This window comes from Oscarella lobularis, chromosome 11, assembly GCF_947507565.1.
Source record: "Oscarella lobularis chromosome 11, ooOscLobu1.1, whole genome shotgun sequence".
In the NCBI taxonomy this organism is placed as follows: Eukaryota; Metazoa; Porifera; class Homoscleromorpha; order Homosclerophorida; family Oscarellidae; genus Oscarella; species Oscarella lobularis.
This window is the reverse complement of record NC_089185.1, coordinates 1,755,616-1,826,107: the sequence shown is the minus strand read 5'-3', so window position 1 is coordinate 1,826,107 and position 70,492 is coordinate 1,755,616. Positions and strand designations below refer to the sequence as shown.

Sequence of the window (70,492 nt, the reverse complement as noted above, 5' to 3'; positions counted from 1 at the left end):
AACATCGCCAATGCTAATCAAAAAAAACAAGAAGAATGGAGGAACTGGGAGCGCAATTAAAGGAGCAATCAGCCAGGGAGAAGAAAGAAAAAAGGAATGAAGAGAAAGAGGCGACGAAAGAAACCAACGAGAAATTTACAATGCCTATAAGGAAGCTAACGCCTGAAATCATCACCGAACAAAAGAAAGAAGCACAAGATCTCATCAAAAGATCAACGACAACGAAAGCAACAAGCAATAGCCCGCCGAGCCGAATTCAGTGACTTTGTCGAAAGACAATTACACCCAAAAGGACTACAAATTACGGTGAACATAACGCCGATGCTTGCTAAAGACTCTGATATCTTAGACTAATTCGCCGCCGAGAAAAGAGAGTTTGAATCTAAAACAATGCAAAGCCTCATTGAACACCATTCAAAGATAGAGAAAAACATGACGAATACCATCAAAGAAGACAGATACAGTCGACTCTCCGAATAGTGGACACTTTGGGGAAGATAAAGTTGTCCACTCTAGAGAAGCTGTCCACTCAAAGAAAACCATCTACTTTTTACGTCAATTCGAAACGGCTTTTCGCTAACAGAATTATAAGATAAACGCGTCCAAGGTTGCCTGCTTTGTACAACGCCTGCTGCAGGCAGCAACACGGTCAATATTTTGCCCAATCTTTTTTGCTTTTTCTGCGCAGTTCTTGCTTTCCAGAAACAGTTTCACGTCTTCCAATTGCGTCAATGCTTCAGAAAACGTTGATATTTTCAAAGGAATCGTGTCGTGAACGTCGATGAGGACTGTTGCCATGTGAATGGCAGTTGACGTTTCTGATGAAGTTGGTCTCTGAATTCTGTGAATGGAATGAAAATCATCGATTATTAGTATTCCCAATCTAAAGAAAATACAATATTTTTGTAATTTTTTAGATAAATAAATAATTAAGCTGGCCTTTTCTTTTTCACTGCCTCGTCAAATTGACAAATTAAATATTGTCTTTTCCTAGGTTATTCTGAAGTGTCGAATGGTCTCTGGGTGTCCGCTGAATCCGAGGACGCAACCGCATTCTAGGGCTGCTTCAGAGCACCCTGACATTGAAAGGTGCAGACCGACTTCGTTCACAAAGAGGTATTTTTCTAAAGTACATATATGTACAATAATTTACTTTTGTTTAAAGAATTATATTTACCTGGTTACTGAAGTAGGCCAGTCTATGAAGTTCACTGACGACGCGTATTTGACGAAGGTTTGCTCTTTTGTCACTTTCAGGGTAATTGCTGGTAATGGCTTTTTTAGCTGATCGAACAATCCTGAAGCAATCTCCTCGCAAACGTTCCTCATTGCGGTGGGATTATAAAGCCTGTTTTTATGGGCGCTAAGATGCCTATAGAGTGCAGTCTGAAAGTCACTGAATAGCTCCGGGAACGACTCTGTAAGGCACGTTATTTATATGATAAAATTATATATTATTGTACTCCTCCTTACTTTGAGACTTCATTCTGGCCAATTCATCACGGAGTTGCTGATTTTCTACTTCCAATTCCTGTATCCTGCCACGCGCGACGGTCAGCTCTTCTTTTGCCCGCAGGAGTTCCGCTTCAAGCAAATTGGGTAAGGGATGGACGCGTTCCTCAGGCTAGGCTCATCTCTTTTGAATTGCTGAAACGATTATAGGATGTCGCTTTCGGCTCACCTGAGCTCGGTTCCTCGCCGGTGCTACGACGCCTACCTGTACAGCACGTTTTGGCGGGGGGTGTAACGCGGGTGATTCAGAACGTCGGGCATAGATTCGATGTCCTCGCTGTGCTTTTTGCACATAATAGGCCGATACGGCATCGCTGAGATCGTCCAAGACTTCGTTCAAGCGTTGTGGACAAGGGCGAAGACGACCAGCACACTCGCTATTACTAAAAACGGCCGCGCAGCGAAGCGATTCGTCGGACTGCCTGCTGCTGTGGCGATAGCAAAGCGAACCATCGTGGGCGAAGCCTCTATGACGCGCATCCTTTCCGGTGTACAAACGGACTCTTCCGTGGCTGGCCAATCCTCAGGATGTCTTATATCGGGTAGTGTAACCTTCCTTCAACGCGAAAATGCACTCGTTTGAGCTGTCCATAGATGATGCGAAGAGATCGGAGACACGGAAAAAATGCGCGAAAACGCTTCCTACGCGCCAAATTCCTCAGCTGAAGCGCGAAACCGAATGTTTACAAAAAGTTAAGCTTTGTGCTACATACGAAAATGTGTTCACGCCTTTCGCATCGACGCGGAAGACCGTAACTAATTAGCGAACGTCGGATCTGCGGCTTCTCTGCCCATTATCTCAAATGGCCCCCTCTTCGTTTTTCCTGGCAAGTTGCGCAGACCAAGTTTATACGTTTGCGCGTGTGTTAGGCTTCGAGCAAAGCTTACCCGAAGCCTGTACGCCTTACCCCAGACCTAAACATTTCACAGAATGCTTTTCGGTTTATTGGTTGGCCAGCGTCTTTTGTGACGTCATTTTGGGTCGCGCATGCCCTATTGTTTTTGGGTCCTGCTCGTAACAAGAAGATTTACTGCGGGAAATTCGAACATCGACCTACACGAGCATGCGCATTTGACAATTCCTCGTTGCCACCTTAAACGACTACTGCTAAGAGCTGTCGTGACGACGTCGCCCCTGGACTTTTTTGCTAGACGCTCTGGCAGAAGATGACCAATAATTTATTTGAAACATGCCTCAAAACCAGCGTTCGACGATACTCCTGACAAGTTTCGCTGCATTCTTACAGACTTACCCGAGTCTGGGTGTTACGAATAAGAGAGGTTTTTCGGAGGATGCATGTACATTCGTCCAGCGACGGGTCCTTTCGATATATTACTAGGCTATGAGCCATGACTGCATGGTATGCAACTAACCTTTCAACAAATTCACTGCGTTTAGATGAAAGATGAGTTCATTACTTGGCAGCACTTCATTGACGTATACAATGAGCATCTGAAAGTGAGAAGCCAGACCGGTTTTTTCTCTGCAAGAAACTGACGAGGGAGCTTATATATCTTGATGGCTTTTCAAGAAGAGTCGATCTTGCGGCCCAGATAAAGCATGTGCTCTCTTCCAAAATGACATTCCTGATAAACTTTTGAAGGCACTTAGCTTAAGGTTACGGCTTTTTGAAGATTCTATCCGTAAATGCGAGTTACAATATTAACACAACGAAGTTGTATTTTCAAGTGACTGGCGGCCGATTACAACTGTTATTGAAGGTGCAACGATATTTAGCGAAAACATCCCAATCGTCTCTTGAAGACGTTACATGGAATTTAATTGATCAGCCAGTTTTAAATCTCGCAAAATTCGTCTTAGCCATAAGCATGAGAAGCTCGTTCTTTCGATGTTCCCGCAAGTATATTTGCTAGACTTTTATCTACGCCAGACGTTTCTATGGACAGTCAATGGCTCGCAATAGCAGTAGCTGAAGAAAGCGTCCATTGACCGGAAATGTAGTGAGCCGACACCGTCAAGTAGGCTTCTGTAGCACTACTGGTCCATAGTGAGCGAAACTGCTGTCTGCAAGACTTGAGAGGGGGCTCACTTGGAACAAGTGCGCCAGACGAGTCGCTGTCATCAGTGATTCCCTCACCATCGGGTCGAACGCTGAAAAAGGAAGATTGCCAACGTGTCTACTCAAAAAAATCTTTGACCAACTGGTGGATTACCTTACAGGAAAGGAAGATTTTCTACCGATGCGTTTAACGTTCTTACGAACGCAGTTCGCCTTAGGGGGCGACTCACCTTGATCCGGCGATTAGTCTTGAACGCCGGTGGCTTCGAAGTCGGTGCGGGCATAGAAAGAACGTCTTTATCCGCTTTCATTTCGGCGTTCGAAATCAGTGTGTTTGCAATGTCGAATTGACTATCAGAATATTGTTCGGGTTCGATGTCGAGAAATTCCAACAGAAAGTCGTCAAAAATTTTGTCAATGCTGTGACAAACCAACGAGTTGGCGAACCAACGAGTTGGCATTGGAGGACACCGGCGTCGGCCCCAATTGCGTAAGCGGAATTTTCGAGAGAATCGTCGTCGCAGAGAGAATCGTATTGCATGCGCCGGAAAGGCGACGTTTCGGGGTCTTCGAGGAACTGTCCGTGGTGTCAACGACAGTGCTTGCGCAATATTTTTTGTTTAGGATCATGTCGTGAATGCGTGAAAACAGAATTTTTGCAGCAGCTTGGCAAGTCCCGAACTCTCCTCGGGCACCATTTTGTTTCCAAATTTGTTTCGTTTAATAACGTATCGAACGCGGGTGTTCGACAAACTTCTCGCGTTTCCCCGAATAGAACAATACTAAACGGATTCGTCCCGTTTTGTCAGCCAAAAAGCCGAAAGCTTTGCTTTTAACTCCGACTCGCGTGAAGTTTTGCCTGAATTCTGCAGAATGACAATAGGACACATTTACTATCAAAGCGATGGAAACTTACCCGTAGGCTAGTTGTGGATGTCGGCAATTCTCTGAAAAGTTTTCGACGCAGCGCCTCCGAAACTGAAGCGCTGTCACGAAAAAAAGTGTCGGAGCAAAAAGGTGTCCAGCCGGTCATTTTTGTCCAGTGAAAAGAATCTGGTCAGACACTTCTTTACAGAGAAAAGTGTCTGTCTCTGGGAAAAAAGTCTGGTCTAAATTTTCTTAGTTGTCTGCTTTCTTTATGATTATCGTGATCGACCGTTATTAACCTCTGCTCAATGTCTGGTCGGCTGCACTTTTCTATGAAATGGCGTGAAATATTTTTTACAGACATTGGGCAAGGTGATGGTGAAGTGCCGCCTGCTGAAAGGTCAACAGCACCGGATTGTTTCCGAGGGCAACTTCGACGCAGAAAGCAACGGAGAATGAGCCGCAATCTGTACTGGTACAATAGTTACGTCCCAATAGTCGTCACTCGTTCTTTATATTACTGCAAGTTGTGTCAGCAGCGAATTTGGCAGGCTTCCGGAAAAGAAGCTATCTTATAGAAAGACTTTTCCGTTGGCATTGGAAGTAGTTGCAACCCAGTGGATGTTTGTGATATTTATAATTTTATATTTCTCTTTCGTACAGCAATGAATTTTAGAGCTGGACCCAACGCCTTGTTTTGGAAGCCTTGCCATTTACCGCCAAACTGCTTGCCCATTAGCTCTTGGCTTTCGTTGATGACGTCTCTCGAAAGCCACTCGATCGAAAGGCGCGGATCCGTCTCTTCCTTGAGAAGAAATGGGGCACTCTTTTCGACTCCTCTCACCTCGCTGAGCTGTCGTCGTCGCTGGACCGCGACATAGGCGATGAGGAAACGTCCGGTGGAGTGATTTCGTCCTCCCTGAATGCGGCGGTCGAAAAAAAGGTCCGTCACAGTGAAATTTCTCGTGCGGGCCATCTTCTCACTAGCAACGGTCTTGCGTCGCCTTCCGACGAGACTCTCCACAAGCTGGAGCGGAAACACCCGCCTTCGCTACCGACAATACCCCGCACTCCCGAGGATGTCACTCCACTGCAGGCGTCCTTTCAGACGCTCCGTCTAGTGCTCCGAGACAGTCCTCGCGGATCAGGGGGAGGATGTGACGGTTGGCGGTTCGAACACCTTCGTCTACTACTTGAAGACCACGAGGTGCTACTTAGTTTCTTGACGGTTTGCAATCTGTTTCTGGCGGGCGCGATACCGGTGGATGCGGCCACGGCCTTCGCTGGCGCTCGCTTGATTGCCCTGAGCAAAGGTCAGTCGGATGTCCGTCCGATCGCCGTCGGCAATGTTTTTCGTCGGAGTGTGGCTAAGCTCGCTTGCTCGTTACTTCGTGATCGCTTCGGGTTGTACTTCTCTCCGTTCCAGTTTGGTGTCTCTACTCCTGGTGGATCGGAGAGGGTGGTTCATCTTCTGCAGTTGGCTTTGTCTCAACATCCGGACTGGGTCCTGCTCAAGACAGATGCTCGTAACGCCTTTAATTCCATCTCTCGTCAGCGTTTTGTGGATCTTGTGAATGCCGACTTTCCAACTCTACACTGTTAAAACTGAAGGTGCTGTGCTAACACAATTTCGAGGCTACAGTCACTGCAACTATTCTAACCTTAGCTTTGGCTCAAAGTAACCTTAGGCGCAGTGTTGTAGAGTCACCAACTTTTAGTGTTGCGACAACGCTTTAGAAGGCACTGTGAATAAGCCGGGAGGTGCTTGCTTACCTATTCGAAAGTTCTTTCTGAACACGTCCAAAGGCTATGCCAATCCTGTGCTAACGGCTACGTAAACCTCACTAAAGATTAATTGCAACAAATTTTTGTGAATTTGAATTATTAGCCGCCTTGGTTTGATGATGTGCATGCGTGAGCCCCCAGCAAGCCTACCCAAGGGTGTGTGTAAATTTGCGCGTCGTTATTATGACGCACAACTTTACCTAAACTCACATTCACAACGTTTTTGCTACTCTCTCTACACGAATATTCAGTCCTTTAATTTAAAATTATTATGGTAAAGCGATCTTTATTAATTACAATTTGTGACATATCAAGGAGCATAAAAATTAACTCATAACTAGTTCATCAAAAAATGCTGAATGTTTCTCATGCACATACTCTTATGGAACTGATATTAGAATCCATTGCAGCCACGAAATTACCCAAAAGAGTCAATGGGAAGTGCTTCCGTTTGACATCGCGTGGTCAGTCATACAATGAAGCTAGTAGCTAAAATTAGAAATCTTTTGCCAAGTACAGTAGTGCATTTATTCTAAACTCCACCACTTTGCAGCCAAACGACAGACGAGTTAATTAAATCGGTTGCTCTAGCAGCCTATATACAGGGTGAACGCGGTGTGCCTAAACAATCATTGCATGCTAACAGCTCATTGAAGAAATTCGCCGCGTCTAAGCTAGGCAAACTGGTTTAATCGGAAGCTCCAGCAGCCTAACTAGAATGCGGCATGCGCAATTAAACAATAAAAAATTTTCAGTTTACTAGTCAGAGGCGTCAGCAGCAGTCAGAATGCGGTATGCGTAAACTATACCAAAAGAGGAACGTTTACGGTCCGCTAAAGCAATCCGCCGCGTCACAGCCAAGCAGACGGGTTTGATCGGAGGCTCCAGCAGCCTAACTAACATGCTGTATGAACACAAAAAACAGCAGGTATTTCTTTGGCCCTCTGGAGCAATCCGCCACGTCACAGCAAGGAAGACGGGTTAGATCAGATGCTCCAGAAGCCTAACTAGCACGGGTATGCGTAAGTTAATTTTTTCTGTTTGATGGAGCGATCCGCCACGTCACAGCTAGGCAGACGGGTTTACTCGGAAGATCCAGCAGCCTAACTAGCATGCGGTATGCCCACACAAAACAGCAAGTGTTTCTTTGGCCCTCTGGAGCGATCCGCCACGTCACAGTCAAGCAGACGGGTTAGATCGGATGCTCCAGAAGCCTAACTAGCATGGGTATGCGTAAGTTAATTTTTTCTGTTCGCTGGAGCGATCCGCCACGTCACAGCCAGGCAGACGGGTTTAATTGGAAGCTCCAGCGGCCTAACTAGCATGCGGTATGCCAACACAAAACAGCAAGTGTTTCTTTGGCCCTCTAGAGCGATCCGCCACGTCACAGTCAAGCAGACGGGTTAGATCGGATGCTCCAGAAGCCTAAATAGCATGGGTATGCGTAAGTTAATTTTTTCTGTTCGCTGGAGCGATCCGCCACGTCACAGCCAGGCAGACGGGTTTAATTGGAAGCTCCAGCGGCCTAACTAGCATGCGGTGTGCCAACACAAAACAGCAAGTGTTTCTTTGGCCCTCTGGAGCGATCCGCCACGTCACAGCCAGGCAGACGGGTTTAATTGGAAGCTCCAGCGGCCTAACTAGCATGCGGTGTGCCAACACAAAACAGCAAGTGTTTCTTTGGCCCTCTGGAGCGATCCGCCACGTCACAGTCAAGCAGACGGGTTAGATCGGATGCTCCAGAAGCCTAACTAGCATGGGTATGCGTAAGATAATTTTTTTCTGTTCGCTGGAGCGATCCGCCACGTCACACCTAGGCAGACGCGTTTAATCGGAAGCTCCAGCAGCCTAACTAACATGCTGTATGACCACAAAGAAACCGCAGGTGTTTCTTTGGCGCTCTGGAGCGATCCGCCACGTCACAGCCAAGCAGACGGGTTAGATCGGATGCTCCAGAAGCCTAACTAGCATGGGTATGCGTAAGTTAATTTTTTCTGTTCGCTGAAGCGATCCGCCACGTCACAGCCAGGCAGACGGGTTTAATCGGAAGCTCCAGCAGCCTAACTAGCATGCGGTATGCCCACACAAAACAGCAAGTGTTTCTTTGGCCCTCTAGAGCGATCCGCCACGTCACAGTCAAGCAGACGGGTTAGATCGGATGCTCCAGAAGCCTAAATAGCATGGGTATGCGTAAGTTAATTTTTTCTGTTCGCTGGAGCGATCCGCCACGTCACAGCCAGGCAGACGGGTTTAATTGGAAGCTCCAGCGGCCTAACTAGCATGCGGTATGCCAACACAAAACAGCAAGTGTTTCTTTGGCCCTCTAGAGCGATCCGCCACGTCACAGTCAAGCAGACGGGTTTAATCGGAAGCTCCAGCAGCGTAACTAGCATGCGGTATGCCCACACAAAACAGCAAGTGTTTCTTTGGCCCTCTAGAGCGATCCGCCACGTCACAGTCAAGCAGACGGGTTAGATCGGATGCTCCAGAAGCCTAAATAGCATGGGTATGCGTAAGTTAATTTTTTCTGTTCGCTGGAGCGATCCGCCACGTCACAGCCAGGCAGACGGGTTTAATTGGAAGCTCCAGCGGCCTAACTAGCATGCGGTGTGCCAACACAAAACAGCAAGTGTTTCTTTGGCCCTCTGGAGCGATCCGCCACGTCACAGTCAAGCAGACGGGTTAGATCGGATGCTCCAGAAGCCTAACTAGCATGGGTATGCGTAAGATAATTTTTTTCTGTTCGCTGGAGCGATCCGCCACGTCACAGCTAGGCAGACGCGTTTAATCGGAAGCTCCAGCAGCCTAACTAACATGCTGTATGACCACAAAGAAACCGCAGGTGTTTCTTTGGCGCTCTGGAGCGATCCGCCACGTCACAGCCAAGCAGACGGGTTAGATCATCCGGATGCTCCCGAAGCCTAACTAGCATGGGTATGCGTAAGTTAATTTTTTCTGTTCGCTGAAGCGATCCGCCACGTCACAGCCAGGCAGACGGGTTTAATCGGAAGCTCCAGCAGCCTAACTAGCATGCGGTATGCCCACACAAAACAGCAAGTGTTTCTTTGGCCCTCTAGAGCGATCCGCCACGTCACAGTCAAGCAGACGGGTTAGATCGGATGCTCCAGAAGCCTAACTAGCATGGGTATGCGTAAGATAATTTTTTTCTGTTCGCTGGAGCGATCCGCCACGTCACAGCTAGGCAGACGCGTTTAATCGGAAGCTCCAGCAGCCTAACTAACATGCTGTATGACCACAAAGAAACCGCAGGTGTTTCTTTGGCGCTCTGGAGCGATCCGCCACGTCACAGCCAAGCAGACGGGTTAGATCGGATGCTCCAGAAGCCTAACTAGCATGGGTATGCGTAAGTTAATTTTTTCTGTTCGCTGAAGCGATCCGCCACGTCACAGCCAGGCAGACGGGTTTAATCGGAAGCTCCAGCAGCCTAACTATCATGCGGTATGCCCACACAAAACAGCAAGTGTTTCTTTGGCCCTCTAGAGCGATCCGCCACGTCACAGTCAAGCAGACGGGTTAGATCGGATGCTCCAGAAGCCTAAATAGCATGGGTATGCGTAAGTTAATTTTTTCTGTTCGCTGGAGCGATCCGCCACGTCACAGCCAGGCAGACGGGTTTAATTGGAAGCTCCAGCGGCCTAACTAGCATGCGGTATGCCAACACAAAACAGCAAGTGTTTCTTTGGCCCTCTAGAGCGATCCGCCACGTCACAGTCAAGCAGACGGGTTTAATCGGAAGCTCCAGCAGCGTAACTAGCATGCGGTATGCCCACACAAAACAGCAAGTGTTTCTTTGGCCCTCTAGAGCGATCCGCCACGTCACAGTCAAGCAGACGGGTTAGATCGGATGCTCCAGAAGCCTAAATAGCATGGGTATGCGTAAGTTAATTTTTTCTGTTCGCTGGAGCGATCCGCCACGTCACAGCCAGGCAGACGGGTTTAATTGGAAGCTCCAGCGGCCTAACTAGCATGCGGTGTGCCAACACAAAACAGCAAGTGTTTCTTTGGCCCTCTGGAGCGATCCGCCACGTCACAGTCAAGCAGACGGGTTAGATCGGATGCTCCAGAAGCCTAACTAGCATGGGTATGCGTAAGATAATTTTTTTCTGTTCGCTGGAGCGATCCGCCACGTCACAGCTAGGCAGACGCGTTTAATCGGAAGCTCCAGCAGCCTAACTAACATGCTGTATGACCACAAAGAAACCGCAGGTGTTTCTTTGGCGCTCTGGAGCGATCCGCCACGTCACAGCCAAGCAGACGGGTTAGATCGGATGCTCCCGAAGCCTAACTAGCATGGGTATGCGTAAGTTAATTTTTTCTGTTCGCTGAAGCGATCCGCCACGTCACAGCCAGGCAGACGGGTTTAATCGGAAGCTCCAGCAGCCTAACTAGCATGCGGTATGCCCACACAAAACAGCAAGTGTTTCTTTGGCCCTCTAGAGCGATCCGCCACGTCACAGTCAAGCAGACGGGTTAGATCGGATGCTCCAGAAGCCTAACTAGCATGGGTATGCGTAAGATAATTTTTTTCTGTTCGCTGGAGCGATCCGCCACGTCACAGCTAGGCAGACGCGTTTAATCGGAAGCTCCAGCAGCCTAACTAACATGCTGTATGACCACAAAGAAACCGCAGGTGTTTCTTTGGCGCTCTGGAGCGATCCGCCACGTCACAGCCAAGCAGACGGGTTAGATCGGATGCTCCCGAAGCCTAACTAGCATGGGTATGCGTAAGTTAATTTTTTCTGTTCGCTGAAGCGATCCGCCACGTCACAGCCAGGCAGACGGGTTTAATCGGAAGCTCCAGCAGCCTAACTAGCATGCGGTATGCCCACACAAAACAGCAAGTGTTTCTTTGGCCCTCTAGAGCGATCCGCCACGTCACAGTCAAGCAGACGGGTTAGATCGGATGCTCCAGAAGCCTAAATAGCATGGGTATGCGTAAGTTAATTTTTTCTGTTCGCTGCAGCGATCCGCCACGTCACAGCCAGGCAGACGGGTTTAATCGGAAGCTCCAGCAGCCTAACTAGCATGCGGTATGCCCACACAAAACAGCAAGTGTTTCTTTGGCCCTCTAGAGCGATCCGCCACGTCACACTCAAGCAGACGGGTTAGATCGGATGCTCCAGAAGCCAAAATAGCATGGGTATGCGTAAGTTAATTTTTTCTGTTCGCTGGAGCGATCCGCCACGTCACAGCCAGGCAGACGGGTTTAATCGGTAGCTCCAGCAGCCTAACTAGCATGCGGTATGCCCACACAAAACAGCAAGTGTTTCTTTGGCCCTCTAGAGCGATCCGCCACGTCACAGTCAAGCAGACGGGTTAGATCGGATGCTCCAGAAGCCAAAATAGCATGGGTATGCGTAAGTTAATTTTTTCTGTTCGCTGGAGCGATCCGCCACGTCACAGCCAGGCAGACGGGTTTAATTGGAAGCTCCAGCGGCCTAACTAGCATGCGGTATGCCAACACAAAACAGCAAGTGTTTCTTTGGCCCTCTGGAGCGATCCGCCACGTCACAGTCAAGCAGACGGGTTAGATCGGATGCTCCAGAAGCCTAAATAGCATGGGTATGCGTAAGTTAATTTTTTCTGTTCGCTGGAGCGATCCGCCACGTCACAGCTAGGCAGACGGGTTTAATGGGAAGCTGCAGCAGCCTAACTAACATGCTGTATGACCACAAAAAAACAGCAGGTGCTTCTTTGGCGCTCTGGAGCGATCCGCCACGTCACAGCCAAGCAGACGGGTTAGATTGGATGCTCCAGAAGCCTAACTAGCATGGGTATGCGTAAGTTAATTTTTTCTGTTCGCTGGAGCGATCCGCCACGTCACAGCCAGGAAGACGGTTTTAATCGGAAGCTCCAGCAGCCTAACTAGCATGCGGTATGCCCACACAAAACAGCAAGTGTTTCTTTGGCCCTCTGGAGCGATCCGCCACGTCACAGTCAAGCAGACGGGTTAGATCGGATGCTCCAGAAGCCTAACTAGCATGGGTATGCGTAAGTTAATTTTTTCTGTTCGCTGAAGCGATCCGCCACGTCACAGCCAGGCAGACGGGTTTAATCGGAAGCTCCATCGTCCTAACTAGCATGCGGTATGCCCACACAAAACAGCAAGTGTTTCTTTGGCCCTCTAGAGCGATCCGCCACGTCACAGTCAAGCAGACGGGTTAGATCGGATGCTCCAGAAGCCAAAATAGCATGGGTGTGCGTAAGTTAATTTTTTCTGTTCGCTGGAGCGATCCGCCACGTCACAGCCAGGCAGACGGGTTTAATTGGAAGCTCCAGCGGCCTAACTAGCATGCGGTATGCCAACACAAAACAGCAAGTGTTTCTTTGGCCCTCTCGAGCGATCCGCCACGTCACAGTCAAGCAGACGGGTTAGATCGGATGCTCCAGAAGCCTAAATAGCATGGGTATGCGTAAGTTAATTTTTTCTGTTCGCTGGAGCGATCCGCCACGTCACAGCTAGGCAGACGGGTTTAATGGGAAGCTGCAGCAGCCTAACTAACATGCTGTATGACCACAAAAAAACAGCAGGTGCTTCTTTGGCGCTCTGGAGCGATCCGCCACGTCACAGCCAAGCAGACGGGTTAGATTGGATGCTCCAGAAGCCTAACTAGCATGGGTATGCGTAAGTTAATTTTTTCTGTTCGCTGGAGCGATCCGCCACGTCACAGCCAGGCAGACGGGTTTAATCGGAAGCTCCAGCAGCCTAACTAGCATGCGGTATGCCCACACAAAACAGCAAGTGTTTCTTTGGCCCTCTGGAGCGATCCGCCACGTCACAGTCAAGCAGACGGGTTAGATCGGATGCTCCAGAAGCCTAACTAGCATGGGTATGCGTAAGTTAATTTTTTCTGTTCGCTGGAGCGATCCGCCACGTCACAGCCAGGCAGACGGTTTTAATCGGAAGCTCCAGCAGCCTAACTAGCATGCGGTATGCCCACACAAAACAGCAAGTGTTTCTTTGGCCCTCTGGAGCGATCCGCCACGTCACAGTCAAGCAGACGGGTTAGATCGGATGCTCCAGAAGCCTAACTAGCATGGGTATGCGTAAGTTAATTTTTTCTATTCGCTGGAGCGATCCGCCCCGTCACAGCCAAGCAGACGGGTTTAATCGGAAGCTCCAGCAGCCTAACTAACATGCTGTATGACCTCAAAGAAACAGCATTTGTTTCTTTGGCGCTCTGGAGCGATCCGCCACGTCACAGCCAAGCAGACGGGTTAGATCGGATGCTCCAGAAGCCTAACTAGCATGGGTATGCGTAAGTTAATTTTTTCTGTTCGCTGGAGCGATCCGCCACGTCACAGCCAGGCAGACGGGTTTAATCGGAAGCTCCAGCAGCCTAACTAGCATGCGGTATGCCCACACAAAACAGCAAGTGTTTCTTTGGAGCTCTGGAGCGATCCGCCACGTCACAGCCAAGCAGACGGGTTAGATCGGATGCTCGAGAAGCCTAACTAGCATGGGTAGGCGTAAGTTAATTTTTTCTGTTCGCTGGAGCGATCCGCCACGTCACAGCCAGGCATACGGGTTTAATCGGAAGCTCCAGTAGCCTAACTAGCATGCGGTATGCCCACACAAAACAGCAAGTGTTTCTTTGGCCCTCTGGAGCGATCCGCCACGTCACAGCCAAGCAGACGGGTTAGATCGGAGGCTCCAGAAGCCGAATTAGCATGCGGCATGCGTGAACTAAGGTGAGAGAAAACCTTTTTTGGTCCGCTGGAGCGATCCGCCATGTCACAGCAGGGCAAACGGGTTAGATCGGACGCTCTTACAGACCATTAGGCACGCGTATTAGTGACATGGGCGCTGTAAACGCTACTTTCGCCTAATCATGTAACTCGGGACGCGTAGAACGATTGGAAAAGAAACTTGGACGGTAGATATATCAAAAGCTACCAAGTATCGCCGTTCGGAGAGCATGCACGCAGTACATCTTACAGTTGTAAGGAGCTCCGATGGCGAACTATGTTACACCTTTGCACGAGGTTCAGTGCCAATCTGCGCAAGCTCATAAGCCAAATATTTTAGTAACTACCTTCTAGCCAAGCAAATTTTTCGTGCATTGTCACCGAATAGTAAAGCCGCGCCTACCAACTCAACGGATGCGATATTCTCTTGGTGTTCAATCGGAACTCGTCAGAAAAGGGCAAAAATTATTTAACTGTTCTTACCGTTCACGGAGAAAGTGTTTAGTTGTAACTCAATTATGATACTAAGGGACAACGCAAACCGTCCTTTCAAGTACTGTATTTGCAGAACATCCCGCCCCAACTTTGATCATGCATGCATGCATTCATTTGCGCTACACTGAACCAAATTTGGTGTTAGCGTAACACAAACGGCCCAGCCTTTCGAAACACTTTGAGGGTTATATCAGTCCGGTGCTGAGCTAACGCCAAAATCGCGTGCAAGTGAGTTTTGTTTTTACAGTGTATAGGCTTTCGTCGCTGCCTGCTACGCCGTTCCTCCTTCGTTGGTGCTCCTTCATGAGGACGGTTTTCGGTGAATCCGGTCGGAGGAAGGAGTGCAGCAGGGAGACCCTCTGGGCCCTTTCCTGTTTTCTCTGGCGTTGCAATCGTGCCTGGTGGAGGCACAGGCGGCATTTGGTAGCGGTTTTGTCATCAGTTACCTGGACGACGCGATCATCGCTGGCCTTGTTGACTCAGTCGTCTCTTCTTTCACTATCCTTCGACAGTGCATGCAGGAAGTGGGTTTGATCGTCAGACCGGATAAATGCGAGGAGCTTTCTCTGCAAGCTGACGCGTCATGGCCGCTTCATGACATTGCCTTTACAACGTCAGGGATGTCGGTGCTGGGTTCTCCGATCGGCTCCAATGCCTATGTGGCGGAGGAGTGCGAACGCATTGTTGCGAAGGAAAACACTTTTCTTGAGCGGCTTTGTGGCCTTCGCAACATGCAATCCCTATTACTTCTTCTTCGCTACTGCGGTACGGGGCGGATCAATCATCTTTTACGGGCCATTCCACCATCAATCATCCAACCGGCGGTGCAACAGCACGACTCCAACATTCGTTCCTGTTTTTGTTCCATCATCGGCTGCCAGTTGGATGACACTCGCATCCACCAGTTACATCTCCGGCTCTCCCAGGGAGGACTAGGGTTGCCATTAGCGGAACGCACATCTCCTTGCGCTTTTCTGGGCGCTTGGGCGGCAACCTTGGCCTCCTTGCCGCAACGGCTAGAAAATTTCCATCACCTCTCGACATCTCCGTCAATCCATCGAACGACCTCTACTGCGGCCACGTCTTCCAAACGTTTTCCGGCTTGTTACAATCTCTTCCCGCAGTCTCGGATCTTCTACCATCCATTGATTCTCTTCCGGACAAGCATGTCGAGCTTCAGCGGACTCTCTCTCGACTCATTGTGGATGCTGCGCACGACTTCTTGCTTCCGACTTTTGATCGTCCTTGTCAAGCTCGGATGCGGAGTGCGGCGGGTCCGGACGCGGGGGCATGGCTGGATGCCATCCCGGCCTCGAGACATCTGTCCTTAACAAATGCAGAATTTCAAACGGCAGTGTCTCTCCGGCTGGGTTTGCCCATCCCCGTGCTTCGTTGTTTGCCCCGTTGCACCTGCTCCACTGATTGGGATCAAGAAGGCTATCATGCCCTCACCTGCCGGAAGGACGGAGTCCAAACTCGCCGCCACGACATAATACAACACACGTGGCTCGCTCTACTTCGCTCTGTCTACCTCCACTGTGAGCTTGAGCGTGAAGGCGAGTTCAGCGACTTCAAGCGTCCTGACATCAGCGTCTACGACTATCACGACGGCAAGAAGCTCCTTCTCGACGTTTCAATCATCAACACTCAACGTCCGGGATGCCTCCCACAGAGCCATTCTACTAACGGCGCAGCGGCTCTTCAACGTGATAACGAGAAGCGTATCAAGTATCAGGGGGAGGCATCGTAACTTGGCTATCTTTTCGAGCCCCGTACGTTTGAAGCCTTCGGCCGCTGGAGTCCCGTCGCCGTCGAATTTTTCAAAAACATCGTCCGACGCCCTTCTCTTGAATTCCTCGATGATCGTCCGGCTGCGTCTCGTTACTGGCGTCGTCGTTTGGCTGTCTGCTTGCAACGGATAAATTCTCAAATTATTCTCCGAAAGGTGGCATCGTTGGTGCCGGGGTCCGCTATAAGCGATCGCCTTGGCCCTCATGATACTGATATTCAGTTCTTCACTCGTTAACTGTGTAATCCCTCTTTCCCTTTTCTCCCTGCCCCTTCTCCCCTCCCTTCCCCCTCCCTTCCCCCTGTCTGGTCTATTTTTCTTCTTTCTGCTTGTTATTCTTTTGTGTGTTATTAATTACAACTAAAGCCACTTGAATCCATTTTGACCAAGGTATTTTATCAACACCGTCTTCAATTATTTCAACATCATCAATACCTTTTTAACATGAATCTCACTCTTGCGCAGAGTTCAATTGGCACTGAAGAAGTCAAACGATATTGACGAAACTCGAGTTTGCCTGCCCATGAGCTCATGATAAAGTGAATCCATGGACGATTCGATGGAGCTGCCAAGGGGAAACTCGTCGCCTAATCAGACGGGCAAGAAATAGACTTCCTTGAAAATGAGGAGACGGCCAAAATCGTAGGCGAAACAACCGAACGATGTCAGTGAAGAATACCAATGCACAGTACGGTGGCCCACAAGAGTCACGCAAAGTGCAAGTTACAATATACAAGTTACAGGTTGCATGTTGCATTTTGCATGTTGCATGTTGCATGTTGCATGTTACAGGTTACATGTTGAAAGTAGCAACTTGCAAGTTGCAACTTGCAACTTGTATAGCACACGGTTTTTGTTGTATTGAGTTGCAAAAGAGCTCTTTTTTTCCATTTTTTATAACATCGAGGCGTCATCTTTATTGTACATTAAACTTGCACCGAAGGCATAAATTGTAGTGAGGCTCTGCCTATACACAATGGTCACAGTAAAAGGCCAAAGAGTGCCCCGCCAAATTACCTTTGTGATCAGAGAAAAGAAATCTCTAGTTGATAAACCGAGGCATTCTCTACTCTGTATCACGCAAAACAGAGGAGGTTATCAACATCCAGCGTCACGAACAGCAGAGGAGATTATCAACAATCAAGTAGGGTTACAGCAGTCAAACACCTTTAGGCTAAGAAAACTAACTTTATTTATTGACGATACATACATGTAGTACAGTAACTTCCTGAGTCAAAATTGAATATCAAATACGTTGTGAATCACACATTTAGGTCTATCATGTAGGCAGCTGCATGAATATGTATGTAACGTCACAATTCGAAACCTGGTAATTAAAAAATCTTTTCATTTGCGTTGAAAGCATGAAAAAGAATTTTCCATGGCACTTCTAGAAAGAAACTCTGTACTAATATTACCAGAACAGTAAAAACGGTTTGACAAAATCTTTTAATTTTAAAAAAGATGGTGAATATTATGAGGCGCCTAAGTAAAATGTCAGTTTATGTGGGACTTGTTGCATCTTCCAAGTTACAAGTTACAAGTGGCAAGTTGTAAGTTGTAAGTTACAAGTTACAAGTTGCAAGTTTTGCGTTGAGAGTAGCATGTAACATGTTGCATGTTCCAAGTTGCATGTTCCAAGTTTCAAGTTCCAAGTTGCAACTTGCAAGTGACAAGTTACAAGTTGCAAGTTGCAAGTTGTGTGGTGCAAGTTACAAGTTGCATGTTACAATTTTAAAGTTTCAGACTGAAGAATAATTATTTTAGCATGCGCGAGCACGTGAGAGAAGAGTAAAGTGGTTCACAGCCGCGGGAAACCCTCGTCATTGACCCTATGTACTAAAATATTTATTTTTTCTAAGAAGTGACCCCCGTGTATAGCGACCACCTGTCTATAACGACCAATTTTTGAGGAACCGTAGGTCGCTCGTTATAGACAGGTTTTACTGTACTTCGTAATCGTAAACATTGGCAAGTATCAACGTGAAAGTATTCCGTCTTATCTCGAAGTAGTTAATCACGAAAAGGGTGTTCCTCGTTCTCCTCATCAGTTATACCTTCTGCTGACCACGGCCAAGAAGTGTGTTAAGTTTTGTGAACAGAAGCTGTATCACAGAGTTACTGTTCCGCCAGGAACGCAAGAACATGCAGAACTTGACATGTTTTTCTCAAATCCGTAGTAGTTTATGCTATACATCCTAGGATGTCAGTAATTTTAAATTGCATAAAATATTGTTCTCTTCTTAAACGTCGCCATTATTATAGGCGTCCTTGTTGATAAATGCAGAGTCTACACTCACTGGCCAAGAAATTTTCTTCGTTAATTACATCAAAATTTTTGTCTACTGAACATTCTCAAAAAACGAAGAATCATGAGCGTTTTATTTTATTCTCGGCTTGGTAGACATTGCCATGAACGGAATGCGACGCTACGAGATAGTGAAGTAAAGTAACTAACGATTCCATAGAACGTTTTTGGAAACATTTTTGGTAGTGTCACTACCAGAGTAAATTATTGAGATAAGTTTACCAACCCTTGAAATAGTCTCGCGTAGCCAGACCCTCCCCCCTTGGTGATATTAACTCTCACCAGCGGGGAGAGGGTCTGGGGAACTTTGATCTTCTTGTGTGCCGCTTCCCCCGTATTCCGGGGAAACCATATATGGAATGTTGACCATATACGGTAACTCCTTGACGTCACCGTACGCACGGACTCTAAAAATAGGGTCCTTTCCGTTACACTACTAGACTCAGCGTTACGGCATTCGATCTTTCCCTTGCCACTGAATGACGCAGCGGGTTAGCAACAGCGCACTTTGGGTTTAGGCGGTGTTAGGGGACCCCACAGTCCGTCTTGAGCCCTTGGCGTCTCCTCATGCACGCTCTTCTACGAATTAGGAGCTCCAAATGGCATTCGAAAGGGCGTCGATCCTTGAGGCAATCGAAGCAACGGTTACTCGGCTTAGTTCGATATTTACGCAAAGATTACCAGTTGCGCTATCGCAGGCCCGCCAGCGTGCAAGCCGCTACTAATTGGATTATCACACGATCTGGATGACATCATGTCACTCCTACGCGCGGCACACAAGAAGATCAAAAAAGTTCCCCAGACCCTCTCAAGTGGTGGTTAATATCACCACTGGAGAGAGGTCTGGCCACGCGAGACTACCCTTGAAACTGCAACATAAAACTGTCAGTGAGTACTTGAATTTAAATGATGATACTGTACTGTAATAGAAAAAGAAAGCAACAAATTGTAACTCGAAAAGAAAGAATGGTATCTGAAAGGATAAGGGGAAATCTTGGTATACACGTATATGCAATTGTGTCTCTGTCAGGACCGGATGCTATTAGTATTTCAACACAATAGACCAAACCCGTATTAATTAACGGCGCATGCTCTACGCAGCCATGTTAGGAGGGATCAATGACCTACCGTGTCTGTCACGAGACCGATTTTCTCGTTTCCTATTCAAAGCAAGCACATCGTTACCCCGCAAGAGCCTTTCTCGTAGATCAAACTTGCCTCGAGCCAAGATTCGAGCATCTCCTTTAAGCGGACGCCATGCCAAGAGCAAAAAAGAGGTCGCCTATTTGGCAACGTCCCACGCCTTCGTCGAGACTAAATGCTCTTTTGCTTTTGTACATACGCAAAGACGTACCTTTGGATTACGATGACATTGTTGACAGCTACGCACATTCTCACCCCAGACGAATGATTCTTTCCAGGCCGCTGCTGGCAGAAAACGCAAATAATGAAGACGACCAAACTGACTCCGACGAGAACGAATAGATAGTTTAATAAACCTACGAATGGAATTATTAAATACATTTTGAGTGGGTGTGCTCAGGTAGAAAAGTGGCGTGGTCAAAACTTTTCGCGCGCGCCCCCCTCTCCTAAATCCTGGATCCGCCACCGGTCAACCTCCATGTCAAAGACACTTGCGGTATCAGCCGCTGGCGCCTAAACGAGGTCATTAGCGGTCAATCTCAACTACTAAGATCGTAGGGACTTTCCGTGCATTCCGAATGTTTGTGCACAAAACTGTCTTCTCAATGCAACCGACTCAACCGAGGAAGCGCGAAGAAGCGCGCGACGTTATTGTGCACGCAACGTCGTGCTCCGATTTGCGAAGCGGATGCCGTTCAAGGGATCAACCCGGCTTAATCGTTTTTTCTCTCCCTCTTCGTTCGCGAGCGCGATTGCCAGTGCGACCAGTACATGAAGAAATGACCAAACTTACGCGACTTGTTTGAGTCAGAGCCCGCGCGGGACTCAGTAGTCTTTTTCATTCGTCCATGCGTCTGACAGCGACATTTTTGAGGCGGCAAATCGCGCTCACTAAGCCAAAGTCGCCGAATTTAACGAAGATTCTTAATAAAATAGTAAGAGGAGACCCTGTGTTGCAACTTTAGAGAACTTATCATTGTTCAGTGTGTTCACTTTAAAGTAAAAAGTATGCATTGGAAAGACATACTGCTTACCGTTCGAACGTTCGAACAGCCCGTTCGAACGTTCGAACCCCTGTTCGAACGTTCGAATTCCACCTACACCGCTTTATATATTATACGTATAATCAACGTACTTATGCAATCTGTTGCGAAAACTGCTGGACCATTGCTCTCGTCAATTCCAAACGAGTCATATTGACGGCAAGGGACTTTGATCACTAATGCCTGCCATACTATTTCCCTTTTAGTAGAAAACTTTATTGGTCCCATTTTAACCTAAAGCTTCCCCTGTTTTTGTTTATACTCGGCGATCTTTTACAATGTTACGGTGAAGCAATCTCCCCTGCTAGAACCTTTAGGAATAGGGATCTTGTTCCGCGCCGCCGGAAATGTCACATCTCGCTCGCCACCGCCAAGGCTTTTTTCCTTTCTACCGGTTTTGGATAGCTCTTGTATTTTTCCAGTAGGGCTCTTCAATTCGATTCTAAAAGAAACAATGCCAAGCCATTGAACAAAATAAACATGTCACTCACGATCGGAGCCACGTTCGGAGTCTCGCTCATCCCAGGCTGCCTTGACGGCGTCATTTATGTAGTCTTTCAGCTCCCTGTTTACGTTTTCGTCCATCTCGATGGGTCGCAAAGCTATTCAAGAAGGTACAAGTGAACCAACAATGGCAAAAAGCCACGCCTCCAGATTTGGGGTAAAATAACGCACCTTGCTGTCAAATTGATAGTCGAGAAGAAGTGGCGAAAGACTACGCGTGTGCGCGAAAAGTAAGAGGGAAGTATGCAAAAAGTGACGCGGAAAGAAGAGCCGTGTCGGCCACCGTACGTTTGCGTGTCAAGAGATTCATCCCATCAGAGCAGAAAACGGAAGAAGAAAGAGATTAGAAGAGTGTATATGAAAAAGGTTGAATACAATGTCTTTTTTCATTTTAACGAATACAAGTATCTAAACTTTTCTTTAAATTTTAGGAGCGAAATTAATTTTGGACACGTGGATGGGTACAATAAACTGAAGTCATACGGATTTCTATCCATAGCTGTATAGACGGGTAACTTTATTTTTTAAACTCTGTATTCAACAAAAATTGTTTAACGTAGATTTTTTCGAAGAGTACTATGGCTTCACGTCGCGACAACTAATAATGACCCTCTGGTTATAAGCGGGTATTACTTACACTGTATCCAGTCACTGAATGGTAACCTTCCTCTGATTTAACATAAACTTTCTTTATGTCGTACCTTGATGAGCTGCTCTGCGACTTCATCAAAGTGATAAAAGGACGAAAAAGGTAACAGTTACCGGTTTTCAGTCATACCTGCGGCATAAGGACATCGACGAAATGAGCGGTCCGCTTGTTTTATCTATGACAAATCGACTGCAAACCAGGTTAATAAATTTTATGTATTGTGTAGGGTAAGCCTCATTTTTTAGACAATCGAGTCTTGATAGAGACGTCTCGGACTAAGTGGATCTGGCCTTTTTACATTGACTGTTTTAAAGTTTGTAATTGTTACTGTGAGTAACTTTTTCAAATTTATTGAACGTCTTTCTTAACATAAGTTGCAGGATTCAAGACTTCATATTCGACTCCTCTTCGCAAATGTGTAAGTTGTTTTTTACTAAACGTTTTGAAACGTTTGGGTAATTTTCAGTTGCAGAGATTGCCTGCGTTACTGCTTTATGGATATGCTGCTAGAAGAGCTTGACAAAATAAAGAGTGAAGGGAATTTTCAACGATTGAAGAACGCGAAATCGCTCGGTGGCATACCAAAAATGCTTTACTTCACACCATAAATCGTATTTGAAAAAGTGCTAACTACTGTTAGAGTGCGATTATTTTTTGGAACAGAATCGAATATGTTTTCTCCTGACGAAGACGACTACAAGGCGGCTGACACAGCAGAGTTTCGTAAGGAAGGCCTGTGCCATATTCAAACGAATTTACGAACCTAGCGGAAGTCATTCTTCGTGAGAGAAATCTTACAAAGATAGGTATCCCAGAAGGCAAGGCAGCATTTACGTTCCTTGTTAGCACCATAACTAATGATTTACGTGAAATACGTTGACGTCTGATTATCAACTCAACCTTTATTACTTTTAGTGCATCCTCAATGGGGACACAAAAGAATCAATCTTTCATTGAAAGTTTAACTGAAGGAATGGACTAGCCAAAACTCCTTTTAATTAAACTAAAACAACGTCCAGTGAGTGAACAATCTCAAATTAATATGCAACGCTTTCTCACTTTTAAGACGCCACTCTTGGTTTGATTCCTCCAAGCAACGAAGCGATTAATAGTTCTTTTTCTGACACCCAAAACGCCGATCAACTAAAAGCAGGTGACCATGCGTCTGCCTCAGAATGCGATCAATCCTGAGCGCACGGTGGAGAAGCTCGTCGAAGAGCGCAAGAGAAGTGTCTTCTTCCTTGGAAAAGACCAAGAAACAATAATAGATGTTTTTGAAAAAACTACCTCATAAAATGTAGAGCGAAATAGTCTTGAAACTTTTTTACATTTATGACGTACTTCCAGAATTTGCTCCTCTTTCGACCATGATTTTCATGTGCTTTGTAAGAGAGAGTGGAAAACTTCTACTTTCTTTTCGCTGAAAATGTTGATGTAGCTGGTTGTAGTTGATGCCACTGGGGTATAGCGATTTCGTAGTGAAGGCAGTCACTGATTGTTGAAATCATTACTTGATTAAGGTTGTTGCGTTTGCTGGATAGTAAACATGATGGCAAGATGAACCATTGAGTCTTGCCACAACTGAAACCGACTTCACCTGTGAATCGCAGAATAGACGAAGAAAATAAGTAGCGCGATGTCGTCGAGCAGATACAGTAAAATGAGTTAATCCAGATCTTTTCAGTAAAGGTTTAGTATCTGCTCTCGAACTAGGAGCCATCCGCCAATCAACGCCGCCAGCATCGTATTCATTCTTTGAGGGCAAGGCTTTTTTCGGAAGTTTTTCGTCGCCCAAACAGATATTGTATATACGTTTTTAAATATATTCTAACTAATTATTTACATTCTAATATAATTATTCACCTTCAATAACAGGGTAGTGCAGCGTAAAAAGGTTTTCAACGGCGTTCAGGAAATGGGCTTAAAACAGATTGGAGCGATCCGAATTTTTCATTTTTGTCCTACACTTCATATATCGGTTTGAGGGAAAACTGTGCAGTCATAAGAGACTACACCTGAGCAATGAGGTTTTTGAAAGAAGAACGTAGGGTAATCTCCTAGAGAAGGGAGATTATTGCACTTTAGATACCTTAATTAAAAATAGGTGATTATCTTTTCTAAACCAAGCGTTCGAACGTTCGAACGCTTAGACATTTGGGGCTTAGATACAAATCTCCTCACACTCTACAGAATTCGAGCTTTGCGGCCATGTGAAGTGGCGAGAGGCGGGCGCTGCGTAATCAAATTCAAGATCAAAGGAACAGGCCTATATGAGTGTTTCCTGGAATAAGCCCTTTAAAGAGAACATCTAATAAATACACTGGTATGTACCTTGTCCTAAAAGAAAATGTTGAAATTCTTCCCTCTACTTTCTATTACCACTATAGTGGCAATAAAAAATAAACGCCACCTTCTTTTTAACTCCGCCCTCTAATTGACGCCTCTTCTGCCGTCATTCCGAAACATATTGACCCCGCGGCTTTTATTAGAGTAAATACGGTAAATGTAGTAATTTACTTCGTAGTCAACTCGATCGAAATCTTAACACCAACCACAAAAAAGGGAAAAAGATACAAAGGAAAAACAAAACAAAAACACAACAAAAGAAAGGTCTCACAATGTCGTCTCCCGCTTGAAATGGGGGACATAAAGCGCGGTCACAATCCAACGATAACTTGGGGCGACGACAGCAACGTCGAATTGCCCGAGGCAACGGACATTTTTAAGGATAATTTTAAGTTTTTTCTTTACAACAGCGGCGCGAAAATCTCCTAGCGGCATCCAAAATCGCGCCGCATAAGCTGGAAAGCGAAAGAATTCGGCTTTCAACGACTTGAGGTTTGCCATGACGTCGACGTATTGGGATGTTCTATGGAACGATAAACCGGCAAATATTCGCAACGCGCATATGCATTCGCAACGTGCGCATATGCATTCGCAACGTGCGCATATGCATTCGCAACGTGCGCGAATGCATTCGCAACGTGCGCATATGCATTCGCAACGTGCGCGAATGCATTCGCAACGTGCGCGAATGTATTCGCAACGTGCGCATATACATTCGCAACGTGCGCGAATGCATTCGTGACGACCCATACGCATTCGCATTCGCAATGGGCTCCAATGCGTTCGCAACGGACTTATAAGCGTTTGCAACGGGCCAGCCTACGCAGACGTATTACAGGCAGAAGAGAAGGTCCTCTACCTCCCATTTACTGAGGCACCCGCTCTTTAAGCATCAGGCTAAGACTGTTAGGAAAGCACGTATTTGCGTCAATGCGGAGACGCGTGTACGTACGGAGCCAGCCACCAGATATGCAGCGACCGACACAGTCCAATCCGGGAAGTACTTGTCCGGGTGTTTTACGGGCTCTTTCTGACATCGTTTGGGCGCAAACAGACATGGAGGAGAACTTTCGGAGAACGACGGCCAGAATAGCCTCCAATCCGGCCACGAACGACGTTTTAGGCGGAATAGGATCGGCTGGTAGAGCGTTGGTGCCAGGAAGAAGGGATGCGTAAGCTTTCGATATCTCGAGTGGCTTCCTCTGCATATTTCCGGCTTCATTAGTGGACAGACCGAGCTCTCTCGACTTTTTCCAACAATTGCGTCACACGAAAACCGCCGAAGAGTAAGTATCGCTGTCGCGGCAAAAGTATTGAAGAATAGTCGTCGTACACAGCAGTGGCAGGACGAGTCGCATTTTCAGGGCGAATCGCATATTCGCGATTCGTCGCGGTCGTTTCAAAGAGCGTCATCACACCCATATTCTTCACGAAACCGTACAGGAAGTATGTTAACCGGAACAAGTATGCCAGGCCATCGATTCCAATTCTGTACAGGTGGTCGTCGCCAGAGCAAACAGCAGCAGACGTTCGTTAAGGACGTTTACCTTCTGCTTGCAGAGGACACTTCTGTCCCAAGAAACAAGTCGACAATGTATCGAGAAAAGCGGGTCGTGAACAGCGTTACATTTTCAAAGGATGCATCTGAGCAGACAAATGTTGATCTGCTTCATCATATTTTCTCCGACCATTTCGACCAATATTCAAGCGAACAGCAGTACATTAATATACGCTAAGTCTTTTCATATTCCTTATCTACTTCATAAAGGTTTAACTTTGTAAAAGTTGTTAATGCAAGTATCTATTCACCAAATGTTGGTCCGGACTTTCGTTGGGATGGAAGCAGCCTGAAGCATTTTTATGGCCAAGGTGGCGTCTACATCCAGCAAAAGGTCCATGAAGTTAGTGTGGGTGACACGTTGTAATCAACGTTTTTAATCAAACTTTGAAGGCATCTTTGCAAGAATCGGCATCGGAATCGACCCGTGCAGGCGTTGGAGACGTTGAGTGCGTGGAAGAGAGGTTAGTAGTGTGCTTCATACAGTACCGGTTTGTTGTCAACAACTGACAATGTAGGGAAACTATACCTCAGTCGTATTCTGCTACGGGCTTTTCTCTGCAGTCCACCAGGGACTTCGTTCAGCCAGTTTCACCTGGTTTGTTCACTGCCAACAAGGTTATTTGACAATGCCTCTGCTAGGTTTATCTTGCAATTCCTCCGGCGTTGGTAAGCCGGCTCCCTCGTCTGCCGTTATTGGGCAGCCTGGGCCATTGCGCTCCAGCGTCGGTCAGCGAAGCTCCTCTTCTGCCGTCGTTGGGCAGCCGGGGCCATTGCGCTCCAGCGTCGGTCAGCGAAGCTCCTCTTCTGCCGTCGTTGGGCAGCCGGGGCCATCGCGCGCTGGCGTTGGCCAGCGAAGCTCTTCTGCCGTCGTTGGTCAGCCGGGGCCGTCTCGTTCTGGATCGCCACCGAGGGCTGAGGCCGCAAAAGACTACGCCCGCACCTGTCAACTGCCACCGTTGGAAGGATCATCTATCCAATGTTCGGAATTTAATCAAAATTCTGACATTTTTCAAGTAAATGTCGTTTTGTTTGTTGAAATCTTCAATCGACAGTTGTTTTGGCAGGAAAAGGTTGATCGCTTGCGTTCAATCTTTACGGGACACGAAATATGTGTCATTGAGAACGTCTTGAAAGACAACAGCGAAGATGAGCAGTCAGCTTGTGAAGCTCTCCTTGACAGCGGTTGGCAAAGGAAATACGTATTTTCGTGGCATTACGGTAATAATTGTAACGTTTAGACTGCGAAGAAGTTGCTGTCTCTGAAATGCATAAGACATGCGAGGATGTCTTGGCTGAATTCGTCGATGATGTTGTGAATTGCAACACAACAGTTGTCCATATCGACCGAAATGAGCCACTCCTTCCTCAAGCATTAAAGATCTACAAGAATCCCGAAACGACACTGGAAACACGCCTAATGATTAGGTATGCAAAGGAGAGTGGGATCGATTGCGGGGGACCAGCCCGTGAATTCTTCTTCACTGTTTACCGTGCTCTGCTGTCAGGAGAAGGAGGGTTACGTCTGTTTGAAGGTGATTTTACCCTTACAAACCCTAATTTCAAACAATAATGTATTAGGGGAAAAAGACCACAAACTCCCCGTTCAAGACTACTCTGCCCTTTCGGCTGGACTGTTCTTTATTGTTGGAAAACTAATGTGCCACGCTATTTTGCATGGAGCGTGTTGCCTGCCAGGATTACCGATAGCTGTCGTCTACTATCTGCTATCAGGAGACGTCGACGAAGCGACAAAAGCAATCAGCTTTGCTGACATTCCCGACCACGGTCTTCGCTGCAAAGTCATGGAGGTATCAGTTTCTGGTTTAGTTTTGTGGTAGTATGGTTCAATTTCAGATAAATGAAGCCAAAACGGACGCTGAATTGCAGGCTCTAATCGACGGAGAAATAGAGGAGAGAATCTTTCACTCTGGTCACCACCAGCCTTTATCCTTGCAGACAAGAGAAGCTGCACTGCAATGCATCGTTGTACACGAAACAGTCCTTAAAAGGAAGCCTCAGCTGGACGACATGAGGCGTGGTCTTTCTTCGGTTAGGACCAGAAAGCAGAACATGATAGAGCAGTTGGCCGATTTGCCGGATTTGCTGCCTCGTCTTTTCCCCAGGTTACACATACAGATGTCGCCATGGTCGACATAAGCTAATTATTTTAGAGAGAATGCTTTACTGACGTCCAAAATGATTTTGTCCGTTACTGATTTTCATGACAGTGACGACTTCCCCGAAGAAGGAAAAAGGGCTAGAGATTTCTTTTTCAAGTATGTAACTGATCTGGAAGAAGGTAGGATAATGATGTTCAACTCCGCAGCACTTTAGTTATTCCTATATTACACTTATTTTTGCAGGGGAAGACAGTAAGACAGGACCTCAAGGAGGTACTGTACTTATAAATGGCTACAGACTCGAATATTTTTTTCCTTTTATAGATGATGATACAACTACGGTGACTCCGTCGCTGCCACTTTTGATGCAGTTTTGGACCGGGTTCCCTTCTGTTCCAACTACACAGTCGACCATGGCTGTCTCGTGTGCTAGAGATATGAAGATAACTCTTCTGCACGCAGTCACTTGCAGCTATCATCTGGTTATTCCTGTATGTCACAGAAATTTCGAAGACTTCAAAGCGGCGGCCAATAGAAGTCTTTGCAACGGGGCTATGGGTTTTGGAGTCCCTTAAACATCAATTTTATTTGGTGCTTTTAAGACTTCTTTTGAGTTGTGTTTTTGACACTAGAAAGTGGCAATTTCTTGGTTTGACTTTCAAATAAGCAGAGGTTTTTTGAGTTGTGTTTTTGACACTAGAAATAGTGGCAATTTCTTGGTTTGACTTTCAAATAAACAGAGATTAAAGTGTGAGTCACATTGCATTAACTTCTTTTCTTAAAGCGCGCTATTCAAGTGGATGATGGGAGAAATAGCCGACTTTCTTGCTGAGATCAATTCGTTCGTCGTCCAGTTCAGCCGTTACGAACCGCAGGCGAACGCCGATTGCAACGTTGCTGAGTTTCTCATCAGACGAGCATTGATATACCTCCAAGGCGTCAATGCATTCCATCAACGAGCCGAAGCAATTGTCACTCCACGTGAAAGCCGAAGCCGCAATGAGGAACAGCTTCTTACGGATCTGGCAGCCGTTCAGCAGCACTTGGAAGCACTGGTACAACAAATTCGGCTGATGCCATGTCTGCCTCAAGAACGTGAAGACGATCGAGGATATCGACCTCCTACGAGACCAAATCCGCACGGAGCTGGACGACCAGTCATCGAAATTCGACGAGATCAATTGGAAAGGCTACGCACGATTGGGTTCTCATGGGCTAAAATAGCCGAATTGCTGGGAGTTAGTGTCAGAACTGTATACAACAGGCGGCAGGAACTAGATATTCAAGACTACTCCGACATTTCTGACGCTGACTTGGACAGACTAGTAACCGAGATATTGAACGTCTCGGATCGTGTAGGGGAAACGTTAGTTGTTGGATCTCTGAGGCATCGCGGTGTTCGAGTGCAGTACAGCCGCGTGAGGTCCACACTTATGAGAGTCGATCCTGTAGGAAGGGCATTACGTCGGCGCAACGTGCATTTCCGGAGGGCCTACCATGTTCCCGCACCAAATTCACTCTGGTAAGCATTTTGTGTTTATTTAAAATCATTATCTGTAAGACATTTGAAAAGGCACGTCGATGGAAACCACAAGCTCATTGATCCATGGCGCTTGGTTATTCACGGAGGAATCGACGGCTTTTCTAGAACGGTTGTCTTCCTCAAGTGCAACGTTAACAATAAAGCTTCCACAGTGTTTCAATGCTTCAGAAAAGCGGTGGTCGATTTTGGTCTTCCTTCGCGGGTTAGATCAGACTGTGGCCTAGAAAATGTAGAAATAGCTCGTTTTATGATTGAGCAGCGAGGAAGCGGAAGGGGCAGTCATATCAGTGGAAAATCAGTCCACAATCAGCGGATTGAGCGGCTCTGGCGCGATGTAAATACAGTAGAACCTCAAAAATGCGACCAGGCACGGGATTGAGTCAGCTGGTCGCATTTCTGAGGTGGTCTCTTTTTCAAATATAGCGTGGGTGTCAACTTCTAACGTGCGCTACCTAGACTTTATTTTTTAAAGTAATCATCCAACGTGGACTGATGTCCAGACAGCCTTTCTTTCAATAAAGCGTTTTGGAATATGTCTTTAGTCTGATAGAGATGGGAAATTACTTGTTCAAGGTTTTTCTCTGCGGCAAAGGTCGTCAAATCATCAATGATGGTCAGCGCTTGGGAAAAGTTCTTCACGCGGCACACAATTTCGTCTTCGTCACCGCTGTCGTTATCTTCTATTAGGTCGCCTTGGCTATTTCCTTCTACGAACTCCGATAGCAATTCATCTTCCCACCCTTTCGCTAACTCCTCAGTGGGGATTTCAGAATCAATTTCGGCGTATTCAGCTACGGAGCAAGGATCAGATACATCCAAACACTCTAGCGAAGACGCAAGCAGCGCGTCTACATCTTCATCATCGTCGTCACAGTCCGCAATATCATTTCTTTCGCCTTCCGCTATTTCAAAGCCCCCTTTTCTGAAGCATTTTCTGACTGTGTCGGCTTTGACTTTTTTAACAGCTTCTTTAATCCAATAGCAAGCGTCTAAAACGTTGATGCTTTTTGCTATTGTTTCAGCGCCTTGGCCACTTTCTATCTTGCTCAAGACATTTCGAAGAACGAAATTGCGGTAGTGACATTTTACGTTCCTAATGACGCCAAGATCTAGCGGTTGTAGAACAGATGTAGTGTTAGGCGGCAAAAAATGCATTTTCACATTAGAGAGGGTTTCCTTCGAATGTGATGATGCATTATCGATAAATAACAGAACTTTTCTGTTTTGACCTTTCATCTTAGCGTTAAACTTCCGCAACCACTCTCGAAAAATATCCCCAGTCATCCATGCTTTTCTGTTGGCTTTCCATGTGACCGGCAGCAAATGAGGCCCCATGCCGCGAAAGCATCGTGGGGTTGCAGCGCGTCCAATAACTAAAGGGGTTTCGAACTCTCCCAAGGCATTTACACACAATGAAACGGTAAGCCGTTCCTTTGACTTCTTGCCTCCAGCGCAGTCGCTCCCTCTCACGGCCAAAGTCTTGTCCGGAAGTGCGCGAAACAGTAGACCAGTTTCGTCCATGTTAAAGATGTTTTGTACAGGATAATTATGAAGCAGGTCCGGCAAGGTGCTGACCCAAACGTCTACGTCAAGTAGATCAACGCTACCCCTTTCACCCGAGATTGATGCTTCTCGAATCAAATGCCTATCTTTGAATCTTTGTAGCCAACCACTTGACGCTTTGAAGTCTGGCTTGTTCAACTGAGTCGCAAATTCTTTGGCTTTTTCTTGGATCATAGGGCCGCTGACTGGAATATTGCTGGCACGATCACGCGAAAACCATCGCCACGTTATCTCGTCGATGTCAGAATATTTGCTAGCATACGAAGGTCGCTTTTTTGCCGGGTTCGCTTGGCTTTGCATCTCAAGAAGGTCGTCACGTCGTTGCAGAATATTGCAGACTTGCGTCTTGCTTATTTTGAATTCTTCTGCTAGCTGTCGCTGACTCTTACCGGCACTGGCACGAATGACCGCAATCTTTTCGTCAAGTGTTAGATCCTTTCGCTTCCGGACAGCAGCCTGCTTTACCGACGATGCCATGCCTGATCCGGGACAAAGAGTCGCAACTGCGCAAGCTCGGTCGTAATTGTGACGCGAGACCATGTATAGGAACCATTAAAGCGTCCGTAATTCCGATTTATGAGTGGTCTTAATAATGAGTTTTTTTGTAAGTAATTCGTACAGGAACAGTTCGGTCAAAGCAAAAGTGGTCGCTATTCCGAGGTGGTCTTCTAATTGAGGTGGTCGCAAAGTGAGGTTCTACTGTAGCACGGTTGGCCATATGATGAGGGACATATTCTTCTTCTTGGAGGACAACGGTTATTTCGATCGCTACAATGAAGACCATCTCTTCATTCTTCATTACGTGTATGTACCGAGAATTAATAAAGCGTTGGCCGAATTTTCTGCCCAATGGAATAGTCATCCTATGAGAAGCGAAGGCGGAGCCAGTCCACTGATGCAATTTACAGCAGCAGCTTTTCGAGGAGACATATCTCTCTCGGCTGCTGATTTGGATACCTTTGGAGCAGGTGCAGACAGCAACGACGAAAGCGAAAGCGAATTCAGCGAGAATGAAATAGTAGTGCCAGAAATGAGTACATCCTTGTCTGATGAACAGTACAGACAGCTTCGAAATGACGTTGACCCCTTAGACGATGACGGGCAGCATGGAGTACTGTTGTACAGGCGTGCCCTGCATTGTTATTATTCTCTTCTCAATTAGTTCTATAAAAACTTTAAATGTATTCATCGGTAATCAGCACATTACCCATGAGCCCGTTGCAAACGCATATGAGCCCGTTGCGAATGCGAATGCGGACGTTGCGAATGCGAATACATTCGCGCACGTTGCGAATGCATATGCGCACGTTGCGAATGCATATGCGCACGTTGCGAATGCATATGCGCACGTTACGAATGCATATGCGCGTTGCGAATATTTGCCGGTTTATCGTTCCATAATGTTCCGTATTCCACCAGTCGCACCGTAACCGCGTCTTCGCCGAGAACGGCGATGACTTGAGCACGATACCACGCTCCGTCGAACTTGGCGCAGCACGGGCACTTGACGACGATCCTGCCCGTCAACGGTTCGCATCAACGATTCCTCATCATTTTCTTAATTTCTGTTTGCAAAATGTTTCACGAAAATGTCAACCAATACGAAACGCACATGATGTAACAATGGACTGATACTTAATCTATACTACTAAGAGCACAAGTGCAAATTTCTAAACGCTACTTCGACCGCACGAAGCGCTTTTGCACCGCGTCGCCGCACGAGCACAATTTTCGAGATCCGGCGGAGTGGTAACGCCGGTCGCTTTGTCGCGGCGCCCCGATCGGGGGATCGCGGTTGTCGCGGAGTGCGGATCGGGGAGTTGCTGGTGCGGCTCCTGCGCGCCTTTTTTTGGGTCGAACTCGCGTTCGCTTTTCGCGTGTGCGTTTGGCGCGTAGACCGCTCGCTTTCGCTCGCGATAGTCGTTTGCGCGAGATTCGCGAGCGATCTGTGGCGTAATTAGATTTCGCTCGCAGAGGGTGTAGCCGGTTTACGCCCTCTTTTGCTTTCGCCTTTCCGCGCAACTGACCGTCGATTAGACAGTTACCATTTGCGAAGATGTATTTTCTTATTCGGTTTTTCGCGCAAAGGACGCTGTCGAGGACGTTTTCACGCCGTTTTGCGCGTTTTGCGGTTCGAGGGCCGCAGGGGCAACTTCCGGGACGCGTCATCGGGGAAGACCATTGGTCAAATGACGATCACATGATTGCTGCTCGGTCTCTCATTGGCTTGCCACGCTGAGCCAATTTAGTTGCCTCGCGCACCCCCCCTTCTCGCGACACTTTCCGCAATCGGTCCTCTGCTCGCGCTGTTCGCTCTGTTTCCTTTGCGATTACTTCGAATTGCTCTTCGCATCCTTTTGCGACTCTCATTGGCTTCGCGCGGTGAGCCGATTTTGTTGCCTCGCGCGCACCGATCTGATCGACAGTTTTCGCAGCCGTCCTTTGTTGTTTCGCCGCCCGCTGCGTTGCGTTTGCGGCGTTCACGAATTGCTCTTCGTTTTCTTTTGCGAAGCGACGGTGAGTTTGCGGCGCTGCTTCGCGACAATTTCGTTCGAACTCTTGATCGATAGAGCTCTCATTGCCTCTTTTTGTTTATCGCTGTTTTGCGAATCGCTTCTGATGTAAGTCGATCGTTACTGCTGCGTTCGCCGTATATAGCTGATTCTTTTGCCAGCTACTGCTTCTCTTTTCGTCAGTTGATGAGGACGAACAGTTTGTTTCTTCTTTTTGTCTTTTACGCCAACGTATCGGTGAGCCCAACGACAGCCACTCGTAGTTGCTGTATCTAGAATTTTTGTTAGATCTCTGCGTCGACATTTTTTCAAGTCATGTCGGCACAACACTCCCCTACGAAGTCGTCGCCGCGAAAGAGGCCGCGCCCGCAAGAATTCGATACTCTGTCTGATATCTTCCCACAGCAAAGTGGTAAGCTACATCGTCTATTGCGATATACACGTATGTATTCTCCTTTTTAGGATATAAGGCAAGCGTTCACGGAGTAATCGAAGTTTTCTCGGGTCTCGAAGATTCACCGGGCAAAAAATTTTTTGACGGTTATTTGGGAGACGAGTCGGGTCGAAAGCGGTTTGTCGGCTTCAGCCCCAAAAAAGCCGAAAAGATTCGCGATCTTGCGCAGAACGGTCGCCCAGTCAACTTTTCGAACGCCGTTGTTCAACCGTCACGTTCCGGAGACGACATGGAAGTCATGATAACAGATGGAACCGCCGTCTGGAGATCGCCTCGCGTCTTTTCGAACCAGACATCATTATCGATTGCCGCCAAGGATGCCGGACCGCAAAAGATTGTCCTCAGCGAGCTCGACGGACTTCTACCATACACGAAAGTCTCTTTTTCCGCCGGCGTCGTCAACGTCCAATCTCCTACAGCTACGATGTCTGGAACACCCGTTCAAACGATTACGGTCGAGGACCCCACGGGAAAAGCCACTGTGAATCTGTGGGCGATCCACGTCAACACGGTCGAAATCGGACAGTGCTACGACTTCAGCGGTCTCATGGTAAAAGAGTTCGGCGGAGAAAACACGTTGACAACTCCGAAACACAACGCTCGCATTGAGCGCTCGAAAACCCCTGTCGAGGGAGTCCGCTTTTCCTACAAGAAGCCTGTTTCGGCTGCTGCAACAGTCGAGGGAGCAACGGTCGCCAGCGTCACAGATTTTTCGTCCCAATGTGTCTGCGGGGATTGCCTGAACGGGCACATGACGGAATTGAGGGATGTGAAAGGTATCGGTCGATGCAACGCCTGTCCGACCGTCTCATTGTTAGCATCTTGCAAGCGCCGCGTCTCGGCTATTCTCAGCATAAACGTCAACTCATTCAGGCTGCGTCTTCACGCAGAAGGCGACGCTTTGCGGAAGATGGCAAATACCGAATCCGAAGACGACGTGACACCGGTGAAACTGATCGATGCGAAACAGTTCACATTGACATACAACAATCAGTCAATGGTAAGACGATGTTTCTCATTTCATGCATTGCTGTAAGGCATTTTTAGACCGTTCTGAACGTTGTTCGCAATCCCGACGTCGAGATGCGATCACTGGAAAATCCTAAGCCGACTTCACCGAATCGTCCGAATCCTTCTCCGAATCCTGCAAATCCTTTGTCTGCGGCTGCTTTGCCGATATCGTCCAGCGTTGAAGACAACTATTTGCCCGCTCTTGAAGAAGCGCTCAACGTTAGCGAAGGCGAAGGCGACGACGTGTGACTTTTCGATAACCGTATAGTGTAATTGAGCTCGAGAGGCGCGTGACCGTAGTTTAGGCTTTTTGCATGAGTAATTTCCGCGACCTCTTACGTGCAAGAGAAATTAAAGATGTGCATCAAATTTTTGCCTTGTGCCTAAAACACGATGTCCCGTCAGTCACGTGATAGCGCCGTCATCTTGATCGCTTCTCCCGATATCTTCACGCTGCTTCCGAAAAGAATCGTATCCACCGAATCACATCGAAGAAAGCCTTACCTTTTTTTCGACATCTCCATTCGTTCGTTTTGCGCTGATCTCGAGCCTGCCGTCGTCATTCGGAACGTTTTCTCTACGAAACACTCGGCTCTCTGCGTTCGTTCGCCTTCTCCTGCAAACTCGCTCTTCAGCACGCCTTTCGTGTCGTCTGAGCAAGCAAATCGACTCGATTCTCGAGCGACATCGCCTTCAACGACGAATAGTCTCATTTCGAAGTTCGTTTTTTTCTGATTTCTTTTCTGATCATAATTCCCCCGTTTCTCTTAGTTTTGTTGCCCTGTTACTGGGTCACGATTACCAATATCACGATTTCGAGAGTATCACGAAGTCAAGAAAATCTTCATGCCGCGGAAGCGAAAATATTCTTCAGAACCGCGCTCCGCTAAAAGGCGCCGTGCCTCCCACCACGCCTCCAGCATCGTTCCAACGCCTGCGGAGGACTCTCCACCGTCCACGTCTGCCACAATACACGAATATTCTCCACCCCTTTCCTCTCCAAGTTGCCCTCCACCCTCTTCAAGTTCCTCTCACGCACCCCTTTGTCCGCCTATTCTACACGCGGAGCCTTCTTCTGAGGCGGCAGCTCCCTCTCACTCTCCCCCAAACCATGATACTCTCTCGCGCCCCTTGCCCCGACGACGTGTTCAAGAGCGAGCATCTCGCATCCAGTCAGCGAGAGGGAGCGCTTCTTCACACCAACGACGCAACCGCCGAACTTTCTCATTTTCCAAAGCGGCTTTCGCTTACGACCCCGCCCTTTCGTTTGACTTCGGAAACATAGGTGGCATGGACTACGCTTGCGAGCACTGCGGTGCCAAAAAATGGCTTCGCGAACCGCCATCCATGTGCTGTTCTAACGGAAAAGTCATTTTGCAACCACTTCCCCAACCACCGATTCTTCTGAAACGCCTTCTGTGCAATACTGATCCCCAATCTATCCGCTTTCGCTCTCATACTCGCGCGTACAATTCTTGCTTTCAGATGACTTCTTTTGGAGCGAAAAACATCGTTCGCTATCCCGGATACATGCCTACTTTTAAAATACAAGGACAGGTGTATCATTCAGTAGGTTCAGTCACGCCACCCTCTCATCAACAACCCTGCTTCCTGCAAATTTACTTCATAGAGAATTATGAGCAACAGGCTCTCCGACGAGTGGCCATTCAGTCCGACGCCGTTCGACATATCATCGATCGCACTCTGTTAGCGCAGTTACAGAGCATGCTGCACATTGTAAATCCTTACATACGTGATTTCAAAACCGCGTTCGAAAAGGGGCTTATTAACGATAGCCATAAGATTGTCATTCGTGCTGACAAACGTCCCCCTGGTCAACATCCGCGAAGATACAACGCCCCCAGCTGCTCCGAAATTGCCGCGTTACTAATCAATGAGAACGCGGGTCACAGAGACATTGTACTTCATGCTAAAGATGACAAAATCCATCGTGTCTCAGAAACAAACAGAGCATACGACTCCTGGCAATATCCTCTTTTGTTCCCTCGCGGAGAGGACGGTTACCACCTTGAAACGTATTTGTCCAATCCTCAAACAAAGCGCCCGACGTCGAAGAAAATGAGCCCACTTCAATTCTACGCTTATCGACTAATGCAAAGAGAGAACGAGTTCAACATTCTTCACCGAAGCGGACCGCTTTCCCACCAGTTCATTGTTGACGCATACGCTAAAATCGAGTCCGAGAGACTCAGTTTTATTCGTTACAGTCAAGATACCCTACGCGTCGACAAGTACTCTCGACTTCGTGATACGGTTCACCGAGCAGACGATGTTGAAAGCATAGGACGCACTGTCGTACTCCCATCCACCTTTACCGGTTCTCCTAGATACATGCACGAACGCTTTCAGGATACGATGACTTACGTCAGAAAATTTGGAGCTCCTGACCTTTTCACTACCATGACATGCAATCCTCGATGCTCCGAAATTGAAAATGAACTTTTTGAAGGCCAATCTCCCGCCGACCGCCAAGACATCACAGCACGAGTATTCAAGCAAAAAGTCGAAAAACTCATGGACTTGATGGATCACAAAGAAATCTTCGGCAAAGTCCGTTGCCACGCTTATGCCATACAGTGGCAAAAACGGGGCTTGCCTCATATACACTTGCTAACTTGGCTGTACGAAAAAGTTCGACCCGATGATATTGACAAAGTCATTTCAGCTGAACTACCCGATCCCGAAGCCGACCCCATCCTCTATGAACTGGTAAAAAAGCACATGGTCCACGGACCATGTGGCGAACGGAACATGTCTTCCCCGTGCATGGAAAACGGCAGGTGCACAAAAAAGTATCCAAGAGACTTTGCCTCCGAAACCCAGACGGGAGAAAACGGTTATCCTCTTTACAGACGTCGTTCTGCCGATCAAGGAGGTAACACCGCAGAACTAAGTCCGGGACGCACCGTCGACAACCGATGGATTGTTCCCTACAACCCCTTTCTTCTTCGCACATTCAAATGCCACATCAACGTCGAAATCTCCAATTCCGTCAAAAGCGTCAAATACATTTGCAAATATGTACATAAAGGACAAGATATGGCAGTCTTTGGCGTGCGACCGCAAGACACAAACGACGAAATTACCTGTTTCCAAGCAGCCAGGTACATCAGCACAAACGAAGCTGTCTGGAGAATATGCGCATTTCCCATTCACCATCACCACCCCGCTGTCCAAAAGCTGCACGTCCACTTAGAAAATGGCCAAAGGGTGACCTTTAATGCCGAAAATGCCGCTGATCAAGCAGAGCAACCTCCCAAAACCACTCTCACAGAATTCTTCGCGCTCTGCCAAAAGGACGCCTTTGCACGAACACTTCTATACGTGGATGTACCCAAATACTACACGTGGCAAAGCAAATCATGGCGCCGCCGGCAACGAGGACAGTGCGTCGAAGGATATCCGCTAATTTATGAATCCGACTGCCTCGGGCGAGTCTACACCGTTCATCCGAACGACACCGAATGCTACCACTTACGCCTTCTTCTCCACACTGTCCGAGGTCCGACCAGCTTCGAAGCATTGCGCACCTTCAATGAAACGGTGTATCCTACCTACCAAGAAGCCTGCAAGCACAGGGGACTCTTGGAAAGCGACGATCACTGGCACAATGCACTTACCGAAGCCGCAGTTTCCCAAATGCCACGAAATCTTCGTGACATGTTTGCCATCATGCTTCACATGTGCTCTGTCGCCGATCCTCCTGCATTGTGGGAAGCCCACAAAGAACCCATGTCAGAGAATTTTCTGCATCGCCGACGACAACTGTTATCTCAAAACGACTTGCCTTTCTCCGACATCCTTTTCAACCAAGCGTTAATATACATTGAAGACAAGCTCCTATCGTTTCCTAGCGGAAAGCCACTTTCTCACTACGGCATACAATCTCCCGACCGAAGTTCTCAAGGCATAGCAGATAACACTCCGCAAGAAATATTAGCAGAACTGTCGTATAACCTTCGCGAAATGAACCACATTATTGAGACCAGGACCCCGACTCTTAGCCCCGACCAACACGAAGCCTACGATGCCATTTGCTCCAATATCACAGAAACCGATCAGCCTTTGACGGGCCGAATCATATTTCTTGACGCGCCAGGGGGAACGGGAAAAACCTACCTTCTTAATCTTCTTCTCGCAAAAGTTCGAGCCTCGGGACAAATTGCACTTGCAGTGGCCTCTTCCGGAATTGCCGCCACTCTCCTTCAGGGGGGTAAAACGGCTCACTCTACTTTCAAATTACCACTAGACCTCTCCAAGGAAGACCACCCCTCCTGCAACATCGAAAGAGGCACAGTTAAAGCTCGACTTCTTCAACGCACTAAACTGATTGTCTGGGACGAATGCACTATGACCCATAGGCGCGCTCTTGAAGCTCTTGATCGCACGCTCCGAGACATTCGGCAAAACGACACTTTGATGGGCGGCCTCACTCTTCTCTTAGCAGGCGACTTTCGTCAAACCCTCCCAATCGTGCCTAGAGGTACGCGTCTTGACCAATTACAGGCGTCTCTGAAAGCATCTAGAACACTCTGGCCAACCGTAAGAACCTTGCATCTCCGCACAAATATGAGAGTGCACCTCGAAAATGACGTTCTCGCAGGCCAATACGCCGACCTCCTTCTGCGAATAGGAAACGGTGAAATCCCAACAGACGAATGCAACTTTCTCGAAATTCCGTACGGAAATCCTATTTACTCTCCCGAACAACTTGAAAACGCCGTTTTTCCCGACCTCGCCGCTAATTTCACCGACCAAAGCTGGTTATCGAAACGAGCAATTCTTGCACCTACAAACGATGCAATTGCGACAATTAACGACTCTCTACTTGACCAAATACCAACCGAACTTAAAGAATACCCCTCGATGGACACTCCAGTTGACGATGACGGAGCAGTACTTTTTCCCACAGAACTTCTTAATTCCCTTGACCCCCCTGGTTTTCCTCCGCATATACTACGTCTAAAGAAAGGTGTTCCCGTTATCCTTCTACGTAATCTCGATGCCCCTAAACTTTGCAACGGCACCAAGCTAATCATCCATGAACTTAGACACAATGTCATTGAGGCCATTATCGCCCTTGGCCAGTACCAAGGACAACACGTCTTCATTTTTCGCATACCTCTCATTCCCACTGACACCACAATACCCTTTAGACGACTGCAATTTCCTATTAGACTATCCTTTGCCATGACAATCAACAAAGCTCAAGGTCAAACTTTAGACATCGTAGGACTATCACTCCTAACTCACTGCTTTTCCCACGGACAATTCTATGTCGCCTGTTCCCGTGTCCATTCTCCTCACAATCTTTACGTCCTAACTCACGACAACAAAACAAAGAATATTGTATACCACGAAATCTTTCACTGAATTCCTCCGACCTCTGTCACATTACAACTTATACGTCACCAGAAATACCCGGCGTAGCCGGGTATTAGACAGCTAGTTCTTCTAAAAGAAGTTTGGGTTTTCAGCGTTATAAAAAGAGATACCAATTGAAGGCACCGGAATACGCCCTCTGCTCTACCTACGGTCGCCGATACGGGGTTCTCACTTTTTACTTCCTACTTCTCACTTCTCATTTCTCACTTCGTAGTACTTAGTCTCACTTCTCACTTCTTCCTTCGTACTTCGCACTTCTTAGAACTTACTACTCCCCACTTGATATCAATCAATTAAAACATGGCCACCGCTGTAATCGATTGGCACGACCAAGCGGTTTCTGCGGCTTTTCAGGATTTGTTTTATGACCGATTAACGGATCAGGAGATATGGGTATTTTTGCGTCGTCGACACTGCGTACCTGTGACTGTGAACCAGCTGAAGACGAAATTGAAGATTCTGGGCCTCAAACGACGCAATTTCACTGTTCCCCTTGAAGAAGTTGAAGCTGCAATTACTCTTAGTGTGCTGTGTTGTAGATGCGTTGTTTACGCAAAATAGCTATTGCTTAGGCAGAGAAGCTCACCGGAGGAAAGGATATTGGGTGCAGAGCGATGTGAAGAAGGTTCCATTAGCGTCGTCATTTTATCCGTCGCAAGGTTATTTTAAGGTAGTTATGTCTGTGTTTTAACGTTGTACTATAACAAAGACCTCGCGATGGCTATATGTCGTCAGATCGATCCCGACGGTGCACGCCTTCGAAGGATTCGTTTGGTTGCAAAGGCGAATATAAAAGGTGTTCTTCTGTGGCCTTAATTGCTAATGACGTACAAGACATTAGGGACCCTACTTCTTATGGCACATGAACGGACACGACAAGCTGAAACCGTATGATTTATTTAATTGGGCTGATTAATCGATTAATTGTTTTTGTCTATAGGGTGTTTTATCGGTCGAGTACGTTGCTTGCCTACAAATTTTAACACTGTGAATGGATTATTGTACGTGTAAATAGTATGGGTTTGCCATACAGGGATGCATAGACGGGTACAGTGCACCCACGCATAAGCTTCCCACGTGACCCTTCCCCGGACTTGGCCGCGAAATTCAAAATGAGAAAGACGCACCATCGTTTCGCAAACGCGCAACGATAGTAGCATGATTTCTCTAAGATTTGGTCGAAGGATTAGTCGATAGCATGCATGCTGATCGAGTAATCCTTCATGATAGTGCAAAAGTACATTTACACGTTTTATGGCGTCGATTCCTTAGCAACTAGCCTAGTTCTTTCTACAAAACGCATCGAAATACTCTTTTCTAAAGATCGTTCGAGGCGATTTCCCTTCGGCGATTTCGTTTGCCTACAATTACGCTTTAAAGTATCGTTGCTATGGCCTTATGGGACCGTTTTCTAGAGTCTACGCTCCGATTCGCGATCTGGCGCCCACGCGAAAAAGCATTAAAAAGAATACTTAAAACTTTGGTCGAGGCGATTTTTGATCTTTTGCCTAGTTTCGAAGTTACAGTTTGCGACTTTGTTGTCATGGGCGTGGCTAACGCGCGCACGGCCTTCGACACCAAAAATGCAGTAAAGCGCACTTAACTAATTACTGTGGTACTTCCTGAATCTTCTCTAATCTATTGCTAGCAAACTGTGCCTCGTAATAGGCGAAAAACGGAGAAACGGTATCGCAGTAGTGCTAGCGCGCTAGGCGTCACCAGGGGAACCTAACGGTCGCGTACGTTACGAGCCAATCACATAGCAGCACGTGACCTTTATATGTGTACTTCGTCGAACGCCTACGTGCCTTACATCATTGGAATCTTACGGGACAGAGGATTCCAATGATGTCATTCCCGATGACGCACGATGAACGACGCGGATGCTAGCGCGCTTTAAAGTTGGGAAGTTTATGCGTGGGTGCACTGTATGTGTTCATATCATTTATAACAGAGCTAAACTTACAATATCTAAATGCAGCTACTCTCGGCGCATTTATGGCTGGAGGTCGGTACAACTAACAGCGATCCTGGAGTTGTTGCTTGGTACTACATGAAGTGTGTAACAAGTCTACAATTATCTTACTACTTGCCTGTGTAATTGGCTTTATAGCGTGAACTCGTCCAGCTCTTCCTCTCATCCTCAGAGCAGGCAGAGGTACGGAAAGCACGAGGGTCGCGTTTCTGCAACCGTTTCTTAGAGACGAAGATGAAGACAACATGAGAGGACAGAATAGGAATAGCTTTCTTTATGGAAAATCTACGGTAAATCAGATTTGACGATAAATTTCATTTAAACTTGCAATGAAGACGTGTGCTTTAGAGGATTGAGGCATGGTGGGGCAGCTGCGAGGGTCAGGCGCAAGATTTTGGATACATCTCTTTTATGAGGTACCACGCCTCTCCCCGCTGACAAGGTTCGTGGGAGAGGCTTGGGTCCGAGGCTAGCTCGACGCTGTTTCTGGGATTTTTCGCCCAATGGCATGATCAGCCTGTTCTCGTGTTGCTCTTTCTCGATCGGTCTCGGCTGATTGCTTCGAAAGAAAAGTCCCAAATACATGGGTAACCCGATCGGACAACGAATCTCTTTACTTTTGAATGACACGTAGTGCTCTCCGGGTCATAACGCGCGCGTTAGTGCCACGCCCAAAACTTTGGGCTGAGTGTACTCCTTTTTCTTAGCCTCGCGTGCGCCAGGCCCTTCTCCTCTGATCCCGGATAAACCCGGGGAGGAGAAGGGCCTGGTACTATTCGTCTCTGTCATAGGTCACGTGTAGCCCCCTTTTGGGGGCGCGGTTGGCCATGTCACTGTTTAAATATGTGGCGCGACACCTACCAAATTCGATTGGCCTCCAACTCGATGCACGCTAGTCACACCTACTTAGTTGACTCTGCTTCTCCAGTTTTTGCCCTAACTCTACGTTTATGGAGAGTTTAGAAGATCGCTGCGCGTGGTAAGGTCTCACGATCGATCTCGTGCACGCAAAAGCACTAAGCACTCGTTCATACCTTAGGCTGAAGTCTTCCCTGGACGCGAGCGGCCACAGCGACGCCATAGATGTTTCAGAAGTGCAGGCGGCTATTCGTAGACGTTTTTCTCCTAATTTAAGCCACGTGGAGATTGGACGAATCGTTCGGAAAGCGTTTCCTCAGTCTGGACGAGAAAAGCGAGGCTCTAGCTGGGTCTATACGGGAATTCGAAAGCGTCCGAAAATTACAGCACAAAAAGCTTTCAGAGAAGGTACAACGCGAGTGGCTTTTTTGAATAAAACGTCTTCTTTTAGCTGGAACTCAGACTGACATAGAAGTTGACTGGGTCTCTGCCAGTCGCCAATTGTCGATGGAAATGGAGCGTCTTATGTTGTTGTTGGGCGATGATGTCTCAGTGACCGACGTTCAAAAGAAAATTGACCAAATGAAATACTTTGCTCCCAGTCTCTTCAAAATCATTTCGGACGTCATTGCCTCGCCCATGAGATACGACAAATCTCTTGGCCCTGACCACGACGATTTTTCCGTGTATTTGGTTCTGACAATGATGATGAGGCACCGTTCACAAGTTGCAAAAGGAGCTAAAAGTTTTTGCCTCGCTCACTCTATGTTTCTTCTAAGTAACGCAGCTAGCAAAAAGGTGAGCCGCAAAACAGATTGGGTGACCGCTTTTTGCACCGCATTTTGATCAGGTCATGACTGCAACAGATGCTCTTGGACTTGCAACGTCGTACAGTCAATGTTGGAATCATCTAAAGACCGTTGCTGCTGGGTCGTCAATTCCGGAATTGCCCGACGGCCACACCCGTATTTTGACATAGGACAACTTGAACATGACAAAGAACGTAGCACACGAAAGGATTGGTGAGCATCCAGCATCTCTGGGAGGCGTCCGATTTTTTAATTAATGTTTCACAGAAAAGCATATTGAAAGGTGGGACATGAGGTCCACACGATTGATAATCGACTTTCCTCCAACCAGCGCTGCATCTACTCCCTTTATTCGACGTCGAGAGGTGTCAATCTTCACTTCTTGAAAAAATAATTAAATAAATTGTTGCCTGAAGGTTACATCCCGCTGCGAATTGAGTCCAGCCGACATTCTTCCATCTGGTGACGACAGCATACAATTGCTTGACGCGGGCAAAGAATTCATACTTTGTTTCCTCACGAAAAATTTTTCTGCATTTTCACATCTTCAAAGCGTCAGCAACAAGTCGCAACCATATAAGAAGCCTGTCAAACCAACAGTTACTCCTCTGAAGATAGTCGACGTTAACGAAGAACGGACCGATGGAAACATTGAAGTGCTAGAAAAGTGTGCGTCAGATTTAAAAAAGAATGACATGTCTCCATTGGTAGGACAAAAAATTCTTATTGTGCGTTGAGTTGATGACTTACATGTAGGCCATTGTTGGAGACCAATTAACGTGTAAGAACATTCGCGGGGTAAAGCGTCTTAGGATGCCAGAGCCATCATACTTCAACAGCCTGCATTGGGCTAAAGAATCCCCCGGTAATGCTTAAAGGAAAAACAAATTTTTCTCTTTCGTCAAATGACTTTCAAATAGGAGACTTTCATTTCATTTGGGAATGCCTCGGTTTGTGCCTGGAGAGTTTGTGGGGTGAACAGAAGTGCCCAGGGTCTCTCTGTTACCTAAAGGAATTAGTTCAACGTCAGTCTGTTCAAAAAGACGCTAAAAAGTTTCAGCCTTCTGACGAATTTTTTACACACGTGAGTCTCATTTCAGCGGGAAAGGGATACCTGTTATCAAGTCAATCGTGCATTAGGTCTTTGAAGCCCATCTTACTGCTGCCTGATGCACGTATTTTGGGATGAAATCAGCATCTGAAACCTGTCATGTTTCGGAAGCAGATGAATTAGAGTGGCTAAAGAGGCAGGCTGAGAATATCGTACACCAAACGATTGCAGTAGCAGTCCCACCTTTTCCTGAGAATGAGATTGATGAAGTCTACATGCACCACAGGGCCGTTCTCCATATGGGTTTTCTGTACAATAATCTTCGTGGAGCAATACGACTGGAGAACGGACCTGAAATCTTTCGAATGTGGCGCTTTTGGCTTCTTCATTTGCTGGGAGGCCACAGAGTTAACTATGCCAATGAAGCTGCCAATTTCATTGCCAATGTTGCGGCAGACTGGCCAATTGACATAGCAAACACGCACGTCAATTTCCGTACCGTTAACATGACAGGAACAGTTGGAGAAGGAAAGCCGATAGATGAGCTGATCGAGCATTATAATCTGTAAGACCATAGCAGGCCATTATTTCTTTCTAAATAAGGATCATTTTAGAATTATTAAAAATTCGGTACGCTCAAGCGGAGCAAATTTGACAAAGTCTCACTTAGGCCTTGTGTCTGAGGTTGCCTTAAAAATACTTGAAAGAGGAAGACAGTTTGAAGAAGCCTTGGGGCTTTCGAAGATTTCGTCGCACTCAACACGATCATCTAAGGAAGACATTTATAAAATGGTAGAGAAAATCATGGAAAGCGAGGTGCCCTCGCGTAAAAAACAGCGGAAGTTTGAGGGGTGGGATTTTGTCGATCCGAGACGCGAAGGCATCTTAAAAGTCGAGAAAGGTTGGTTAAAAGCTTTCCTGGCGCGACAAAGTATTGAAGAAGAGGCTGTAGATGTCAAAAAACACATTTCAGATTTGGATGACGTCATGCTCATTTGAATAGTATTTCATTGCTGCTTTTCCAAACAGTATGAATGGTCTGACTCAATTTCATGCATTCTTTGAAGGCGATATTCGTTAAGGATAGCGAGCAAATTACCCGCTAATTCCTCCGATATTCCTATTATGGCTACGAATGGTTACCAATTCGTCGACCGTATCTCGCACTAGGAGAAGACGGGAGTTGCTTAGGACGGTCTCGGACCCCACGAACGCCAGTCCTTGCCTCTTGGCTTCCCTTTTCCGCCACAAACCCAGGGTGGACTCTAGAAGGGCGTCGTTAAACACGCGAATAGGCGTCTTAACAACTTTTTCTGAAGACGGCCGCTTCCGGGAGCGTTCGCTGTAAAGGAAATATCCGTTTGGGTCTAGCTTATTTCCAAAGCATACTGAGCAGCACGGAAAACCCGCTTGATCACGAGGGTCGAAACTTGACTCGAGAAGGTTGCACATTTTCTGTCGAAGGCAGGTTTTGCTTTCCAATAAATTTTTCAAGTCTGGCTGGACGTCTTTTGACTTCAGGCTACGGGTCGAGAACAGACACACGCAGGTCGATTTCTTCCCGTCTCGACCGCTTCGACCAAACATCTGTGAGTCGATGAAGATCGAATCATGACTGCACGGATATGAGTTTTACCTGAAACATTGTTGATACTGTGCTGGGGAGTCCAAAGCAAATCACAAGGCGCACGTCAGGTATATCTAAGCCCTTAATCTTTGTCGTTAAAAGACTAATAATGGGGCCTACGTTGAAATTACCATGCCAAAGCCGATTGTTGCAATCACAAGAGGGGAACATCCATTAGAAAATGATTTTTCAACTGCTCGCCTTGTTTGTGTTGTTAGAGACGAATGGTGAATTGCAACTGCCTTGGAAGAGATACTCTGAAACATCTCCCAAAGTTCAGTAGCAATTTTCTTTGTCTGTAAAAAATTATTTTTTTGTAGATTTTCCAAGTTCTCGATCACAGGTTCAAACGTCTTCTAAATTTAAATTCATGCTTCAAGGCAACAGGCACACAACTACCACATTTTTACTTACTTCATGGCTTTGTTTTGATGGCAGAAAGAGCAAGTACAAATTTCGTCTGTTCACGGGCACCAACACGTAATGTGGACTGATCAAACCCGTTCTTAAAGAAAGCAACTCCATGTCATTCTTGGTCAGTGTAGCCGTTAGAGCTACAATCGGACAGCTGGAATGCTTTCGTAAAATATGAAGCTGTGAAAAGTCAACTCGAAACTCAGTTCCCCTTGAAGAAATAGATACATGCATCAGACATCCTGCAAAAAAAGCAAAAAAGTTTTACCATTCTGATACACAGTGAGCTTCATCAACGGCAATCAGCTTCAGTCTGCGGTGAATTCTTTTGTCCATAATTTTTACCCAAGACGAGTCTGTGGCACATTCCGGAGACAGATAAACTAGAATGACCATTTTAGGTAATGTATGCAAATGCAAAAAGAGCAACTAGATTTTACAGTATTGACAGTTCTCTAATTCTTTATCGGAGAGTTGTCTGATTTGCGGAGTTGCCGAGCATGAAAGGGCAAACATTCCAAGTTTTCCCAGTTTTTCAACCTTGATAAAAGCGGTGACTCAAAGCGAAAGACATACGCTATTCACTATGAAATATGAAGCACCTGCTCTCTCATCAGCGCACTGAGCGGAGAGATGACGATGCAGCAAGACGTGCCTCCAAACAGCCTCGGTGGGAGAAGGTAGCATAGAAATTTGCCCCCGTTTGTCGGAAGTCGCACAACGACGTCTTTTCCTTCAGCTAAAGTCTCTATCGTCTCTAGCTGTCCCGGGCGAAACGACTGTAAGTGGAACTCATTCGAAAGAACTTCTGCGGCTCGCTCTGCGACCGTTGTTGTGCACTCCATACCCGTCTAAAAATTCGCTCCAACTCGCGCAGGCGCAAGAGGCCAATCGAATTTGGTAGGTGTCGCGCCACATATTTAAACAGTCACATGGCCAACCGCGCCCCCAAAAGGGGGCTACACGTGACGTATGACGGAGACGAATAGTACCAGGCCCTTCTCCTCCCCGGGTTTATCCGGGATCAGAGGAGAAGGGCCTGGCGCACGCGAGGCTACTTTTTCTAATAGACGATAGTTGAAAACCTTTTGGCATTTTTTTCTCTAATAGTGCCTAGTAAGCATGCCATGTTTCGTTTTAATTGCGCGTGGCGTTGCGGAGATCCTACGAGTCACTTGTTGGCTAGCCTCCACTTACAATTTTCTCACTATTCCACTTCATGTTTTGTATATTTCGCACCTTTAGGGCTTACTTGTTGGAGTCAGGCGTGAAGGACCCGATGTCATATCTCAAAAAATACCCTTCGCGAAGAGTGAGGCAATTTTGCTTCACCTTTGTACAACTAATATAAGTCATTTACCGCCAAAGACTGGTAGGCTCGACTGCGAATAGGGGTGTAACGATCGATCGAAAAGCGGCAGCCAAATATAAACTAGAATCTACGTCTAAAATATATGTGAGTGCATTGATATACGTTTCGTACAGCATACAAAGCATTCTCCATACATATTAGAAAAAAGGCTGAATTTCCCCTATTTCGGCAAAGTATTTTAAACGCGGTAACGTCAGGGATAGAAGTCTTCTATCAATGGTAACGTGAACAAAACAAAGACGCGCGCTACAGAAGACGTTTTATCTATGGCCTCTCGTAAAACGAGGCGGTCTTCTGCTTCTTTTGCAGATTCTTCTTTTTCTTGTATATTTCATTCTGGCTGGGGTGTTTTTGCGATGAAATGTACATAATTGAGGTACTTCTGGCGAGTTTTTTCTTCTTCGCCTTGGCCTTGGCCGAGCGAGAAATTTTTCCACAGCGCCGGTCATTTGCCGACTGCGGGCGCTGAGCGGCGTCGCGCCTCGGCGATAGGAACGTCTGTGCCTAAGGGTTCTCTCGCATCCGTTGCTCGTCCCTTTCTTTCAGCTGGTAGTGGGTACCGGCGTCATCGTTGTAATAAGCGTCTTGCTCTTCGCTGTCATCGCCTTCATTGTTGGATGCGGCCTGTCTGTCGTCGCTGTCGCTGTCTTTCTCGTGGGATCGTCGCGCTCGTCGCGCTCATCGCTGTCGTCGTTGTATCCGGCTTCTTTACGTCCTGTCCTTCAAGCACAGCCAAGGAAGCTTCGAACTGGCCCTGACGGAAGCTGGATAACCCAAAAACGTCGGGGAAGAGGTTTCGAACATTCGAAGAACAATCGGCCATATTATGCTCGCCTACAGACAGTTGGCGCGGAAATAACGCAAATAGGGCGCAGAAGGGCACTATAGGAGACCTCTTTCGGTGCTCGAAGTACCGCATTGCGATTCGTCTGACGCCATGTGTTATATGCTCAGGTCTGCGTGGGTAGCTGCAAGTTGGCCTTTCGAGAGGTACGGCGACGCGTCTGGTGAAGTCGGTAAGTTTTCTTGGGAAGTATGGAGGTGTCGTGCTAAGACATCAGCCCGTCTAATTGCATTACCATAAAAGATAATCACGTGGAAAGTTTGGAAGCATGTGACTTAATGAGGTACTAGCCAGGCCTCTCCCTGCTGACAAGGTTTGTGGGAGTGGCCTGGGTCCGAGGCTAGCTCGACACTGTTTCTTTGTCTTTTCGCCCAATAGCACTTTCTCGATCGGTCTCGGATGATGGCTTCGAAAGGTAACCCAAATACATGGGCAGCCCGATCGGAAAATAATAATTTTTAATTCTGAAGGACACGCAATGCTCTCCGCGTCATGACACGCGCGTTAGTGACACACCCAAATCTTTGGGCTGCCTTTTTCCTTTTTCTAATAGACGATAGTTCAAAACTTTTTGCACTTTTTTTCTTTTTGACATCGGACTGGGAGTCATCAAATGGCAGATGCGCATCTTGCTCTGAAGAATGCAATTGAGCTCAGGTTGTATGAATGCCTTCAAAACTGCTTACGCGATGGCTTTTTTATACGACATGGCTATTGAACGGAGGACGCTAGCAAATTTTTGGGTTTTCAGTTTTTTTTGGCGCCAATCAGTTTTGCATATCGGTTTAAAAACTATTATTATTTTAAAATTTCTAGCAGTGAGGAGCTAACCTGGGACTCTTGAACGGCAGACAAGCTGGCCACCAAAGCACTTATTTGCCTCCCACGCCCTAGCATAATCGTCCTTCCCCGGTTGTATTTAGGAGCAGTATTCAATGGCAAAGTTCGGTGGCAGACATTACGGATAGATCAGGCATCTGCAGTCGTTGGTCTTGACGTTCGTTCCGGTGACTCCTTGTCGCTGATTTCTTTGGCGTCGTCATTCGATGAAGGAGTGTAGTTTCTTTTTCTTTTGTGTGTTGAAGCGCACCGATGACAATTTTGGCGATATCCTTATTCCCGCATAATTCTATTTTCTCTGTCGCCGGGTCCACGTAAATTGCGAAAGCCATCGAAAAGCTACCAGAAAAGCAGAATCCTTGGAGTTCGAACTATAAAGGACATTTCGTACTATGCAAAATTTATCAAACACGTACTTTAGGTTTCAATCTTTTGGGCTTTTTAGCTTTATGAAGCAAATGAGACGGAGGGAGCAGGGCAGTATTTGCTACAGGTGGAACGTTAACGGGAGAAAATCAGGAAGGGAACAACGGAGAAAGATTACTATAGCAGTAAAATAGCTCGAGTGAGAAGTAGCGTGTAGCCTCTCGAGATTAATTACATTGAAAAGTTATGAAAAGTTAAGCTAATAAGAAGAACCTTATGAAATTCTCATAAAGTTTTCCTGAGAGGCCCCATTTGTCGTTTAAAAAATTTCATGAGAACCTGTAAAAATCTCGTGAGAAACTCATTAGGACTAACGACATTTTCCGTACGGGGAAGCCGTTTAATTACCCGGTCCCCCAAGTACGATCCCTTTTTGCGTTCTGCTACCAGAATTCGCCAGAATGAGCGACTGCCAGAGAATTATTGAAAAAGGAGAAAAGGCAACTTTTTAGACACAAACGAAATTCGCTTCTAGTTTCCATTTACAGTACCTACAACCGGTTTTTTTTCATTTGCCCGGTCATCTCTCCGCAGAAGAAATCGCTTCTCAACATGATCATGGACGACTGGGAGCGTGTCCTTAGACAGAGACGCCCGTTGCAAAATTTTAAGACATCGGCGACGTACAACATAAAAATGACGTCTTAACACAAAAACAATGCCTTTCGAGGACAATGCTATCGCAGTATTTGCCGATGTCGTTCAATACGTGCGTCCATTAGTTAACTAAACCGAAAAGTGAAACCACCTTTTCTCTGTCAACGAAAATCCTTTCGAAAACGGACTAGCAAAGTTTCTACAAGTAAAAAACTGAGTATCTAAAACTGATAATCTAATAGACTTGATTGGGCCAGGAATGTGTATCTGAGGACGTTCCCTGCTCTTTTTTCTGACTCCGGCACTCATTGATGGAAGTTCTCTCCCCCAGAGATAATTATGCGTATGAACCTCCCAGCAGCCGAAGTGTAACCAAAGCTAATAACACACAATATAGCTGGCGGTAGGGATCGACTGTGAAGATAACAGAAATAATCAAACATTTTTTCGAGTGATCCGACGTTTTGCAGTATAGAAAACAATACACGGGTAAAAAGGAAGTTATAAAAGAGATTAATTAAGACGCATGGTGGTGAGAAGCAAAATGGAAGATTAGAAAAATCTTTTTTAATTTTTTATACAGACGACCTCTTCCTTCGGGAGAGTATGCAAACCGTAAGTTGCAACAATAACCTTTTTGTTTTCAATTAATGAATTTTTGTCAGAAGAAGTCCAATTTGCTCGCTTAAAAGGTAGGCGGCAATTTTAGTTAGTGGAGTTTTAAGATGTACTGATTATAATATTTACTAATTTTTATTTTTTAATTGGATGCATACTTCATCTGACGGCAACATCAGATAATGTTGCATTCCTTTTCGGCCAGAATGCATATATTTTCCAATTTATATTGGTTGCATCTTTTTTTGGCCAGTTGCCTTCTTTTTAATATCATACTAATGACATATTCATACCTTAGTAGAAGTGTCCCACGTACTCAAGGATTCTAATACCAAGAAAAATTATTATTAGTTAGGCAATAAAGAACTGAAATTTTCATTCCAGCAAAAAAAAGAATTAAAGTTCACTGGATGATAGCGGACTTGATTTCCCTGATCCTAACACAAAACTTTGCTTAGATATTGACAACACCGAAACTCTACGTGGTACATAATACGTAATGCAAACTGAAAAAAATTATTAAAATAGTTAATTTAATTTAATGAATTGCAATTATATAATTAATCAATAGAACAACAACTGGTAATGAATTACAAACACCAGAATGCCTTATTAATTAATTCATTGTTCATTATCAAACATTTGGGCTACTAAAACTAAGTGAAATTACCTTCCGAGATTGGCGATGAACCATTTCCACTATCCGTCGAAACGACTAAGAAGCAAGTGGAAAGTGAAGAAAGAGACAAGGCGACCATGCGGTGTCACCGTTACCTAGAAAGAATGAGTGGCGCGCTTCGCCGACGTTGGCTTGGCGCCCGCTTCGCCGACGTTGGCCTCGTGCTCGTGGCCGACGTTGACAACTTTCCCTTCGGCGGCGCCCGCTGCGCTAACGTTAGCGACAGAATAGACGTTGGCTTCGGCGCCCGCTTCGCTGACGTTAGCGACAGCGACGTACTTGCCTTCGTTTTCCATAGACGGCGGATCGACGTCCTAAAGCAACATCGCCTTCTTTTCCATCCTCTTCCAAGCCAAGTACGTTACCAGTATAATCCACAACTTTATTGACTACTATTTACTGCTAATAGATGATGAAAGTCGTGGTGTCCCTGCTGAAAACGCCTTCACAGGTCAGTGCTTTCAAATAATTGTTTATTTCAAGCACTTATGCAAGTATGGCCAGGTCGTCCAAAGTCTTTTGAATCCATTAATATTCTGAAAAAAAATTGGAAGAGGAGGCTATGGCGAAATGTACAAGACGTACTACGAAGGAAATGTGTGCGATGTAAAAAAAGTGCTCGGATGCTAAATTTTTGAAGCAGCTGCAGAAGAAGAGCTGACGGCATTAGTGTACGTGTAAGTGTGCTATATCACAAAAGGACAAGAAAACCTAGATGATGCCAACACCTACAAAAAACTTGGGAAGGACCCAACCCAAGCACTGGCAAAGTCAATCAACTTAACCATAGAAAACTTGGCTAACCACGGGGTCATTGATACTGAGACAACAGCTTTCCTTCTTCGAGAACCAGAAGAAGTAAGACCCCAGCTAATGTGTTTCTTAAAGAAAATTCACAAAATCCCATTATGCAGCGCCTCATTCGGCCCCGCCGAAAGCCTCTCAAAAATCGTAGACACTATAATACAACCCATCATCCTTACCTTACCTAGTTTTATTAAAGCCGTCACCGCCTTCGTTTCCCGCTGGGCATTATTGGTATGGCGGTAACAGGCGCGAAGCTGGTGTGTTACCATCATGGGTTTCCGTGTTCCTTGAAGAAGATTAATCGGACCAGCCTAATAATTTGAGATCACGAATGCTTGAGGACAAGCATTAATTCAGGGCGCAGTAATAAAACGTGTATGTGTTAGTAGAGTATGTATGTGTGTGTGTTTATGTATGACGTAATTTCTGTGACTTGGAGTTGTAGATATAGGGGTTTGACGGGAGGGAGGAGTGGGATAAGAAGAGAGAGTGTTGGAGAGCTTCACGGAACAGAGCTCTACGGAACCGTTCACCGCGAACGCAAAGGATTATACTTTCACTCAAGTAAATTTGAAATTTCTCATGACATATGTTTTTCCCAATGCCCAACTCGCCTGCTTCACATTCACTATCCTGTTCCTTTCCTTTGAATTTGTTGGTTGAGTCTTTACTTTGCGCGTATAAGTTCCAAACGTGCTAGTAGTTTGGAAATGGGGCTGACTGTCCTCATATTAGGCGAGTCATTCAATGGGGGCCTCCATCCCTAATAGAAGAGTACGTTACCCTTCTGGTAAGGCGGTCGTAGTACAGGACAGCTTTAGATGCTTGTCCGTCGCGCCCAGCTCTGCCCGTTCCTTGCAAGTCTGAAATGAAACAGTACGGCAAAGAAGACGCCTGTTGCGACTTCTGTTGCGAGTTCTGTGCATCGTCCTGCTCTTAACTCGTTAGATATTTTTCTTAGGAATCTATTTAATTCTCCCTTAATTACGGCTTCTTTGCAATGGTTTGGGTGGCATGAATGTAAGTTGAGGTAGGCAAATTTGTTGGTGGGTTTGAAGTAAGTTTTAAGTCTAGAATATTGTAATCTTCGTAACGTTCCCCTTTGTATACAGTGCGTCCAGCGCTGAACCGGAAATTCTTCTTACGTGCGCGATGGATGTTTTCGTATCTTAAAATGCAGTACACGCCTTCAATTAAGACTCGCTTACTTACGCACATGTGTCTCCTTGCAAGTCCGGCTGTCAGCGCAAATGGAGACTGTCTCTTCGCGTGGAGAGGTCCTATTTCTCATGTCTCGTCCGCTTGGTACGTTAGGCTATTTTCCTGCCGTTTGAAGGTTCCAGCTACCCTTTTAGCCAGCGTACTTAGCTTTTATATGTCCCAGAAGTATAATAACGCTAAATGGCGGGCTGGACAGCCTTTAGAGAGACCATACCAGCGACTATTCTAAGAGGCTGAGCGTGTTTACGTTAGGCTATTTTTGGACTTCAGTGGTGCATCCTCGGGTTGGCTTCCAGCGGAAATGTCTTCGGCGTTTACGTATCTTTGTCTTCTCTATTGGACCCAAATGCATTCGACGTCGTTTTAAGCAACATGTGCTCATCCACGTGTAGTTGTCGTAGCGCACGCAATCACGTTGCAATGGCTCCCTTCCAGGTTTTTTCCTTCTGCACGCCACTGAAGGGAATTCGCCTATCTACGCGCTACGGGCAAATGAGCGGAGGAGATTTTGTCAGTTTTCGCCGCGAGCCGGACAGTGTCCACGACCGGAATGCAATCGCGGCGACGAATCGCGGTGAAACTGTTGGCCACATTGAGCGATCCCTAGCTGCTGCTCTCGCTGATCCATTGGACGACAGACAAATTCGATTGGAAGGGTACGGCGCTTTTTTGATGACGTGCATAACGGTGCGAATTAGGGTGCTCGTTGGCGTTCCCTACTCGGAAGGATCCAGTCGATCGTGGCGCCGCCGCGTTTGGGACTGCAATGTCAGCGTATTCGCTGCGGAAAACTGCCAGCCTGCGGTCGTTTACCGCACACTTCGTCAAGTCCAGTCACTCGGACTGACCGCTCGTCTCAAGGGCTGGGTCGACGAGATTGAAGAGGCGTGCAAATCGTGCACGTCCTCCGAGGGGACACGCAGCTCAAGCCCAACGTTTGACCCGCCAGAGCGCCCTTCGTCGACGACGCCTGATCTCGGCCCGCCTGATGCTAAGCGGCGGCGACCCGACAGCCAGCAGTAACTATCGTTCTAGAGAGTCAGAATGTCTTTGATCTAGTTGTGGCTTTTAGAAAAGCCTGAGCAATAAATCATACGTTTCCTCAACAGCTGCCCGCTCACGACAGCGTTGACTTTCTGTGCGACGCATAAACGTGCATTGCTCTCTCCAGTTCAATGCCGCTGAGACCCTCTCTGTAGAGTTCTTCGTGTTTCCGCACACGCTCAAAGAAGGCGGCTATGGTGGGTGATTGAATTCGGGCAAGGCTTGCTGGCGCTGTTGTATGAAGACCCCTGATCGTGTAATCGCAGTGAGCTTTGGTGTATTGCTTTGCCATGCACCAGACCCTTTCTATGGGATTGAGCTCACAGTGAAACTTGGGCAGATACTTCACTACATGGCCGGATGAATGAACCAAGTGTTCAATTTCATTCATCTCTTCCTGAAAATCTGTGTGCGAAGCCAGCATGTCCGTCAGGAGCTGCTTGCTCTTTCCAACGACGTCAAAGCCTCTCTCTTGGAGAACTCTACTTAGCCCCTTTGGGATTCCCTTTTCATCGACCATGCTTTGCCTTTCTCCTTTCCAAATGGTGTCTCTCATGCAGGGCTGCTTTCCACCAGAACCCTTGTTCATAGCCTTTACATTAAGGGCATTTGAAGCAAACTTTCGGTGGCAAGGACTGTTGTCAAGGATGAAGAGCGCCTTCATTCCTGGATATGTACGATCAAAAATCCTTATGGCTTTGACCATCTGTTCTTTGAACCGAGCGGCGTTCCAGTAACCTTCCCGATTGCAGCCAATTTCGAGAAACTGTCTTACAAGCTCTTTGCCGTCAGGAGAGGAGAGAAAAGAACCGTCTTTCTCGACAATGAAATCCGACACCATCAGTGCCTGCCCTGCCGATTTTGGCTTGACGGGATTAAAACTGCCGTCGCACCAAAGGTTGATTGGTCCTCGTTCGAGTGAAAGATGCTCTCGTCATGGTAAACGCGGACAAGACCGGATTCATCGTACTCCGCCAACTGCCTCAGGTACAGAGAGCGGTAGATGACAACGTCCTCGCGCTCGTGACCGTCAACGTACATTCCTTTCTTGTACCTGGTCACCTTGAAGTCGAGCCGTTTCATCCACTGGTGAACGGTGGATCGAGAGACAGCCATGTTGGCGTTCCCAAGAAGAGGAAGGACGCGTGAATTTACAAAGTTCTGCACGTCGACGAGGGTAAGATTAGGCTGCCCTTTTCTGCAGCTATTGCCTCGCACGAATTCCTTTAGCATAATCTGAAGGTCGTCCTCTCCCTCCAAAAGCCAAACCTGCCCTCTTTTCCTCTCCTCTTCGCATGCCTCACCACCTTCAGCAATATGCCCCATCCAATCGCGTACTGTAGCACCGCTGCATCCAAGAAGAGCAGCCGCTTTTTGGCACGCTTTTGTTATCCCAAGATGAAGGAATTGTCGGACCAGATATGCGGCGAACATCATGCGATTCGTTCCGGCGAGATCCCGCATCCAATCGTCGACACGCTCGCTTACAACTTCCATTTGTTGAGCCCACTTGTGCGTACTGGGCTCTTCAGAAGGCGTGACGGGAAGGTCCGTGTCATGGGGCCGTTTTCTTCCTCTTCCACCGGCGCGGCCACCCTTTGCAGCATCTCCCCGGGGTTGGAGCTTGTGCATCCTGTTGACATTGGAGATCAACGCGAGGGCACGCCTCTGGCTGGCACGCCTTGGTCGCGTGATTGACGAAACGTCTTCAAGTGCTTCCGAAGAACCGGAAGAAGCACCGCTGGCGTTTACAAACACCGGTTGTGATGTGATGGTGTTTAGAAACACCGGTTCCGACGCAAGCGATACGCGAGAAGCCATGAAAACAGTTCGAATTACGCACAACAAAAGTTAGAAAGTCCCGGTCATACCCCGGAAGTTCGCATTCACCTCGAAAGGGGACTCTCTGTTTTGGTTGACGTTTTTATTGCGTTAAATCTTCGTTTAGAGCACACACATGCCGTACAAAAAGGTTTGAAGTTCAGAAAGCAAGATTACAGTACCGTACGCACGGCGTACATTTTTCTGGTTTAGCGCTGGACGCACTGTACTGTGGTGTCAAGAAATATTGATTCCGAGTGGCTGAGTTCAATGCTCTCGTTAAAGTTATTTAATTCTTGGAGAAAATGGTTAGTTCCTCCTTGGTATGAGTCCATACCATAGAAATGTCAGATATCTATGTATCTTTTCCATAGATGAGGCTTTTTGGTTGGGTTGTCATAAATTTTTGTTCAAAGTCTCCAATGTTATGGTGGCCCGGTCGGGTGATTTTCGAAAAAAGTGACAAGTGATTTTGAACAAGTGACAAGTGATTTTGAACAAGTGACAAGTGATTTTGAACTAGTGACAAGAGATTTTGAACTAGTGACAAGTGATTTTGAACTAGTGACAAGTGATTTTGAACTAGTGACAAGTGATTTTGAACAAGTGACAAGTGATTTTGAACTAGTGACAAGTGACTTTGAACAAGTGACGAGTGACTTTGAACTAGTGACAAGTGACTTTGAACAAGTGACTTTTGAAAGGCACGCCTATCTTCTAGAATGTTCTCTTAGCGCACTATGCGTCTTCTGTCCTTCACTTCTCTCTCTGTGCGTCCTTGCCTTTTTCTCCACCTTTTGCGATGTCTGTTCGCCGAACGTTGCGCCAAGAAGATCATAGCAGTAGCGATGATGACGATGTCATCATCGCAGCCGCTTCCCTTCCTCCGCAGGACGGTAAAACACAGGAATGCACTTTCATCCCTGATCACCTTTCAGCAGAAGACGATCGATGTCAACGTCTGGCCAAACTGGAGAAGCTGGAAAGAAAGTACGAAACCGTCGCTCGCTCTAAATGACGCGGACAAGACGAGTCGAAGAAGAAATCTAGTAGAAAAACAAAGCTCGTCAGCAAGACGCTGAACGCGTAAGAGACATTGCACAGGCTGATACATTTCCCTTTCAAACTCTCATTTTTTTGGCTAAGATGGTCGAAGTGAATATTATTCCTCGGTGTCTCTCCACCAATTCCAGGCACAAGACGGTTTTGAAGGCGTTCGACAGTGACACCCAAACTGCCGATATCAATATTCCTTTGGCTCACCTTCCTCTGACGGCAACAATTGCGGATGTTCAGCGATTCGCATTTGAAAACTTCCACAGCGACAAATCTAAGTTCAGAGGAAAGGCGAACTGTGAGTGTGGTGTTTGGCCCTACTGCAAGTGCATAACATTATCTTCATGGTGCAGATATTGTGCTCTACAAACCAGTTGGAGTTTTGGAGAAGCCATGACGAGCCTTGAGGATGTTGAAGAGTTTTTAAAAAGCAAAGGCTGTTACGAACATGGTTGCTTCTTGTGTAGATCGCGTTGCCATGTGTAAGTGTCAAAAAACAAAGCAGAAACATATTTTAGATTACTTCTCGTAGTTGTTGTAAAAAAAGTAAAAGGATAAGTAAACAAAATAGCCAGCCCTCTTAGAGCGGACAACCTTTCTATAGCGGACAAAAAACGTCGTCCCAAAGTGTCCGCTATTGAGAGGTTCTACTGTATGTGAAAGAGTAAGGCACATATTGTTCTGATGGAAGATTTACAGTCGCAGTCCTCGAGATACTGCAAGAACATCATGTGCGTCTTGGGCTCCATTACCCACTTTGCCTGGTTGCTTCCTTATTTGTGAAATTCACCCTTCGAAAAAAGTTTGAGAAGGGCCTCTATAAAAAGCAATAGCCAACGCATAATAAAACAACGTTAATGCGGTGCCAACCGAAAGTCATGAGCAACTTCTTATCGAAAACGAAATAGTCGCGGAAAAGAACAGGGTGTTGCTGCATAAGGTCGAGAACGCCGAACGTTTGTAAGCCTGTACGAATTTGTTCGAGAGCGGCTTGGACGCTGGTCAGGCAATAGTAGAGTCAGACAACGGACGATCTCCCTTTTCCACGAAATGTCACCGAATGCCAGTGGCCTTCGAAAACCCGTATCACTGATAAGTGCTTGGTTTTCTTCGTCCTCGAAAATCTTCCTTAACTGGTCAGTGTCATTATCACCTTCAACCTTATGTAAAAAGAAGGGCAATCGGCGTTACATATAGCCTGATTATTTACATGCGATCTTACGTTTTTAGCCAATTGCTTTGCCCCAAGGTGAGGCATGTCTTCGATGTCAACGGCAATATTCAAGATATCCGGCGTGCAAAAATATTGGAAGACGTACGGAGAAAAACAGGAAAACGCGAGCCGCCGTGTGGTATTCCCATCGCCATCAGCATGCCAACCAGATAAAATTCTTCTTTCTAGTAAACAAGATCACAGAAAAAGTATTAGTGACTTTCTTGCCGATATAGCGCTGATTTTCCGCAATCATTTCTGTAATGACGATAGGCACCCTCTTCGTTTCCGTTCCGTGGGAGACGTTACTGGCGATTTCCTCTGCAGCAAGTCTCCATAATTCTCTGCGAGGTCCACCAGTGTCAACAGCTGACTCGAGGAAATCGATCTGTCGAATTCAAAAACAAAAAACTGCTACACAACTAGCGATGTAATAGTCCTTATCCTGTACCGCCAATCGACGTTTCGGATTGAATTTCATTCGCTTGCAGTACGCAAACGCGCTTGACAGAACCGATTCTCGAAAGACGGGAACCGTGACTTCCTCCTCGTCTGAAAGTAGTTCACATCCGATGCCACTTGCAATTCCGGCTAATTTAGTCGGGCTGCACAGGAAGAAAAGTTAAGACGTTGCTACACTGTTGATCTTTTCCTATTTACATTTCAACAATCATTTCAACGATAGCAATTGGCCAATACAAAGGAGACCATGTTTTTATACCACAAATTACCCTCATTCCCTCAGACACCACAATTCCATTTAAACGCTTACAGTTTCCCGTCAAGCCAATGTTTCGCCATGACAATTAATAAATCACAGGGACAAACACTCACAACCGTTGGGCTCTTCCTTGCTACTAAATGTTTTTCCCACCGACTGATTTATGTCGCCTGTTCAGTAAGCACACCTGACAGCAGCGTCAAGTTGGAGTTGTCGAACCACGTCCCGATTCGCACCGACCGCTCCTTGTTGCATCTGGAACAGCGCCGCAGATAGAGGCCTTCTTCTCTTCTGTGGCCTGTTCCAGGGCGAAAAGCGCGCTTCATCGGCCGATGGCACGATGGACACCGACGCGTTCCTTCCGTCGCCAAAAGACCTCGTCTTTGCGCCCAGGAAACGACGCTGTCGTCCGTCGATTGTAGTTCGTCGCGAAGGTCGTCCCAGCGAAGAGGTAGGTCGTTGCGCTGTCATCGTTGACGGATTATATGTGCCTCTGCTACAAGAGCGCGCGGCGCGCGCGTAAGTCTATCTCCCCAGCGCGACCTTTCTTAGATTTTGCCCATAAGCGCGCGGTGCGATCAACCACAGATTTCGACACCTGTGGTGGCACCGAGGCCGCCGCAAAACCCCAAAGCGCTCCCTTCGCGTTGAACTAAATCTTTTGTGACATCTGAGGGAAACTAGTACACTATGAGACGCCTGCCCGCTTATAGCACTTTTATTGTAGCATCGCTAAAAATCGTCATCTAGAATGCATTTCATGCAATTCTCACTATAAAGTTTTGTGCAATCAGAGATAAAATAGAAGAGGGATTGGTAACTAGCCGCTGTCACGTGACTTCGCGTGGCGCTAGCTGTGTCTCGCTCTCCATGGAAGCTTTTTCAGCTGCCATCGACGCGTTTCTCGACAAGGAGATATGTCCAACTCATTCTTCGCGTTACTCGCAGGCGTTGGAACTTGCCGAACAGCTTCGATGTCGCCTAGGGAGCCCAGAATGCGCTTGGACGGCGTCGATAATCGTCTCCGCGGTCAACGACTGCGTGAAACAAGCGTTAGGCGTCGCATCGTCTGCTGCCAGACGAGAGAAAGCATCGGTCGTCTTCCGAGAGGTGTCGTTGACCATTTTGCCCTTACATTGGGAGTCACTGTTTGCGAATATTGGGATCGCTGCGGAAGACCCTTTGCTACCGCAGTCAATAAACGACTATCTTTTCGAGAATGCTTTCTGTCGAGAATTTGCAGTCGCTCAAGGTGGAACTAGCATCGATCGCACCATAACGGATAATGAAATGAACGCTTTGAGGTACATGTCGGGATTCATTCCACATAAGCTTCTGCGAAAGTACAGATTGGCCGACTCGCCTAAAAGCAGAGAATTTTGTTTTCTATTGGAACAACTCCGGGACAACTTCTTTTCAACAGCCGAAGATGACAGCTTTTGAATGGACTCGGAAGCATGGCTGCGCCGGATTAATCGCGGTAGCCTATTTGTAATTTCCGACGATGCTTTCTCTTTTTTCATCGCCATCGAGAAACGTCTTCGCGACACGCTGCCGACGATGCTGGTTAAGCAAAACGTCTCTGTCGATCACGTCAAGGTGGAAATTTTGCAGGAGAAGGCTGTCATGGCGTTATGGACGGACGTAACTAGAGACGCAGACGAAAGCGTGCGAGACGAACTGCTAAGAGAGATTGTTTCGCTATTCGAGGTTTTTCTGTTGTTGCAAGCTGGCTCGAACAGTACAAGCGCGAGAAGAGCTTGAGAGTTTCTAAGAGTCGTAGCATTAGGAAATCGCTTAATAAATCAGGCAAACAGTGTTCATGGTGTTCTCTCGTCGTCAACGTTATAATCATTATATAGGAACGTTAGTATTAGAATCGGTTCTTTTTCAAAGGTCCACGCCTACGACGACGTTTAGAAAGAGGCGTACTGTCAACCACTTCCTTCGAAAACTTAAGCCTTTTCCGGCTGGAATTCCCTCTCACGGGCATAAGAGCCAACGACCCCTGCTGCTTAATGGACATGGAATTGTCAAGCACTTGCCGCACCGATGGATTTTCGGAAGATCCGCCTCTGGCCCATTGCTGGCCAAAATAGTTTTCAATGGGATCTTGGTTAAGGTGTCCGCTGAGGAGAAAGCAGTCTTCTGATTCTTTTACCGTAAAGAAATACTTTACTAATTTCACAAAAGAGCGAACTAAAACAGCCCTTTTAACTGGTTTTTTGGTCGAACACTGACATTAGCCATCGTTGAAGCCGCGGCAAATCGGCCGCGGTTTAGCACAAGCACCCGCCGGCGACGCGTTGCAAGCCACATTCCGATCCTTTGAGGCGTCGCGCAATGGGCAGTTGGCCTTAATGTGATCCGTATTCAGGCAGAAAGGGCAGCGAGGCGCGTTCGAGCCGAGAGCCACGAACGTCTGGGCATAGATGCCCTGATGCGGTGTGGCCTAGTCCAGCTCCGAACGCATAGCAGCGACCTTGCGAAAACGCGTGTCGTGCGTACGCCCACCCTCGCCTCCGAGTTTGGCCGCCTCTTCCAGAATGAGGCGCATGTACGACAATAGCGACGCCGTGCGTGAGGAGTCGGCAGCGCAGCGTACGATCGCATACGTACTGAAACAGCGCGCCCAGCTGTGATTGCTCGGGATCAAGCGCAGCTGGGAGCGCGACTGAGGACTCGAAGAACGGACCAACCTCGCGCTTCTATGGCGCGCCGTTACCGCCAAAAATCGGTTCACTAGCCTTCGGTTCGTTTTGCTACCGGTTGTTGCTGTCTGCTCCTACCGATTGCCTCAATCGGTTGAAAAAACCGATGGAAGCAATCGGTTAGAGCAAAATTATTTGCTTCAACCGGTTAGAGCAAACTACTTTGCTTCAACCGGTTAGGCAAACTTTGCTCCAACCGGTTAGAGCAGAGCAAACGTTTTTGCTTCAACAGCAGCTACATAGAATTTAAAAGTCAGAGTGAGACTGTTATGGGCCTCAACTCAGTGGGTTTTACCGATCACTGATTTGCAATTCAACATTTTGTGGTAGTTCTCTGAACATTTAATGACCTATTTTCTGCCAATTGCAGTTTTTCTTTACTTTACACGTTCATCGCAGAATTTTCCGCTAGTTGCAGAGAAAATAAAAAGAGATTTTACTACAATCTATTTAAAATCATTCTGCCTAAAGAACACTTTTCAATAATTAATATCTTACAAGGCACTCATTTTTATTCAGAGAGATTGCTCTAACCGGTTGGAGCAAAGTTTGCTCTAATCGGTTGAAACCAAGTAGTTTTCTCTAACCAGTTGAAGCAAAACATTTTGCTTTAACCGATTGCTTCCATCGGTTTTTTCAACCGATGGAGGCAATCGGTAGGAGGAGACAGCAAGAACCGGTAGCAAAACGAACCGAAGGGTATTAAACCCATTTTTGGCGGTAACGGCGCTCCATACGCTTCAGCAGCTCGAGGTTGTCCGGCAGGAGTTCCACCAGCTCCACGCACTGACCCGCCAGGATTTTCGCCACCATCTTGCCCGAGACGGACACGCCGTCCACCAACGCGAAGTCCGGCGACGTTGGCGGAGGAACAGCCTGAGCCAGCGTCCGTAACAGAGCCCCGAACGAGTTGCCATCGACTGCGGCAACGGAAGGAACCACCCAGAGGTCGCCTCGCCGTCCCCGAGCACCGCGATAAGTGGCACAGTTTACCTTCGGTGGGTACAGAGCGTCGCAACGTCTGAATTGCAGCCGTTCGCCGCGAAGAGTGGCAGCCGTCGAGCCATTCGTGGCTTTGCTGTCGCTATTTTGTGTCGGAGGCCAAGTTTAATGATCCTTGCCCACCGCACTACATCCCAAGCGTTTATTCGTTTTGCTCCAGTCCTATGAAGCGAAGTCAAGCTGCCAACATTGAATCTTATAATCGCCGAATCGCTCGAAAGCCGGCGCGAGTCAAGAATGCATAAACGTTTGCAGAGCGACAGGCTACAGCGAAAATCGTACCGACAAATACGAAGCGCTATTAGTTTTTCTTCGCGCGTAGCCTGATTTGCATGGTTTTTTCTGCTTGTTGGGTTCCATTTTTGGGTTCAGAGAATAAAAGTCATGGTTGGATTGCGTTGTTTGCCGCGGGAGAACGGGGTGTTGTCACGTTTACTGTAGCAGACTCTTCGGGCTTTGACACGCCTAAAATGGACTGTAGACGTGCGTGGGCGGTTAACGGTTGCATGTGGCAAATATATAGCGACTCGATCTGGAGAAATGTATTCATGATCGCGAAAAGAAAAGAGGTACAGTAGACTCGATCGTCGAAAAGCGAACAGGATTGGTCCATGTTGGCGGTTTGGGTGAATACTTTTCCATGTTTGCACGTGCGGGGATCAAGTTGCATGATTACGAGAGGCTGGACAAATAGAGCATCTTTGTTTGGAGCGGTCATTCATTTCATCGACGATCAATCGTTCGTTGAGGCATTTCGGACGAAATGGCCCCTTTCGACCGTCCAATTGATTTCGGAAGGCTATCGGTGGTGGATAAAAGCAAGAGGGGAATCGGCGTTTTCAACCAGGGTGTTCGACTCTTTAACGCGTGGTTACGTTGTGCTCTATTGCTTACAGAATGCTATCTAGACTCGTGCAGAACAGGAGCTTAATCTAATCAGCGTTTTTACGTCTACTAGTTCGTCACATCTTCCTTTCTTTCAGGTTTGGATCACTTCGTGACGTAATCTTCCAGATATGTAGGCTTCCTGCTGACTCTCCATGACTTTGCGACTCTACTTTCTTGAACTTCGTTTCTGACTCTCTTCGAGTCCTCGGTAGACGTGTCTTGGTTCTACGACCGAAAAGACGTTGAGCTTGAGCCTATCTTCTCGGTAGGTGAATTGCAAAAATCCAGTACGTAACGCCAAGTAAATGTCTGCCTTTGCAGTAAGACATTTCTTGATAATTGACTTGAACGTTTTCACCAAATTCTCGACGTTCCGTTTCGATTGAGGGTATCGTGAAGAGGAAGTCTTGTGCTCGAAACCCAATTCCTTTGCGAAACTCTTGAACTCACGGCTGTCAAACTGAGGACCGTTGTCACTAATCGCAGTCTCACGTATGCCGTGGTTGAGCAAAATATCCTTTGACTTTGTGAATTACCGACGATGATAGCGCATTCGTGAGCTTATCGACCTCGAAAAAGTTTGAGTAGCCTGACCTAACGCAAATTCATTCCCACTTTAGCCCAAGGCCTCTCTGGCACGTTGTGCGGCAATAACGGCTCTTGGGTTTATTCCGGACGATAAGTGTTGCAGGTACTGCATTAGGACACGTAATCACGTGTAGCTGCTCCCATTCCAGCCAAAAGAGTGATTCCTTTGCCCGTCGAATGCAGCCTTGATTTCCAAGATGCGAGTTGTGAATTTCCTTGTGCATTCTACTTCTTAGCGCTAGTGGTATGACGATTATGTCATCCTTGTACGTATATCAATCCACTTCGTAACGTCAAGCTTTCACAAAATGTGTGGAACGCACGGGCTGTCTCTAGGACGTCTGCTCGCGCTTTTGGCCAGCAATTTTTCGCAAGATTGCTTACAGCCTGTAGCTGTACATCCTTTTGCGTTTCAACTTGACTATCTTTCATTAGGTCTGCTTGCATATTCGGCTCCTCACTGGTGTTTACTGCTACCAACTTCAAACAGAACTCCGACTGCCATGTCGCGGCTTCCCCTTCGTGCAAGTACGCTCTAGAAAAGGGTGTCGGCTTGGTACATCGTAGTACCCTTTTGATAACGTATCTCCAGTTTGTAGCGTTAAAGTCTCAGCAGCATGAGTTGAAGACGTTTTGGTGTTCTTGGCAATGCTTTCCAGTGGTTTGTGGTCGGTCATCTGTGTGTTGAATTAATCGAGAATCTTGACCTTTGACTCAATCAAGCAAGGAACTGGGCAAGCCAAGAGCAGTTTCATGTTCACATGCAATTTCTCCTTTGGCAACAATCAGAGGTAACTACTTACCTTCTACAAAATATCTTTGAACCTTTCTTAGACTTCTTTCTCGACTGCTTGTCATCCCAATCGAAACGGCGGTGAATCCTTCAAAAAGCGCAGAGGAAGAGGAAGCGTTTCGTGCTCTAGCAGAGCTGTGCGAGCAAGCATCATCAAGCATCGGAAACATAATCAGCCTCGCCAAGAGGTGCAAGCAACAAGCTGTTGAAGGAGGAGAAGCTTTATCAATCAAAAAAAGGTTTTGAAATATTTCCCTGCTGCTCTCTGCCGCACGGCAGACGGGTAAGCGGACTTGATCGGGTTTTCAGCACAGGCACGTTTGATATGGTTTTACGCGGCTGATTTAATAGTCCATTTAGATTGCCCTGGAATGCGGCGCCAGCGAAAAGAGATTGTCCACCTTTTTAAAGATCCTTCCAGTTGGATAACGCGACAAGTCTGCCAGAAAAGACGCGATGTTCCAACAGCTGCAGACAAATTTGAAAAAGCAGACTTTTTGCACATAAACCGTGTCTTCCAGTCTATTGCAGATGTTACGGGACAACTAGACCTTGGACCGAATCAGGTATATGTGCAAGTAGCGATCGTGAAAGAATTTTGAGCTATAGATTTAGATTTAGGTATAAGCCGCGGGGTTCTCCATGTTTAATATTCTCCTTCGAACGTTTCAGTTAAAGGTCTTTGGTAACTTCACAGTTTATCGCTGCGACTTCATTTGTTAGCGAGCGCGTAGCCTTAAGGCCGCTTACATCTTTAATTGCATTAAATATCTCCTTTTATCCTGTTATAGACTCGTCAAGTACTACTCTACTCTGATCGACTCTACAACACGGGAAAGATTTTGTTGCAACAGACCTCTTCCAGATACTGGATTGCTTGGGATTAATTTCCAATGGGACGGAAACGGATCTATATAAATACATAAATAGAGAGCTTAGAAAAAGAGCTCCTGGTGAAGAAAGTCTCCACTGCAGTTTCAGCCTCGGAGTAAATTCACCTGAGCTTCTTTGCGTTGCGTCCGAAGCAAGAATAATTTCCAATAGATTGCAGAACCGATTGAAAGTGTCCACTTGTTCTGCGGGAAAGTAAAAATCAACAATATGCAAGGTTGCGTGTTGCGCAAAAGAATTCTCTGCAAAAGTGACTCTGGCTCGACTGGGAATTTGCAATCACTTAGATGCCTTGTGACAGACAACCCCGCCTTCATGTGAATGCTTACACGACTTGGACCAGTAGCTTCGCACAGAAACTATTGCTTCCTTTGCTGCCTCTTCGTCGACTTCGTCTCCGCCGACTTCGTCTCCGTCAACTTGCGCTTCAGCCACTGGCCCAATTTTTGACAACTGTCGAAACACGATAATAATAATTACTTTTTTAGCGATTTACTTGTACATAACTCCAGAACGACAAGCGGTTCCCTAAACGACGTCTGTCGCAATGACAGTCTGCACAGCGTTAGAATCAGTACCGCACCAAAACGCATCATTTGTGGATTAAGTATAAACGGCACCTCACTTACTAACGCAAATGCGTCATTCGGGACTCATTCCTCTTCCTTCGCCAGGGCGCAGTTCCTCGCAAAGGACTGCATGGGACTCGCTGCAAGAGAAAGCTCACAAATAGCGAGATAATCACTCACCGGTTGACTCTGAAGTCCCCTTTCTCTTTCCTTGGCTTCGAAGGCCACCCTCAGAGGTCCGCTTATCGGCAGTCAGCCTCTTCCACAGCGTTATCAATCGGAAATACACTGTATTCATGCAGCAGTTTACTCAAGGAAGAGAGGGAAAGAGGTACGAAGAGAGAAGGCGATGGAACAAAATAAAATGCCTTAATGTTTCTACTCAGTCAGTTTTAACTTTAGGGGCATTCCTAATTCCGTTTCTCTTATTCCTTTGCGGATTAGAACGACATCTGTAGAGAGCGTGTATAAAAAGACATTTCACAATCGAGCTGCCAAACTTCGTCCGTAAGAATCGTATCAATTTCAGAATTCGTGTCTGCTTGCATAATTTAGTACAAAATAAGTTACAGAAATTATAGCCGTTTTCTTGCTCTGCCAGGCCTGCCTCGTTAACGGTCGCTCGCAGATCGGGATCGCAGATATCTTCAAACTTCAGCTTTTGAGTCGCCGAATCCACGCTGCCTGTAAGGATGTGGGCAATAGAGTGGCCCATCATTTGCACAAACCGTGAAAGCGTTTTTGTTGGCGTACCCGCAGGCAATAAGGACATTATCGTGCTTAGATTACTTGCCCAACCCCTACCTTGGTTCAAATCTTCGTGGACAAATGATTTCCAGCATATCTATTCGATTTTAACTACGCAGTGGACGATATACGTTTCGGGAGTTCTGTTTGATCGTTTTGGCAGGATTCCGTAAGGATACTCGCAAGATGTCCTCTTTCCTGCAGGATTCTGCGAAAGCATCTGCATGATTTTCGGATACGGACAGAATCCTTAAGGAATCCTGCTGCTGTAAAAAAATTGAGACAGAATTCAACCGGGATTAGCCAGAATCCGCCTACCTATTTTCTAGGGACGGTAACCGGAAGGGTAAGTTCAAAATACTAATCGTTTCTTTTTTAGGCTGTGGCAGCCATTCAAGAGGGGAACACCTTGCAGTAAGCTGGGAATGGTTAAAAGGACCATTTTCTCTACTTTACCGTTTTGATTTTTTTTGCCAAAAGGTGAGTCTACTCTATTCTTTTAGTTTAGGACAAGATTTTACATTGCATCCCTGTTTTTTGAAGAATCTACTTTTAAAATGCATCACGTATAAGAATTTTTAAAAGTGCACAAAGCATACTAGAATAACGGTTTCTAGGTTTGTTGTTGCTTAACGGTAAATGGTAATTTATAGAAAATAAAAGATAAAGTTTATTTAGCTAAACTGCTTGCGCAGGAAAAATTACATGATTACAACTCCGAATAGCCGCGAAGTGCAGGAGATTTATAGATTTTGAATTTCGCAACATTTACTGCGAAAGGTCAGGTGGGACGTTAATGCTTGGGTGCACTCTATTCTTGATCTTTTTGAAAGTGTTAGCTATCTTTTCAGATTTTACAAGTTATCTCTGTGGCATCAATATTCACCACAAGCCCGTCTCGTCGGCATTGAAAATTTGATCCTTACTATACTTTTCTTTTTAAAATCTCTTTCTAAGTTTTTGAAACGGTTGAACGCTTTATGAGTCAGGCGGCAATAATAACTGCCTGATTCATCACGAGAGCAGAACTCGTGAAGCGAGCCAGAGCGTGTCTGAAAGTCTGCTAGCGAATTTAGGGATAACGCTGTACAAGAAATCAAGTTGGACTGAAAACAGCCACACCCGGTTTCCCTTTGCTGCGGAAACCAAGTTTTTCAAATCGAGCCTCGTTGACGATTTTCTTTTCTTGCGGAATTGAAAAAAAAGGCATTGTAAACATGTTGCTCGATTTTCTTGCAAAAGTTTCAAAGCACAGGGGACGTCGTAAAACTGGCAAGAGTATGAGCCGCTTCACTTAACGCACGTCCACTACACGCTGGCATTTCAACTCTGAGAATAGCGCCCGGTTTATTCGTCTGGCGAGATTGTACCCGGCTAAGTCGTACCTCAGAAACGATGTTTCCACAGAGGTGCCCGATGTAGAGGTCGTGATAAAAGCGCTTCGACTTTACAGTACAAAGAGTCTAAGCAAATTCCCCGCGAATTCAATCGGAATCGACGGTGAACCCGTTCCGTGCAAACGTTGCAAAACTAGTGCAAGAACTATTTGATCTTAAACAAAAATAATCACGAATTTCCAGATTCTTCAGAGGCCATTCGGTTAATAGAAGGGTCCAGGGTTATTGCCGCGATACGGGCTTTGTTCTCAGGCTGTTCGTCGTCGTCGCTATCTGAATAATCCTCTTTGTCAGACTCCCACTTCCAAATCACCGGAACGTTGTCGTCGCAGAAGTTTGGCTGCGGGTCTTGATTTGGTAGTCTATAACTGACGTTGAAAGAGGAAGTCTATTTTGTAGCACAACGAGGAAAATATTGTAGAATTTACCAATATATCACAGCTCTCCAATGGAACTATCACTCTGGGCCAGATCTGACCGCGAATAGTTGCGGAGTTGATGAATCCCTCTACCATTTCAACCTCTGTCCCGTCGTCCTGAATGACCGAAAAAAATACACCGATGTAGACG

General features: G+C 46.6%; 4 protein-coding genes and 1 long non-coding RNA gene across 6 annotated transcripts; 3 read left to right on the top strand and 2 right to left on the bottom strand.

The window, feature by feature from the left end:
- Positions 1-24,463: 24,463 nt before the first annotated feature.
- LOC136193037 (uncharacterized) lies at positions 24,464-28,406 on the top strand. The gene is made up of 10 exons (XM_065981827.1): positions 24,464-24,564; positions 25,941-26,073; positions 26,137-26,194; positions 26,295-26,746; positions 26,798-26,915; positions 26,972-27,265; positions 27,312-27,541; positions 27,588-27,856; positions 27,905-27,937; positions 28,178-28,406. Exons 1-10 carry the CDS (start codon positions 24,464-24,466, stop codon positions 28,179-28,181), a joined length of 1,692 nt encoding a protein of 563 aa, XP_065837899.1. The 3' UTR covers positions 28,182-28,406.
- A 1,449-nt stretch (positions 28,407-29,855) lies between these two features.
- LOC136193036 (tigger transposable element-derived protein 4-like) lies at positions 29,856-31,436 on the bottom strand. Its single transcript, XM_065981826.1, has one exon. It carries the CDS (start codon positions 31,434-31,436, stop codon positions 29,856-29,858), a length of 1,581 nt encoding a protein of 526 aa, XP_065837898.1.
- A 1,618-nt stretch (positions 31,437-33,054) lies between these two features.
- LOC136192607 (uncharacterized) lies at positions 33,055-35,263 on the top strand. Its single transcript, XM_065981253.1, has 7 exons — positions 33,055-33,341; positions 33,395-33,476; positions 33,530-33,580; positions 33,634-33,709; positions 33,761-33,884; positions 33,935-34,926; positions 34,974-35,263. The coding sequence occupies exons 4-7, from the start codon at positions 33,659-33,661 to the stop codon at positions 35,184-35,186; spliced, it is 1,380 nt and encodes a 459-aa protein (XP_065837325.1). The 5' UTR covers positions 33,055-33,341; positions 33,395-33,476; positions 33,530-33,580; positions 33,634-33,658; the 3' UTR covers positions 35,187-35,263.
- Positions 35,264-36,227: 964 nt separating this feature from the next.
- Positions 36,228-37,851, top strand: LOC136193035 (uncharacterized). The gene is made up of 2 exons (XM_065981825.1): positions 36,228-37,738; positions 37,782-37,851. Exons 1-2 carry the CDS (start codon positions 36,228-36,230, stop codon positions 37,849-37,851), a joined length of 1,581 nt encoding a protein of 526 aa, XP_065837897.1.
- A 165-nt stretch (positions 37,852-38,016) lies between these two features.
- On the bottom strand, positions 38,017-39,581 carry LOC136192707 (uncharacterized). Of its 2 annotated transcripts, XR_010671215.1 has the most exons (5): positions 39,540-39,581; positions 39,078-39,490; positions 38,746-39,021; positions 38,579-38,661; positions 38,017-38,524 (listed from the first exon to the last, which is right to left on the bottom strand). It is a non-coding gene; the product is annotated as an uncharacterized lncRNA (long non-coding RNA). The 2 variants fall into 2 exon arrangements; XR_010671214.1 differs by having other exon boundaries at positions 38,746-39,490.
- Between the last annotated feature and the right edge of the window lie 30,911 nt (positions 39,582-70,492).

Excerpts from the sequence above, each read along its gene's own strand:
- LOC136193037 (XM_065981827.1), top strand. The coding sequence starts at position 24,464 with ATGGGGGACATAAAGCGCGGTCACAATCCAACGATAACTTGGGGCGAC. Across the intron at positions 26,747-26,797 it reads AAAATTCTGACATTTTTCAA|GAAAAGGTTGATCGCTTGCG; the intron begins GTAAATGTCGTT and ends TTGTTTTGGCAG. Across the intron at positions 27,857-27,904 it reads CTGCCTCGTCTTTTCCCCAG|AGAGAATGCTTTACTGACGT; the intron begins GTTACACATACA and ends TAATTATTTTAG.
- LOC136193036 (XM_065981826.1), bottom strand. The coding sequence starts at position 31,436 with ATGGCATCGTCGGTAAAGCAGGCTGCTGTCCGGAAGCGAAAGGATCTA.
- LOC136192607 (XM_065981253.1), top strand. The coding sequence starts at position 33,659 with ATGAGGACGAACAGTTTGTTTCTTCTTTTTGTCTTTTACGCCAACGTA. Across the intron at positions 33,710-33,760 it reads TCTTTTACGCCAACGTATCG|ATCTCTGCGTCGACATTTTT; the intron begins GTGAGCCCAACG and ends AATTTTTGTTAG. Across the intron at positions 33,885-33,934 it reads TATCTTCCCACAGCAAAGTG|GATATAAGGCAAGCGTTCAC; the intron begins GTAAGCTACATC and ends TCTCCTTTTTAG.
- LOC136193035 (XM_065981825.1), top strand. The coding sequence starts at position 36,228 with ATGGACTACGCTTGCGAGCACTGCGGTGCCAAAAAATGGCTTCGCGAA. Across the intron at positions 37,739-37,781 it reads CCGTGCATGGAAAACGGCAG|ACGGGAGAAAACGGTTATCC; the intron begins GTGCACAAAAAA and ends TCCGAAACCCAG.